The following is a 72089-nucleotide window of genomic DNA, read 5'->3' on the forward strand; positions in this document are numbered from 1 at the left end:
GTTTTCAAAGAACTTTGACCTTCTATAGGTCAGAGTTAATATGGACAGTTTGACAGTGTCCGATGTGGGTGGTTTGAATATTCTGCCCCACAGGCTGAGCCAGTTTATGGGCATAGTGGCAAGGAGCAGGAACTTGAATGACACCCTTTAGTGAATGAGAAATGAAACAAATTCTTAATTTACATCTACTTTCTGTAGATTTGAATCTTCATATACAATTCAAAAGTTCAGAAAGTACAGATTCAATGATAAGCAATGGATTTGTTAAAAAAAAATACTGGCAAATTATAATACATGTGGCATAGCTTGTAAATTAAACTCTACTGTATCTGGTTTCAAGCAAACCATGTCATAGATGACATTATAATGAGTGGGAGTAACAGCACCATCTTTCACAGACTGAGTCACAATAAAAAAATCATACCTGGAATTAGAGGACACACGAGCCTCAGCTTATTTTAGAAGACTGTAGTACACCTAGTATCTGAAGTGAAAGCATATAGTACATTAATTTACATCCCCTAGACTGAAAGTGTTCCCCCTAAATTTAGAAGCCTGTCTGACTGCTGGACAGTGATTTGATAAAGCAGATCCATAAAACCAGAACTCGTTGCCGTCAAGCCAATTCTGACTCGTAGCGACCCTACAGGACAGAGCAGAACTGCCTCATAGAGTTTCCGTGGAGCGCCTTGTGGATTCGAACTGCTGACATTTTGGTTAGCAGCCATAGCTCTTAACCACTGTACCACCAGGGTTTCCACAGATCCATGAAAGAAAGATACATTGACACAGGTAATGGCTCTCATGGGCTTTAGATTTCAAGGCATATGCACTGATGCATAGAGGCAGAAATGTGAAACTGGCATATTTGATATGACCTTAGTTAACAAGATAGACAATCAATAGTTTAACCTTTTCAGCCTTAACAGACCTAGAAGGCTCCACACCTCATCAACCCCAAGACTCACTAGACAAGAATTTGGGGATTTAGGGATTCAGGGAATGGAGTAAAAAAACCAAGGGTATAGCCCAGCAGGGACCCCATATCTATTGAGGAATCACTGGAATATACTCCCAACTAGGGATGACAGTCAGTCAATAAGGCAGTCAGTGAACAGAATAAACATCATTTTTTAATAAACGTGTTTCCAAAGCTTTAGAGTTATCATAATCATAGAAACTACACCCACAACTGTTTTGTTTGGTCACTTAATGAAGAAAGGTGATTTAAAGATCATATATTTTTAATACTCAATTTCAAGCACAGAGGAAAAAATAAGAATAAAATGAACGCCTGTATGCCCAGTACCTAGCTTTGTTAAATCTTAGTATATTTTATTGTCTTCAGGTCTTTAAAAAACAGACATACTTCAAGTCCCACGTCTATGTTTGTACCTTGTTTGCACCCATTCGTCCACCTCCTTCCCTAGAGGTAACTTTCTATTTATATTTCCGTGCTTAGCATTCTCATGCACAGCTTTTAATACTTTAATTACCTAGATATGTACCTCTAATCAACAAACTTAACAGCACTTGGGGCTGCTAACTGAAAGCTTGGCAGTTGGAACCCTCCCAGCAGCTCTGCTGGAGAAAGACCTGGTGATCTGTTCCAATATAGATTACAGCCCAGGAAACCCTATGGGGCAGTTCTACTCCATCACATAGGGTTGCTATGAGTTGAAAATTGACTCGATGGTACCCAACAACATCTATCTATCTACATCATTACCTACATATTTAATAAGTTTGTTTCATGCTTCAAATGACTTTTACTCAACCTAAATTTTATCGTTTATCCATATTTATGGATAGTTTATTATCTTTCCAGTGTATTATTAGTTTTCTGAATTTCTCTACACTTAAGTGTTCAAGGGCTAGTTATTTATATTAATATAACCCAAACCAGATGTTTTTTAGATATAACCTGGCATATTTTTACATCCTTTTGCTTTCAGTTTTAGTGTGTTTGTAATGCACATTAAGAGTTTTTCTTCCAAAGAAAATCTAGCCGTATACTAACACCCTAACTGACATAACTGCTAAGGTTAATCTATTTATATTTATTGTAAATATTAGATTTATTTTTATGTGTATTGTCTCACTTTGTGCTTTTGGATCATCTTTGTGCTTTCAGTGCAACATTTCTTAGTTCTTTTCCTCATGCTCTTTATTCCATTTTTATATCTTTTCTCATTTATGCATGCTTTTATATAAAATTTCTCCAACTGTTTCATTATCTGAAACTTTTGGGCATCTAATCTTGCTGTATTTTCTGCTGATTCTTACTCCTGGTGGACTGTTTCATTATAACAAGACAGGCAATAACTGAATCACTGTTCTGAATTACCACATGGTTTTCAGGGATAACAGGGACGAATGTATATTTTGTTGCCTACTTACTGTTCCTATTAGTTTGGCAATGCCTTATTTATCCAGCCTCATAGGGATAGTGTCAAATAAAAATATTCCACGTAAGAGAAACTGGTCTCTATTCTGTTTTTTCATATCACCCCATTTAAAAGAAGTAAAATATATTTTAAAAATAGAAACATCCATAAGCTATTAAATAATTGAAGATTTTTATATTTAGGGTATATTCAGTATAATTTTATTTGTGATGATTCAGAATTGGCAATATAATTTATTACCTTTTATAATCATACACGAAAATATTTTTACTTTTACTATTTTTTCAATTTCTACTTTTAATTTTTTTTAATTAAAAACCTGTTGTCGATTCTGACTCATTAAAAAAAAAAAAACCTCAGTGCCAGTCGATCCCGACTGATAGTGACCCTATAAATTAACTTTTAATTGGTCATAGACTTTTCTAAATATTTGATCAAGAAACTCAAACAGACAAATCACAGTTCCTATATGCAAATTAAGAACCCTGACCAACAGTCATAAATAGAGACCAAATTAGTTGTAAAACATCAGAAGTGCTTTAAGGTGAGGGTATTGGAATTAAATGATTTTGCTAAGCTGAATTGATTTGAGAAAATTATTGAGCCAGTTCTTAAAGAGAAAAAAAGTGACTTACCCTTCCTTTCTGGTCAACTCTACATAACTCTACATCAATAACCAAAAATCTGGTGTTCACTTGTTTCTTCACCACAATTACTGTTAGTTTGATACATTAAACAATTATACTTGTCACTACGTTTACTCAGTATTATCTTAGAAGTATTCAGTGTTGCAACATCACACACAAAGGCACTATAAAAAGAATCTAGACAGCAGCCCTCCTCGTTCCTCAGTTTACCATCCAGAACCACCTGCCTGTTTCAAGCAGTAAGCAAGGAGGTATCTATTCATAGCCACCCACACCCTAGGGTAAGGGACCCTTCCTCACAACCTCAGGATCATTCCTGCTACTGCTCCTGGGCTGCAGGCCTAAAAAACCCACAAGCTGAGGCCAGAGGCACCACCTGGATGGGGTTCTCAGCTCAGATACTTACAAAAACTCCAAGCTAAGAGAGAAATAAGTAGAAATCATGTCTGGCTACTTCCATGGATTCTTATAAATATTTGAAGTTAAACTCTCCTACATTGACACTTGAAGGGAGATTGAAAAAACAGAAAGATCACAGAGGTCCCCTGGAGAAAACCTCTGCTACACCAGTGCTCCAATTCTGTTTTGCTCTCTGACTGGAATATGAAACACAAAGAGGAAGGATCTCTTTTCTCCCCTGCCATCCACTGAAGCATACTGTTTGTATCAAGCTACTTCTCTCTCATTCTTCATTCAGCTGTCAACCAGCTGCACTTGAAAATGTATATACTTGAGTGATTAGGGGGAAATGTATTTTAAGGAAACCAGAAACTGTGGTATTTCATGGTCAAGCAATGGTTGAAGCTGACCATCTCCCACTCCGTTGTCCCCACACATGATCATATAAGAAGGCAGGCATGGATTACACCTACTCCAGACCTTCAGTGCATCTGAAGAGAAACCAGAAACAGGTGTAAATATTCCATGACTTGGAACAAACTGGCTATTTGTCTTAGTAATCTAGTGCTGCTATAACAGAAATACCGCAAGTAGATGGCTTTAACAAAGGGAAATTTATTTCTTCACGGTAAAGTAGGCTAAAGTCCAAATTCAAGGTGTTAGCTCCAAGGGAAGGCTCTTTCTCTGTCGGCCTTCTTGTCAATCTTACCCCGGACTAGGAGCTTCTCCACGCAGGGACGCCGGGTCCAAAGGATGCACTCTGCTCCCGGCACTGCTTTCTTGGTGGTATGAGGTCGCCTCTCTGCTAGCTTCCCTTTCCTTTCATCTCTTGAGATATAAGAGGTGGTGCAGGCCACACTCCAGGGAAACTCCCTTTATATTCGATCAGGGATGTGACCTGGCATGGGTGTTACAATCCACCCTAATCCTCTTCAAAATAAAATTACAAACACAAAGTGGAGGACAACCACAGAATACTGGGAATCATGACCTAACCAAGTTAATACACACATCTCTGGGGGGACGTAGTTCAATCCATGACACTATTGCTATTTTTGAGAAATTCAGCGTCCATTTTCAAGACTGTAACATTCAGAACGGTTTCACTCTCTAGTTCCTCAGCCTAGTCCAGGATTCCTCAACGACTGCACTATTGACATTTTGAATCAGATAATCATTTGTTGTCTGGGCTTGTCCTGTGCATGTCAGGATGTTTAGCAGCATCCCTGGCTCCTACCCATTCAATGCCTGTAGCACTCATCTCCCTGCAGTTGTGCCAACCCAAACTGTCCCCAGTCATTACAGAACAACCCCTGGGGAGCAGTATCTCCTCTGATGGGGACAACTGTGTAGAGGCAGGCACTCCCAACACCACAAGACACTGACCATGCAAGCAGGCTGTCAACCCAGTCACAAGCTCTTGCCCTGATTCTTGGAGAACACACAGAGAATATCATCTGTTCAGAGAAAAATAAAACAGTTTGGAAAACAAAAACCTTAATTTTTAATGTTTTCCTTTCTGAATTACTCTATGAAAACAAGGTTGGATCAGCAGCTGAGGGTCTGATTAAGGATCAATATTTCATCCCCTGCAGAGCTCACAAACGTATTGGTCTCTTTTGATATCTGAAGGATTTTATGAAATTTTGAATGCACACAAGTAGTAAAATACAACGAAAACATTCACTAATATTATTACAAATTACACACACAATATGCACGACTACTGTAGTCTCACCTACTGGGGAATGCAATAAAACAAAAATCCAGTGTTCCTAGAGGTCCTTGCTTCTAGATAGATGTCCTAAACTGTGCCCCACTGTGATAGTTAAGGTTGTATGTCAGCTTGGCTGGGCTATGATTCTCAGTCTTTTGGCAGTTATATAATTTGGTAGCTATATAATAATGTTATCACCTCCATGATGAGATCTGTTACGAGCAGCCAATCAGGTGAAAGGGAATTTCCTTGGGGGTGTGGCCTGCATCCAATATATGTGCACTTTCTGGCAAATCTCATTGGCTCTTGTGTACTCTGGATCCTGCAGCTGGCTCCTGTTCATGTGACCTCTAATTCTTGGGACTTGAGCTAGCAGCTCACCTGCCAATCTTGGGATTCATCAGCTTTCACAGTCTGTGAGCCAGCACCTACCACCTTACCCGCCAATTTTGTGTTTGTCAGCCCTTGAGGCTATATGAGCCAGGAGAAGCCTCCAGCCTGACCCACAGACTTGGGACTTTCCATCCTCTACAATCATGTGAGTCTTTTCCTTGATATAAATCTCTCTCTATATATGAATTTATATACTTCGCTGGTTTTAATTCTCTAGAGAACACAGCCTAAGACACTCATCTATAATAATCTGTTTTGAGGGAGCAGTTTGCTTTGGAACAGTGAAAGCCATTGTGACGATGTTTCAACATATCAAGTAAACTGTGTGTAAATATAAATATGTGTATACATACAGGGTCGCCAAAGAGTCAGAATTGACTCGACGGCATTGAATTTGGTTTTGGTTATATATGTCTTGGAAGAAGTACAGCCAGAATGCTCCTTAGAGGCGAGGATGGTAAGACTTTGTCTCGCATAATTTGGACATGATTTTTTATCAGGAGGGACCAGTCCCTGAAGAAGGATATCATGCTTGGTAAAGTAGAGGATCAGCAAAAGCGAGGAAGACCCTCAATGAGATGGATTGACACCGTTGCTGCAACAATGGGCTCAAGTATAGGAATGATTGTAAGAATGGTGCAGGACCAGGCGGTGTTTCATTGTGTTGTACATAAGGTTGCTATGAGTTGGAACTGACTCAATGGCACCTAACAACAACAACATATATATAAATATATATAGTTAACCTTCTATCCAGAGCTGCATTTTATTTTATCAGAGTAAATGACCGCCTTACATTATCTGATGTATTTCTTTGCCTTCCTCTTCACCAGAATTTAAACTCCAAGGGAAAGAGCAAGCATTCTTTTTGGTCTACATTTTTACCTACAGATTCTCAGCATTTGAACATGCTAAGCATTCAAAAATATTTGTCTAGTGAATGAAAGTTTAATTTTTCCCTGTTATTGTAACACTTTCTCATTTCCAAAAAAAGTATGGTAAAACAATGTTATTGAACTGAAACAGAGTCTGACTGAACAACATAAAGTCATCCATCCAAATAAAGATCAGGTTATACTCTGTGGGCCACAAACATTATTACACATATTGGTGGTGTGTAGTGGTCACACAGTGTAATACACAAGGAATTACAAACTGAAGAGTGTGCAAGTGCATTTCAGGGTGTGGTTAGCACTGTAAGGACAGAAAATAAAATGATCTCTGGAGAAAAGGATAGGCATGCTAGGTAGAACTTCTCCTTTTCCAGGTATTTTATGCATAAATTTATGAGGAACACCATATCCTACATCTGTAGGCCTCTGAGCAACAGCTGTGGATTTCCATCTGTCTTCACTCACGCACCTGCTAAGTGTTTCCCTCATGTGTTAATGGTCTCCATGGAGAGACTCACTGATCAGAGCCTGTGGTAGGCAGAATTCCAAAAGTGGTCCCCAAGATGTCCAACCCTCATCCCCAGAATCTGTGAATATGGTGAGATAGCACACCCATGATTATGTCAGGCTGTATGGCATCCTTGACGTTAGAATTAGCCAGGTGAATCTGCTCTTATTGCATGAGCCCCTTTGAAAGTAGAGACTTTTTCTTCTGGTTGATGGCTGAAGGGGAAGTCAGAGAGAGTTCAAACATGAGAAAGATTCATCGTGCTTTGGTTGATTTGAAATTTAAGGGACCATGTGAGAAGGAATGTGAACAACTTCTAGGACCTGATACTGGCCTCCACTAGAGAGCCAGCAAAGAAATGATCCTCAATCCTGGGAAATGATTTCTGTCACAACTCCATGGGCTTGGAAGAGGTTCCCGAACTTCCAAGTAAGAACGTAGCTCAGCTGACACCTTGATTTGAGCATTTTAAGGCCCTGAGAGCCATGTAATGCCAGACTTCTGACCCACAGAACTGAGTGAAAATGGGTGCTTTTTAAAGCTAAGCTTTTGATAATTTGTTACACAGCAGTATAAAACTAATAGAGTGTCTTCCACTCAAAATGTTTGATGTATAACTTGGCCAGAGGATCAGGACAAGAACAACTTGTCATCAAGCTCCTGAGACCTCGTGAGTTGTCAAAAACAACTAGTTTGATTCACCTCTCCATTTTAAAGTCTTCATACCAACTAACAACTTCTGCCAGTGCTTACTTGCTGTGTTGATTCTTCATTGATGCTTGAAACAAATTCTGCAGTGGACTTTTGTTGATTTCAATATCATATGAAAAATCAATACCAATAAACACAGTTCTGTTTATCCTAAATTTGAAAATGAGTCAATTCCTTTAAATAGAAAACAAAGAAAATTTAACCAAATTTTGAAGAACACTTAAGCACAGAGGTGGGGCCAAGATGGCGGAGTAGTAAGATGCTTCCCGTGGCCCCTCTTACAACAAAGACCTGAAAAAACAAGTGAGTCATTTATATATATGACAAGCGACATAAACACTCCACAAAAAAAGAAAATTATAGGCGGGACTATAATGGCTGACTAGGTAGAAGCTACCTTGGATCCCTCTCGCAAAAAAGACTCGGAAAAACAAGTGAATCGATCACATACATGACAATCTACGAACCCTGACCATCAAACACAGATCTAAAGAGTTGATCTGAGTGACAGAGACTCAGCCAGTGCAAGCAGGCTGCACATTGACGAGGCTAACGAGGAAACGAGCAACCACGGGGAAGCAGCGATTGTTTTCGGAGCCTGGAGCCAGCATCCCAGTCAGAAAACCTTGGTGCCAGGCTTTGGACTAGGCGCAGGGGACCTGAGCATGGCGTCCTGAGATGGCGCAAACACGGGACACAGGCCTAACCCCCTGAAGTGACCTTGGGGGAAGCCCAGCCAGTGCACGCAGGCAGTGCAGCAATGCGGCTGACAGGAGGAGAAGTCACCGGGAGGCAACGACTGGTTTTGGAGCCTGGAGTGCAGTGTCCCAGCCGGGAAACCTTGGCGCTGGGCTTTGGACTGGGAGTGGAGGAACTGACCACAGCTTCTCAGACACCACAAGCACAGGACGTGGGCCTGACCCTTGGGGGCAATCTCGACCCAACCACAGGATACACACACCTCGGGAATCTCAGATAAAACAGTCCTCACCAAGCAAGATTAGTAACTTTGTCTATATTCCAGGCTGCTACTCTCTCCGATCTATCTGATCCTCCCCTCCCCTTCCCAGGCGGCTTCATTAACATTGGAATTTCCTTGGCCAGAGAGTGAAGTGCTCTGCGTTTTTTTTGTTTGTTTGTTTTTTTGTTTTGTTTTGTTTTGTCTTTTCCTAACCCATTCTCCTGGCCTGAGAGAAGCAGCTACAAAAAAAAAAAAAAAAAAACCCAGGGACCAAGAATCCTTCCCTGACTTCCCGAAATTGGACTAAAAATACAGAACCAGCTCCAACCAAGCATATGAGATCCACGGTCTTGGGCTTTCATCCCTACAGGGAACAAGGTGGCTATTATAATGCAAAGGCAATTCTAATAGTGATCTGACTGTAATTGTTTTAGTGGATTACTGGAAAGACAAGTTTCCCAGGTCTGATATCTCTACCTATTAAACAGAGCCCTCACTGACCCACAACGGGGAACTGAGGGCTGAAGCTCCACCCAAACCACCTAGCCTCCTGCCATAGGAGTCTGAGGATAGTGACACCTACCAATCTGTAGAGGTACATGCATTGGGTGCCTCAGGTACAGCTGCAGAGCCCACCCACCAAAGTGCTTAAGGAATAGAGACACACCTAACTCACTGGCACTTGGGGGAAGCCTGTCAGCATCCTACCCCCGCTCGAGTGTGACGCCCTGCTGCTACTAGAATCTGGTGCATACAACTATCACCACCACTCCTCTAAGTGAATAGGTGACAGTCTACCCCACACACTTGGTGACCGAAAATTAGACTCTACTCAAGAATAGTGAATAGACGCTTAGGCTTATATATCTGGTAACAGCCCAAACCACCTGGTAATAGGACATAAGTGATTCAAAGCCCACAACAATCAAGACAGTGCAATCTAGTAGCCCATGTGTGTATACTGAAAGAAAACAAAACAAGATAAGACTCGGTGAGCAAATATAAAATAAATCATTACAATATCTTATAGATGCCTCAGAGACAGCAGTCAATATCAAACCACATAAAGAAGCAGACCATGATTGCTTCTACAACTCCCCAAATTAAAGAATCAAAATCTTTCCCAAATGAAGATACAATCCTGGAACTGCCAGATGCAGAATATAAAAAACTAACTTACAGAATGCTTCAAGACATCAGGGATGACCTTATAAATGAAATAAGGCAATCTACAGAAAAAGCCAAGGAACACACTGATAAAGCAGTTGAAGAAATCAAAAATATTATTCAAGACCATAGTGGAAAAATTAATAAGCTGCAAGAATCCATAGAGAGACAGCATTCAGAAATCCAAAAGATTAACAGTAAAATTACAGAATTAGACAACTCAATAGGAAGTCAGAGGAGCAGAATCGAGCAATTGGAATGCAGAGTGGGAGATCTGGAGGATCAGGGAATTGACACCAATATAGCTGAAAAAAAATCAGATAAAAGAATTTAAAAAAATGAAGAAACCCTAAGAATCATTTGGGACTCTATTAAGGAGAATAACTTGCGTGTGACTGGAGTTCCAGAACAGGGAGGGATAACAGAAAATACAGAGAGAATAGTTGAAGATCTTTTGGCAGAAAACTTCCCTGACATCATGAAAGACGAAAGGATATCTATCCAAGATGCTCATCGAACCCCATTTAAGATTGATCCAAAAAGAAAATCACCAAGACATATTATCATCAAACTTGCAAAAACCAAAGATCAAGAGTAAATTTTAAAAGCAGCCAGGGATAAAAGAAAGGTCTCCTACAAAGGAGAATCAATAAGAATAAGTTCAGACTACTCAGCAGAAACCATGCAGTCAAGAAGGCAATGGGATGACATATATAGAGCACTGAAGGAGAAAAACTGCCAGCCAATGATCATATATCCAGCAAAACTCTCTCTCAAATATGAAGGCGAAATTAAAACATTTACAGATAAACACAAGCTTAGAGAATTTGCAAACACCAAACCAAAGCTACAAGAAATACTAAAGGAAATTGTTTGGTCAGAAAACCAGTAATATCAGATACCAGCACAGCACAAGGTCAGAGAACAGAACATCCAAGGGAAATCACAAAAACAAATTAAGATTAATTGAAAAAAAAATTTAAAAAACGCTCAAAACAGGGAATCATTGAAGTCAATATGTAAAAGATCACAATAATCAAAAACAGGGACTAAATACAGGTGGCATAGAACTGCCATATGGAGAGGGAAACAAGGCGATATAGGACAATACAAGTTAGGTTTTTACTTAGAAAAATAGGGTAAATATTAAGGTAAGCACAAAGAGGTCTAACAATTCCATAACTCAAAATAAAAACCAAGAAAAACATAACGACTCAGCAAACATAAATTCAACTACTATGAAAATGAGGAACACACAATTTTACAAAGAAAAATGTCTCAGCACAAAAAAGTAAGTGGAAAAATGAAATTGTCAACAACACACATAAAAAGGCATCAAAATGACAGCACTAAACACATACTTATCTATAATTATGCTGAATGTAAATGGACTAAATGCACCAATAAAGAGACAGAGAGTCTCAGACTGGATAAAGAAACACGATCCATTTATATGCCGCCTACAAGAGACACACCTTAGACTTAGAGACACAAACAAACTAAAACTCAAAGGATGGAAAAAAATATATCAAGCAAACAACAAGCAAAAAAGAGCAGGAGTAGCAATTTTAATTTCTGACAAAACAGACTTTAAAGTTAAATCCACCACAAAGGATAAAGAAGGACACTACATAATGATTAAAGGGACAATTGACCAGGAAGATATAACCATATTAAATATTTATGCACCCAATGACAGGGCTGCAAGATACATAAAACAAACTTTAACAGAACTGAAAAGTGAGATAGACACCTCCACAATTATAGTAGGAGACTTCAACACACCACTTTCGAAGAAGGACAGGACTTCCAGTAAGAAGCTCTATAGAGACACGGAAGACCTAAGTGCTACAATCAAGCAACTTGACCTCATAGACTTACGAAACACTCCACCCAACTGCTTAAAAGTATACCTTTTTTTCTAGCGCACATGGAACATTCTCTAGAATAGACCACATATTAGGTCATAAAACAAACCTTTGCAGAATCCAAAACATCGAAATATTACAAAGCATCTTCTCAGACGACAAGGCCATAAAAGTGGAAATCAATAACACAAAAATTAGGGAAAAGAAATCAAATACTTGGAAACTGAACAATACCCTACTGAAAAAAGACTGGGTTATAGAAGACATTAAGGAGGGAATAAAGAAATTCATAGAATGCAATGAGAATGAAAACACTTCCTATCAAAACCTCTGGGACACAGCAAAAGCAGTGCTTAGAGGTCAATTTATATCGATAAATGCACACATACAAAAAGAAGAAAGAGCCAAAATCAGAGAACTGTCCCTACAACTGGAACAAATACAAAGAGTGCAACAAAAGAAATAAGAGCCTTTATCACACGAACAGATATATGCACACCCATGTTTACTGTAGCTCTGTTTACAATAGCAAAAAGCTGGAAGCAACCAAGGTGTCCATCAACAGAGGAATGGTTAAATAAATTGTGGTATATTCACACAATGGAATACTACGCATCGATAAAGAACAGTGACGAACCTGTGAAACATTTCATAACATGGAGGAACCTGGAAGGCATTATGCTGAGTGAAATTAGAGGCAAAAGAACAAATATTGTATAAGACAACTATTATAAGATCTTGAGAAATAGTATAAACTGAGAAGAATACATACTTTTGTGGTTATGAGGTGGGGAGGGAGGGAGGGTGGGAGAGGGTTATTTACTGATTAGTTAGTAGATAAGAACTACTTTAGGTGAAGGGAAGGACAATACTTAATACACAGAAGGTCAGCTCAACTGGACAGAACTAAAAGCAAAGAAGTTTCCGGCATAAACTGAATGCTTTGAAAGTCAGCGGAGCAAGGGCGGGGGTTTGGGGACTATGGCTTAAGGGAACTTCTAAGTCAATTGGCAAAATAATTCTATTATGAAAACATTCTGCATCCCACTCTGAAATGTGGCGTCTGGGGTCTTAAATGCTAACAAGCGGCCATCTAAGATGCATCAATTGGCCTCAACCCACCTGGATCAAAGGAGAATGAAGAACATCAAGGTCACACGATAACTATGAGCCCAAGAGACAGAAAGGGTCACATGAACCAGAGACTTACATCATCCTGAGACCAGAAGAACTAGATGGTGCCCGTCCACAACCGATGGCTGCGCTAACAGGGAGCACAACAGAGAACCCCTGAGGGAGCAGGAGATCAGTGGGATGCAGACCCCAAATTCTCATAAAAAGACCAGACTTAATGGTCTGACTGAGACTAGAGGAATCCTGGCGGTCATGGTCCTCAAATCTTCTGTTGGCCCAGGAAAGGAACCATTCCCGAAGGCAACTCATCAGACATGGAAGGAACTGGACAATGGGTTGGAGAGAGATGCTGATGAACAGTGAGCTACTTGTATCAGGTGGACACTTGAGACTGTTGGCATCTCCTGTCTGGAGGGGAGATAGGAGGGTAGAGAGGGTTAGAAACTGGCAAAATTGTCACGAAAGGAGAGACTGAAAGGAGGGAGCGGGCTGACTCATCAGAGGGAGAGTAAGTGGGAGTATGGAGTGAGGTGTATATAAGCTTATATGTGACGGACTGACTTGATTTGTAAACGTTCACTTAAAGCACAATAAAAAGTATTTAAAAAAAAAGAAAAGGAAGAAAAATAGTGGCCTGTAAAAAAAAAAAAAAGAAAATTATAGAGCTATATCCGTAATGAAATTAGATGCAAAAATGCTCAACAAATTTCTAGCCATTAGAATTCAACAACATAACAAAAAAATAACCCACCATGACCAAGTGGGATTCATACCAGGTATGCAGGGATGGTTCAACATTAGAAAACCGATTCATGTAATTCATCATATAAATAAAACAAAAAACAAGAACCACATGATCTTATCCATTGATGCAGAAAAGGCATTTGACAATGTCCAACACCCATTCATGAAAAAACTCTCAGCAAAATAGGAATAGAAGGAAAATTCTTCAGCATAATGAAGGGCATTTATACAAAGCCAACAGCCAACATCATCCTAAATGGGGAGAGTCTGAAAGTATTTCCCGTGAGATTGGGAACCAGAAAAGGATGTCCTTTATCATCACTCTTATTCAACATTGTGCTGGAGGTCCTAGCCAGGGTAATTAGGCTAGATAAAAAAATAAAGCATGTCCAGATTGGTAAGGAAGAAATAAAAGTATCTATATTTGCAAATGACATGATCTTATACACAGAAAACCCTAAGGAATCCTCAAAAAACTACTGAAACTAATAGAAGAGTTCAGGAGAGCATCAGGATACAAGACAAACATACAAAAATCAGTTGGATTCCTCTACATCAACAAAAAGAACATCGAGGAGGAAATCACCAAATCAATACCATTTACAACAGCCCCCAAGAAGATAAAATACTTAGGAATAAATCTTTACAGAGATGTAAAACCCCTATACAAAGAAAACTACCAGACACTACTGCAAAAAACCAAGAGACCTACATAAGTGAGAAAACATACCTTGCTCAAGGATAGGAAGACTTAAGATGGTAAAAATCTCTATTCTACCAAAAGCAATCTATAGATTCAATGCAATTCCGATCCAAAGTCCAACGACATTTTTCAATGAGCTAGAGAAACAAATCGCCCACTTCATATGGAAGGGCAAGGAGCCCCGGATAAGTAAAGCATTACTGAAAAAGAAGAACAAAGCGAGAGGCCTCGCTCTACCCGATTTTAGAACGTATTATACCACCACAGTCGTCAAAACAACCTGGTAGTGGTACAACAACTGATACATAGACCGATGGAACAGAACTGAGAATCCAGACATAAATCCATCCACATATGAGCAGCTGATATTTCACAGAGGCCCAGTGTCAGTTAAATGGGGAAAAGACAGTCTCTTTAACAAATGGTGCTGGCATAACTGGATATCCATCTGCAAAAAAAATGAAACAAGACCCATACCTCACACCATACACAAAAACTAACTCAAAATGGATCAAAGACCTAAATATACAAACTAAAACGATAAAGATCATGGAAGGAAAAATACGGACAACGCTAGGAGCCCTAATACATGGCATAAACAGTATAGAAAACACTACTAGCAATGCAGAAGAAAACTAGATAACTGGGAGCTCCTAAAAATCAAACACCTATGCTCATCCGAAGACTCCACCAAAAGAGTAAAAGATTACCTACAGACGGGGAAAAAGTTTTTGCTTACTACATTTCCAATCAGCATCTGATCTCTAAAATGTACATGATACTGCAAAAACTCAACTAGAAAAAGACATATAACACATTTAAAAAATGGGCAAAGGATATGAACATACATTTCACTAAAGAAGATATTCAGGTAGCTAAAAGATACATGAAAAAATAGTCACGATCATTAGCCATTAAAAAACCGAAACCTGTTGCAGCCGAGTCATTAGCCATTAGAGAAATGCAAATCAAAACTGTAATGAGATTCCATCTCACTCCAGCAAAGCTAGCATTAACCCAAAAAACACAAAATAATAAATGTTGGAGAGGTTGTGGAGAGACTGGAACTATTATACACTGCTGGTGGCAATATAAAATGGTACAACCACTTTGGAAATTGATTTGGCACTGCCTTAAAAAACTAGAAATAGAATTACCATATGATCCAGCAATCCCACTCTTTGGAATATATCCTAGAAAATTAAGAGTCTTTACACGAAGAGATACATGCACACCCATGTTCACTGTAGCACTATTTACAATAGCAAAAAGATGGACGCAACCAAGGTGCCTATCGATGGATGAATGGATAAATCAATTATGTTATATTCACACAATGGAATATTACGCATCGATAAAGAACAATGATGAATCCGTGAAACATTTCATAACACGGAGGAATGTGGAAGGCATTATGCAGAGTGAAATTAGTCACCTGCAAAAGGACAAATATTGTATAACCCACACCCAGTGCGGTCAAGTTGATTCCGACTCATAGCAAACCTATAGGACACAGTAGAATTCCCCCATAGAGTTTCCAAGGAGGGCCTGGCAGATTCGAACTGCCAACCTTTTGGTTAGCAGCCGTAGCACTTAACCACTATGCCACCAGGGTTTCCAAATATTGTATAAGACCACTATTACAATAACTGGAAAAATAGTCTAAACAGAGAAGAAAATATTCATTGATGGTTACGAGAAGGGGCAGAAAGGGAGGTAGGGAGAGCAGTTTTCACTAATGAGATAGTAGATAAGAAATCTTTTAGGTGGAGGGAAAGACACAATACAGGAGAGGACAGTACAAATGGACTAAACCAAAAGCAAAGAAGTTTCCTGAATTAACTGAACGTTTTGAAGGCCAGTGTAGCAGGGGTGGGGGTTTGAGGACCACGGTTTCAGGGGACATCTAAGTCAATGGACATAATAAAATCTTTTAGGAAAACATTCTGAATCCCATTTTTGGAGAGTGGCAACTGGGGTCTTAAACTCTAGCAAGCCACCATCTAAGATGCATTAATTGGTCTCAACCCACCTGGACCAAAGAAGAATGAAGAACACCAAAGACACAAGATAATTATGAGCCCAGGAGACAGAAAGGATCACATAAGCCAGTGATGACATCAGCCTGAGACCAGAACTAGATGGTGCCCGGCTACAACCGATGACTGCACTGACAGTGAACACAACAGAGGACCCCTGAGGGAGCAGGAGAACAGTGGGATGCAGACCCCAAATTCTCATAAAAAGACCAGACTTAACGGTCTGACTGAGACTAGAAGGACCCCAGAGGTCATGGTCCCCAGACCTTCTGTTGGCCCAGGACAGGAACCATTCCCGAAGCCAACTCTTCAGACAGGGATTGGACTGGACTATGGGATGGAAGATGCTGCCGGTGAGTAGTGGGCTTCTTGCATCAAGTGGACGCTTGAGAGTATGTTGCTATCTCCTGTCTGGAGGGGAGATGTGAGAGCTGAGGGGGTCAGAATCTGGCTGAATGGACATGAAAATAGAGAGTATACAGAGGGGGTGTGCTGTCTTGTTAGGGAGACAACAGTTAGGAGTGCATAGAGGGGTGGATATAAGCTTTTGCATGAGACACTGACTTGATTTGTGAAAGCTCACTTAAAGCACAACAAAAACTAAAAAAAAAAAAGGGCAAAGGATATTAACAGGCACTTACCAAAGAAAAAATTCAGGCTGCTAACAGATTCATAAGGACATGCTCAGGATCATTAGCTACTAGAGAAATGCAAATTGAAACTACAATGAGATTCCATCTTACCCCAGCAAGGCTGGCATTAGTCCAAAAAACACAAAATGATAAATGTTGGAGAGGTTGTGGAGAGACTGGAACACTTATATACTACTGGAGGGAATGTAAAATGGTACAGGCACTTTGGAAATCAATTTGGTGCTTCTTGAAAAAGCTAGAAATAGAACTGCCATATGACCCAGCAATTGCACTACTTGGCATATACCCTAAAGAAGTAGGAGCCTTCATACAAACAGATACATGCACAACCATGTTCACTGCAGCACTGTTTACAATAGCAAAAAGATGGAAACAACCAAGGTGCCCATCAAGGGATGAATGGATAAATAAATTATGGTATATCCACACAATAGAATACTACATATTGATAAAGAACAGTGATAAATCTGTACAACATTTCATAACATGGAGGAATCTGGAAGGCATTATGCTGAGTGAAATTAAAAAAACGAAACGTGAAAGTAGTCAGTTGCGAAAGGACAAATATTGTATAAGACCACTATTATAAGAACTCTAGAAACAGTTTAAGCAGAGAAGAAAATATTCTTTGATGGTTATGAGAGGGGGGAGGTAAGGAAGGAGGCAAAGGGATATTCACTAATTAGACAGTAGTTAAGAACTCCTTTAGGTTAAGAAAAGACAACACACAATACAGGCCAGGTCAGCACAACTGGGCTAAACCAAAAGCAAAGAAGTTTCCTGAATAAACTGAATGTTTTGAAGGCTAGAGTAGAAGTGGTGGGGGTTTGGGGGCCATGGTTTCAGGGGACATCTAAATCAATTGGTATAATAAAATCTATTAAGAAAACATTCTGGATTCCACTTTAGAGAGTGGCATCTGGGGTCTTAAACGCTAGCAAGCAGCCATCTAAGATGCACCGATTGGTCTCAACCCACCTGGAGCAAAGGAGAATGAAGAACACCAAAGACACAAGGTAATTATGAGCCCAAGAAACAGAAAGGGCCACATAAATCAGAGACTACATCAGCTTGAGACCAGAAGAACTAGATGGTCCCTGGCTACAATGGATGACTGCCCTGACAGGGAACACAACAGAGAACCCCTGTAGGAGTAGGACAGCAGTGGCATGCAGACCTCAAATTCTTGTAAAAAGACAAGACTTAATGGTCTGACTGAGACTAGAGAGACCCTGGAGGTCACGGTTCCCAGAGAAAGCTTGGATGGGACTATAAGACAGAAAATGATACTGGTGAGGAGTGAGCTTCTTGGATCTATGTAGGCAGCTCCTGTCTGGAGGGGAGATGAGAAAGCAGAGGGGGACAGAAGCTGGCTGAATGGACATGGAAATAGAGGGTGGATAGAAGGAATGTGCTGTCTCATTAGGGGGAGGGCAACTAGGAGTATATAGTAAGGTGTGTATAAGATTTTGCACAAGAGACTGACTTGATTTATAAACTTTCACTTAACGCCCAATAAAAAATAAAAAAAGGTAAAACAATATATATTATACCCTTACGCTAACATTCAGTTGAAGCACTAAAATTAAAGGCATTAGAGAATATGAATGATAATAAAACATTGCACTTACGGGCTTTTTGCAGGGCTTATTTTTTTTTTATGGTCTTGGTTTTGTTTTTTTAACAAGGACAAGAGATCTTCAGGATTTCCTCACAAACTGTTAAACAGAAACAGCAGGAGTTTGGCTGTAATAAAGGGAAAACGAGAGAAAGAGAACGAAGTAAGGAAACTGTCTACTAACACCTGGCTCACGCATTTGCTGACGTAATAATAAAGCACCTCCATCAGAGATAACGCTGCTTCCCAATGACGGCCTCATGGTGATTAGGTAAAGCTGCACAGAGATTTCCAGCATCTCTATGTGGATCATAGTTGATGCTGTACTGATACAGGTCATAGTGGGGATGAGATGTCAGCCGGAAGTGGTTCTCAAATAACCTTACCACATCACCTTCTGAACCTGAAAACTGAGCCACATATCCACACTGCAACAACAGAGTGCATCGCTGGACCCAAGACACTCCAAACACCACAATATTGAGAGCCATAGTTAGGTCAAACAAGGAGATTAAAAAAAGTTTTTTATACACTGACATCCAGAAATGCCTAACATCAATTTAGGTGTACCCTTATGAAAGCATGTATTTAGAAAGTTGAAATCTGATAAGATTAAAAAACTTAACGATTAAAATAGATCAAAGCAAAACCTCTGCAGCAGAATGCTTCCAAAAGAGGAGGGGAAATATATAGCAATACTCAATTAAATTTTTTTCAGTATAACCAGATATCCAGAAGCCAGACCAGTGGCCGTCAAGTCAGTTCTGACTCATGGCGACCCCATGTGTGTCAGAGCAGAACTGTGCTTCATAGAATTTTCAATGGCTGATTTTTTCTGAAGTAGATCACCAAGACTGTATTTCAAGGTGCCTCTGAGTGGGCTTGAACCACCAGCCTTTTGGTTGGCAGCAAGTGCGTTAACCATTTGCACCACCCAGGGACCAGTATCACCAAAAAAACCAAACACCCATTGCCATCAAGTCGATTCTGACTCACAGTGACCCTGTAAGACAGCAGAACTATCCCATAGGGTTTCTAAGGAGTAGCTGGTGGATTCAAACTGCCAACTTTTGGTTAGCAGCTGAGTTCTTAACCGCTATGCCACCAGAGCTCCAGTGTAACCAAAGAAATGAGTAATTTGATTTCACCCGAATAAGAGGAAAAGAGAAAAATGGAGAGTCCATTCAAGTTTCTAAAACAATCTGCATTTCTGCACAAGTGAATATTATTACAAGAATATGAAAGAATAACAATGAGGCGTCTCCACTTACAATGATGATATGAAGCTTTACGGAGTCTCTTAAACACAAACAGGCATCTTCTATCAAAGGCTTAAAACAAATTCCATAAAACTGAATTGTTAGTGGCCAACATACCGGTTTTCGACTCCCTCACACGTTCCAAGTCTTGCCTAATATCCACCATGAGATCTCAAAAAGCTCCACTGAAGCCCTTCTTTCCCAGGGATACGGCCTGCAGTCCAGCTGAGAACTGAAGTTTTCCTACATATGAACAAATATAAAAGCCATGAATTTGCAGAGTAAAAAGGAAATGTAAATGGAAAGTAACAACAGTAGTCCCAGCTATTAAATAAAACGGTGAACCCTGTTTGAGGTAGAAAATAACTGCCAAAGGATTCAAACATTACTTCAGGTATGTGTGGCCAGAAAGGGGAATATTACCCAAAAGCTTTTCCCAGAGAGGCCCTGGGCCACATCAGCGGTTCCCTTAGCATCTCGTTCTCCCCTGCTATAGTATCTGTCGTGTTTTATCAGGTATTTCTGCACAGAAAAAGATTCTTCAAAGCAGAAATCTTGTTCTGTCTCTACGTCTTATAACCCTATCACATGGCACTGCAGTGCCACCTAGTGGAAATCAGGAAATGCTGCATGTCTTGGGTGCCCTGAAGTCCATTCAACTCATAGCGACCCTCTGTAGAACAGAACAAATTACTGCCCGGTCCTGCACCATCCTCACAATCTTTGTTATGCTTGAGCCCACTGTAGCAGCCACTGTGTCCATCCATCTCACTGAAGGTCTTCCTCTTTTTTGCTGACCCTCTACTTTGCCGTGGCCCTGGTGGCACAGTGGTTAAGAGTTCAGCTGCTAACCAAAAGACTGGCAGTTCGAATCCATCAGCTGCTCCTTGGAAACCCTATGGGGCAGTTCTGCTCTGTCCTATCGAGTCGCTTTGAGTCGGAAAAGACTCAACAGCAATGGGTTTTCTGCTTTACCACGTATGATGTCCTTCTCCAGGAACTGGTCCCTCCTGAGAACATGTCCAAAGCAAGTGAGACAAAGTCTTCACCATCCTCATTTCAAGGACCATTCTGGCTGTACTTCTTCCAAGACAGATCTGCTCATTCTTTAGCAGTCAGTGGTATATTCAATATTCTTCTCAGCGCCATAACTCAAAGGCATCAATTCTTTGGTCTTCCTTATTCATTGCCCAGCTTTCACATGCATATGAGGAGATTGAAAATACCATGGCCTGGGTCAGGCGCACCTTAGTCCTCAGAGTGACATCTTTGCTTTTTAACACTTTAAGGTCTTTTGTAGCAAATTTGCCCAGTGCAATACGTCGTCTGATTTCTTGACTGCTGCTTCCGTGGGCGTTGATTATGGATCCAAGTACAATGAAATCCTTGACAACTTCAATATTTTCTCCCTTTATCATGATGTTGCTTATTGGTCCAGTTGTGAGGATTTTTGTTTTCTTGTTTTTTAATTGTGCTTTAGATGAAGGTTTACAGAGAAAATTAGTTTCTCATTAAACAATTAATACACATATTGTTTTGTGACATTGGTTGCCAGCCCCATGACATATCAACACTCTCCTCTTCTCAACCTTGGGTTCCCCATTACCAGTTTTCCCGTCCCCTCCTGCGTTCTTGTCCTTGCTGGTGTGCCTTTTAGTCTCGTTTTGTTTTACGGGCCTGTCGACCAGATTATTTGTACAAAGGGTCAATCTCAGGAGTGACTTCATTACTGAGTTAAAAGGGTGTCTGTGGGCTATACTCTCAGGGTTTCTCCAGTCTCTGTCAGACCAGCAAGTCTGGTGTTTTTTTGTGTGAGTTAGAATTTTGTTCCACATTTTTCTCTAGCTCTCTCTGGATCTGTCTATGGTGATCCTTGTCAGAGCAGTCAGTAGTGGTAGCCAGGCACCATCAAGTTGTGCTGGACTCAGTCTGGTAGAGGCTGTGGTAGTTGCGGTCCATTAGTCCTTTGGACTAATATTTCCCTTGTGTCTTTGGTTTTCTTCATTCTCCCTTAGCTCCACATGGTGTGAGACCAGTGGATTATTTTAGATGGCTGCTCACAAGCTTTTAAGACCCCAGACACTACTCACCAAAGTAGGATGTAGATGTTTTCTTTATAAACTATGTTATGCCAGTTGAGCTAGATGTCCCCGATACCACGGTCCCTACTCCTCAGCCCGGTAATTCAGTCCCTCGGGAAGTTTGGTTGTATCTACGAAGCTTTTATGAACTTGCCTTGGAAAGTTGTGCTGACTTTCCCAGTATTGTGTGCTGTCTTACCCTTCAAAGTTACCACTTATCTATTGTCTATTTTGTGTGGCTTTTTGTTTTCTTTATGTTGAGGTATAATCCATACTGAAGGCTGTACTCTTTTATCTTCATCAGTAACTGCTTCAAGTCCTCTTCACTTGCCGCAAGCAAGGCTGTATTATCTGCGTGACGCAGGTTGTTAACGAGTCTTTCTCCAATCCTGATGCCACATTCTTCTTCATATGGTCCAGCTTCTCGGATTATTTGCTCAGCAAACAGGTTGAATAACTTTAGTGAAAGATACAACTGACGCACATCTTTTCTGATTTTAAAACATGCAGTATCTCTTGTTCTGTTTGAATAATTGCCTCTTGGTCTATGTACAGGCTCCACATGAGCACAGTTAAAGGTTCTAGAATTCCTGTTCTTCACCATGTTATCCATAATTTGTGGGGGTCCACACAGTCGAATGTCTTTGCATAGACAATAAACACAAGTAAACATCTTTCTGGTTCTCTCTGCTTTCAGCCAAGATCCATCTGACATCAGCAATGATATCCCTCATTCCACATCATCTTCTCAATCTGGCCTGAATTTCTGGCAGCTCCCTGTTGATATATTACTGCAACCATTTTTGAATTATCTTCAGCAAAATTCTACTTGTGTGTGATACTAGTGATATTGCTCAGTGATTTCTGCATTCTGTTGGAATGCATGAATGGACCAAAAAAAATAAATAAACCTGTTGCCCTGGAGTCAATTCTGACTCTTGGCGACCCCGTGTGTTACAGAGTAGAACTGTTCCATGGGGCTTTCTTGGCTCTAATCTTTATGGAAGCACATTGCCAGGCCTCTCTTCTGATGTGTCACTAGGTGGGTTTGAACCACAAGTCTTTAGGTTCGTAGTGGAGCACAAACAGCTTGCGCCACCCAGACAAACCATGAGAACTGGCTTTTGATTCTAGAAGACTCATCTCTTTTTTATTAACAGCAAATGGAAAAGGATTTCACACCATTACATTCTAAGATGCATATAAATGTAAATGTTCTACAGAGTCAACATTTGAGTGACAGCACAAAGCAATCTTTGAGTGAGAGGTGGTACTTTGTGAAGGAGCATTTAGATACGATATGTAGACACTGTTCCCTGAGTGGCCAAGACTGTCCATGCTCTGGGGTATGAAAATGGTTTTCCTCAAAATGGTACCTCCGAGAGCTGTTATTTGTAGTTTAAAGTTTTTAAAGTCTGAGTTTGTACTAAGAAGAGCTATTTAACTGCATGTTGCACATAAAAGTTTTAAACTATTTTATGAATCTAAATTTCAAACTAGTTTCCTAACACATCCAGCAATGAAATTCATATTAAAATTTCAATTAAGGAAGACAGCAGACATCATTTATCACTTACGTGCCATGTGCTTTACATATAATATTTAATCATAACACCAGAAATGTGATACAGATGATAAAAAAAAATGGGTGCTTAGATTTTATGTTACTAGACTTCTAATTCTTCATTTTGTTGATTCTGGTTTTCTGTCCACTTATAATAAAAAAAAATCTACCTACATATTCGTTTTTTTTAAATATTTAAAACTTTAACCTACCACTTACCTACATATTCTTTTTTTTTTTTTTTAAGTATGCAAAACTTTAACCCACCAGGATTTATTTAGCTCTAAGAGTCAAAAATCCAATCTGGGGTTTAATTGCACTGAGTGAATCCTTGGTAAATGGCATCATCTGAGCCTCTGTGCTCACATGTATAATGAGGACAACCTGTCACCTTGAAGGACGATGCCACGTAGGCGAACATCAAGATATGCAATGGGCTGCTCAGCCTTTCAATGCAATGATCTAAGAACTCAAGTAAATAATGTTCCTAGAACCGCAAGTTAAATGAGAGTAGCGGTATACAGATGTGCTGTCTACACCTGAAACGCAATTACATCAAATCCACTACCAAATGGGGATCTACGTTTCTTTTCCAGAAGCCTAAAGTAGACAGTAACACACTGACAGCCAGATCACTCACTGCAGGGAAGGAGACATCTACAAGCTGCACTCTCTCCAACCTTCCAAACCTGTGGTAGGCCTTCAGTCATGAAACACCCTGCCACCCACCAGACCCTTCTCCTTCCTTTCACCTGGAGACTGAGATGCACCTTCTGCTCCTCTAGGTTGCCCGGGAATAACTAGCTGGCCTTCTCCTTGGGGCGGCCAGAATCTAGCCTGGAATTGACCTGGCTGCTGGGTCTGCATATTTTATCCAAACTCCAAGGGCGCGGGTGCAGGGCAGCAGGGTAATGGCCAAGGACAAGGCGGGATCCCTTGGGCACCTCCGCGGAGGGGCGGGGCTAGACTCAGCTTGGGCTGGGGGCGGGACGAGCCTCATTCCGGACCAGCCTCCTTCCGGAAGAGGCGGGGCGGGAGGGCGGTCCTCGAGGCGGGCGGGCCGGGGGCGGGGCGAGTTTGTCCCGGTGACGCAGGGGCGGGACGAGCCTCATTCCGGACCAGCCTCCTTCCGGAAGAGGCGGGGCGGGAGGGCGGGCCTCGAGGCGGGCGGGCCGGGGGCGGGGCGAGTTAGTCCCGATGACGCAGGGGCGGGGCGAGCTTCGGCCGGGCGGGCGGCGGAACGCACCGGGCTGTCGACTGAGGTAAAAGACGCGACGCGTCGCTGTGGCCGGCGGCAGGCGGGGCGCCAGCGAGAGGGAGCGCTACCCCGGCGCCTTCGAGGAGGCGGCGGACGGAGCCCGGCAGCAGGAGCGACATTACCAGCTGCCGTCGGCGCTGCAAAGAGCTGCCCAGGTGCACGACCCGGGGCGAGGTGGGCGGCGGCCGGGCCGAGGCGACCCGCGGCCCCTCCGCGCTCACGCGCCCTCTGTTCGTAGCTCCTGCCAGCGGCGCCTGTCCCACACCACGCTCAGCGACTTGGCCCTGGCGCTCCTCGACGGCAGCGTGTTGGAGATCGTGCAGGGGCTGCTGGAGACCCAGCACCTCACCGAGAAGAGCCTGTACAGCCAGCGCCTGCGGCTGCAGGACGGCCACCGAGGTGCGCGGGCGGGGCGGCGGGCCACGCAAGGGGTTCCCCGGGAAAGACGACTCTCGGGATGAGCCCCCCGGCGGGCTTTTTTGGTGACAGATGAGGCTCGTCAGTTTTGTCAGTTGCCCGCGTAGAACGACGTCCAGAAACTCCTTGTTCGGACTCCGCGGTGCTCCCCACCTCCTCCAGGCAGGATGGCCCAAGTCCTTGGTGTTCGGCCAGCCCACGGGACAGACCTGGGTGGCTGCCGCCCGCGTGGCCCTTGACTGCCCCGCTGTGGAAGATGGTCTGTCCAGGACTGGCGCGTCCTTTGGGGCCACATCCCTCTCCGGCTGCGCATGGAATTCCCAGGAATTCCCTTTGACACCTGAGACGTTTCCCCTGTGAGCCACAAGCGCAGCCAATGCCTCTTGAGCCTTGGCAACTCCTAGGCGTCCCCACCCAGGAATATTGGGGACCCTGGGGCCCTTCCTGCAAGGGATGTAAGGCAGGCCCCCTAGCTCCATTAGGTTTCCCACTTTTGATTTTGTTTTCTCCAAACTTATTGTGAAAAAAAAAAAAAAGTTCAGACATTTAGAAAGGTTGAAAAAATAATACAATGGATACGTATATGCTTTCTACCTGCATTCAGCATTAACCAAACCAAAACCAAACCCACTGCCATCGAATCGATTCCGACTCATAGCGACCCTATAGGACAGAGTAGAACTGCCCCGTAAAGTTTCCAAGGAGCGCCTGGAGGATTCGAACTGCTGACCTCTTGGTTAGCAGCTGTAGCATTTAACCACTACTCCACCAGGGTTTCCTCAGCATTAACAGTTTGTCATATTTCTATACGTCTCTAAATGTATAAGAATATTATAATGCTTCACCATGAATCTATATTTTCTGTAAATTGGGAGGCATATCTAGAGGCCTGATTAAAAAACCCAAAAACCCAGTGCCCTCACAGGCCTGATTAGATCCAGATTAAACGTTTGTGGCAAAAATTCCTCCAGGTGATCCTGGGCCCCCTCTCTGTGGGGTCAGGTGATATTGGTTGGCCCCAGGATTAGTGTATTTTTATCAGGACTGGATGTTGGATTTTGTTAAATCCTTTTTCTGTATCTGTTGAGGTCATCATGTGGTTTTTCTGTTAATATGGTGAATCGCATTGGTTGATTTTTTTTAATTTCTGGGATAAACTGCATTCTTAGGTAAATCCTACCTGGTCATGATATGTTGTCCTTTTTCTACATGCTGGATTCAGTTTGCTAAAATCTTAAGAATTTTCACCTCTATGTTTATGAAGGATATTGATCTGCATTTTGTTCTCTTGTTCTTTCGTCCTCTGATTTGGGTATCAGGGTAAGGTTGGCCTCAGAATGAGCTGAGAAGTCTTTCTTCAGTTTTCTGGAAGAATTGTGTACAGTTGGTTTTATTTCTTCCTTAAATTTTTGGGTGATTGTCTTTTTAAAATTTTTTATTGATGTATACACTTCAGAAATCTGAAGAACATATCTGATTATCCTTTTTTAAAATAATTTCTATTGTGCTTTAAGTGAAAGCTTACAAATCAAGTCAGTCTTTCACATATAAACTTATACACACCTTACTACATACTCCCATTTACTCTCCACCTAATGAGTCAGCCCGCTCCCTCCCTTCAGTCTCTCCTTTTGTGACCATTTTGCCAGTTTCTAACCCCCTCTACCCTCCCATCTCCCCTCTAGACAGGAGATGCCAACATAGTCTCAAGTGTCCACCTGATGCAAGTAGCTCACACCTCATCAGCATCTCTCTCCAACCCATTTTCCAGTCCAATCCATGTCTCTGACGAGTTGGCTTCAGGAATGGTTCCTGTCCTGGGCCAATAGAAGGTTTGGGGACCATGACCGCTGGGGTCCTTCTAGTCTCAGACCATTAAGTCTGGTCTTTTTATGACAATTTGGGGTCTGCGTCCCACTGTTCTCCTGTTCCCTCAGGGGTTCTCTGTTGTGTTCCCTGTAAGGGCAGTCATTGGTTGTCACTGGGCACCATCTAGTTCTTCCGGTCTCAGGATGATGTAGTCTCTAGTTTATGTAGCCATTTCTGTCTCCTGGGCTCATAATTACCTTGTAAGGTTGGTGTTCTTCATTCTCCTTTGATCCAAGTGGGTTGAGACTCATTGATGCATCTTAGATGGCCGCTTGCTAGCATTTAAGACCCCAGATGCCAGACTTCAAAGTGGGATGCAGAATGTTTTCTTAATAGATTTTATTTTGCCAATTGACTTAGATGCCCCCTGAAGCCACAGTCCCCAAACCCCTGCCTCTGCTTTGCTGACCTTCGAAGCGTTCAGTCTATTCAGGAAACTTCTTTGCTTTTAGTCCTGTCCAGTTGAACTGACCTCCCCTGTATTGAATGTTGTCCTTCCCTTCACCTAAAGTAGTTCTTATCTACTATCTTATCACTAAACAGCCCTCTCTCACCCTCCCTCCCCCCTCTTATAACCACTAAAGAATGTGTTCTTCTTAGTTTAAACTGTTTCTCAAGATCTTATAATTCTGGTCTTATACAATATTTGTCCTTTTGCAACTTACTAATTTCACTCAGCATAATGCCTTCCAGGTTCCTCCTTGTTATGAAATGTTTCACAGATTCATCACTGTTCTTTATCGATGCGTAGTATTCCATTGTGTGAATAGACCATAATTTATTTATCCATTCATTCATTGATGGACACCTTGGTTGCTTCCATGTTTTAGCTATTGTAAACAGTGCTGCAGTAAACACGGGTCTGCATATATCTGTTTGGTAAAGGCTCTTATGTGCCTAGGTTATATTCCGAGGAGTGGGATTGCTGGGTCATATGGTAGTTCTATTTCTAGTTTTTTAAGGAAACACCAAATTGATTTCCAAAGTGGTTGTACCATTTTACATTCCACATCCTCTCCAACAGTAATTATTTTGTGTTTTTTGGATTAATGCCAGCCTTGTTGGAGTGACATTTCTCTAATGGCTTACGATCAAGAGCATTTCCTCATGTATCTGTTAGCTGCCTGAATGTCTTCTTTAGAGAAGTGTCTGTTCATATCCTTTGTCCAGTTTTTAATTGGGTTGTTTGTCTTTTTGTGGTTGAGTTTTAGCAGTATCACCTAGATTTTAGAGATCAGGCGCTGGTCGGAGATGTCGTGGCTGAAATTTTTTCCCAGTCTGTAGGTGGTCTTTTTACTCTTTTGGTGAGGTCTTTAGATGAGCATAGGTGTTTGATTTTTAGGAGCTCCCGGTTAATCTGGTTTCTCTTCGACATTTTTAGTAATGTTTTGTATTCTGTTTATGCTTTTTATTAGTGATCCTAATGTTGTCCCTATTTTTTCTTCCATGGTCTTTACCGTTTTAGTCTTTATTGTTTAGGTCTTTGATCCACTTGGAGTTAGTTTTTGTGCATGGTGTGAGGTATGGGTCCTGTTTCATTTTTTTGCAAATGGATATGCAGTTATGCCAGCACCGTTTGTTAAAAAGACTATCTTTTCCCCAATTAACTGACACTGGGCCTTTGTCAAATATCAGCTGCTCATATGTGGTTGGATTTATATCTGGGTTCTCAATTCTGTTCCATTGGTCTATGTGCCTGTTGTTGTACCAGTACCAGGCTGTTTTGACTACGGTGGCTGTATAATATGTTCTGAAACCAGGTAGAGTGAGGCCTCCCACTTTCTTCTTTTTCAGTAATGCTTTACTTATCCGGGTCTTCTTTCCCTTCCATATGAAGTTGGTGCTTTGTTTCTCCATCGCATTAAAAAATGTCATTGGAATTTGGATTGGAAGTGCATTGTATGTATAGATGGCTTTTGGTAGAATAGACGTTTTTACTATGTTAAGTCTTCCTATCCATGAGGAAGGTATGTTTTTCCACTTGTGTAGGTCTGTTTTAGTTTCTTGCAGTGGTACCTTGTAGTTTTCTTTGTATAGGTCTTTCACATCTTTGGTAAGATTTATTCCTAAGTGTTTTATCTTCTTGGAGGCTACTGTGAATGGTATTGATTTGGTGATTTCCTCTTCGATGTTCTTTTTGTTGATGTAGAGGAATCCAAGTGATTTTTGTATGTTTATCTTGTAACCTGAAACTCTGCTGAACTCTTCTATTAGTTTCAGTAGTTTTCCTGAGGATTCTTTAGGGTTTTCTGTGTATAAGATCATGTCATCTGCAAATAGAGATAATTTTACTTCTTCCTTACCAATCTGGATGCCTTTTATTTCTTTGTCTAGCCTAATTGCTCTGGCTAGGACTTCCAGCACAATGTTGAATAAGAGTGGTGATAAAGGGCATCCTTGTCTGGTTCCCCTTCTCAAAGATAATGCTTTCAGACTCTCTCCATTTAGGTTGATGCTCAGTGTTGGCTTTGTATAAATGCCCTCTATTATGCTGAGGAATTTTCCTTCTATTCCTATTTTGCTGAGGGTTTTTGTCGTGAATAGGTGTTGGACTTTGTCAAGTGTCTTTTCCTCATCAATTGATAAGATCATGTGGTTGGTTTTTGTCTTTTGTTTTATTTATATGGTGGATTACATTAATGGTTTTTCTAACATTGAACCAACCTTGCATACCTGGTATAAATCCCACTTGGTCGTGGTGGATTATTATTTTGATATGTTGTTGAGTTCTATTGGCTAGAATTTTGTTGAGGATTTTTGCATCTATGTTCATGAGGGGTAAAAAGTCTGTAATTTTCTTTTTTTGTGGTTCTTTACCTGGTTTTGGTATCAGGGATATGCAGGGTTCATAGAATGAGTTAGGTAGTATTCCATCCTTTTCTATGCTTTGAAATACCTTTAGTAGTGGTGGTGTTAACTCTTCTCTGAAAGTTTGGTAGAGATCTGCAGTGAAGCCGTCCGGGCCAGGGCTTTTTTTTTTTGTTGGGAGTTTTTTGATTACTTTTTCAATCTCTTTTTTTGTTATGGGTCTATATAGTTGTTCTACTTCTGATTGTGTTAGTTTAGGTAGGTAGTGTGTTTCTAGGAATTCATCCATTACTTCTAGGTTTTCAAATTTGTTAGAGTACAAGTTTTCATAGTAATCTGTTATGATTCTTTTACTTTCAGTTGCGTCTGTTGTGATATGGCCCATCTCATGTCTTATATGGGTTATTTGTTTCCTTTCCTGTATTTCTTTAGTCAGTCTGGCCAATGGTTTATCAATTTTGTTAATTTTTTTCAAAGAACCAGCTTTTCGCTTTGTTAATTCTTTCATTTGTTTTTCTGTTCTCTAATTCATTTAATTCTGCCCTAATTTTTATTATTTGTTTTCTTCTGGTGCCTGATGGATTCTTTTGTTGCTCGGTTTCTGTTTGTTCAAGTTGTAGGGACAGTTCTCTGATTTTGGCTCTTCTTTATGTATGTGTGCGCTTATCGATATAAATTGACCTCTGAGCACTGCTTTTGCTGTGTCCCAGAGGTTTTGATAGGAAGTATTTTCATTCTTGTTGCATTCTATGAATTTCTTTATTCCCTCCTTAATGTCTTCTATAACCCAGTCTTTTTTCAGCAGGGTATTGTTCAGTTTCCAAGTGTTTGATTTCTTTTCCTTGATATTTCTGTTATTGATTTCTACTTTTCTGGCCTTGTGGTCTGAGAAGATGCTTTGTAATATTTCGATGTTTTGGATTCTGCAAAGGTTTGTTTTATGACCTGATACGTGATCTATTCTAGAGAATATTCCACGTGCACTAGAAAAAAAAGTATACTTTGCAGCTTTTGGGTGGAGCGTTCTGTATAAGTCTTTGAGGTCAAGTTCGTTGATCGTAGCAATTACATCTTCCATGTCTCTATTGAGCTTCTTACTGGAAGACCTATCCTTCACCAAAAGTGGTGTGTTGAAGTCTCCTTCTATAATTGTGGCGATGTCTATCTCACTTTTCAGTTCTGTTAAAGTTTGTTTTATGTATCTTGCAGCCCTGTCATTGGGTGCATAAATATTTAACATGGTTATATGTTCCTGGTAAATTGTCCCTTTAATCATTATGTAGTGTCCTTCTTTATCCTTTGTGGTGGGTTTAATGTTAAAGTCTATTTTGTCAGTAATTAATATTGCCACTCCTACTCTTTTTTGATTGTTGTTTGCTTGATATATTTTTTTCCATCCTTTGAGTTTTAGTTTGTGTCTCTAAGGTGTGTCTCTTGTAGGCAGCATATAGGCGGATCGTGCTTTTTTATCCAGTCTGAGACTCTCTGTCTCTTTTTTGGTGCATTTAGTCCATTTACCTTCAGTGTAATTATAGATAAGTATGAGTTTAGTGCTGTCATTTTGATGCCTTTATTTGTGTGTTAATGACTATTTCATTTTTCACTTTTTTGTGCTGAGAAGTTTTCTTTGTAAATTGTGTGTTCCTCATTTTCATAGTAGTTGAATTTATGTTTGCTGAGTCATTATGTTTATCTTGGTTTTTATTTTGAAGTATGGAATTGTTAGGCCTCTTTGTGGTTACTTAATATTTACCCCTATTTTCTAAGTAAAAACCTAACTTCTTTCTTCCTATATCACTTTATTTTCCTCTCCATATGGAAGATCTGTGCCTCCTGTATTTAGTTCCTCTTTTTTGATTATTGTAATCTTTTACATAATGACTTCAATGATTCCCTGTTTTGAGCATTTTTTTTCTTTTAAAAATTAATCTTATTTTGTTTTTGTGATTTGCCTATTTGAGTTGATATCAGGATGTTCTGTTCTGTGATCTTGTGTTGGTATCTGATATTACTGATTTGCTGACCAAAGAATTTCCTTTTGTAATTCTTGTAGCTTTGGTTTTTGCAAATTCTCTAAGCTTGTGTTCATCTGTAAATGTCTTAATTACACCTTCATATTTGAGAGAGAGTTTTGCTGGATATATGATTCTTGGCTAGCAGTTTTTCTCCTTTAGTGCTCTATATATGTCATCCCATTGTCTTCTTGCCTGCATGGTTTCTGCCGAGTAGTCTGAACTTATTCTTTTTTTTATATATATAATTTTTTGTGCTTTTAGTGAAAGTATACAAATCAAGTCAGTCTCTCACACAAAAACCCATATACACCTTGCTACACACTCCCAATTACTCTCCCCCTAAGGAGACAGTGTACTCTCTCCCTCCACTCTCTATTTTTGTGTCCATTTTGCCAGCTTCTAACCCCCTCCGTCCTCTCATCTCCCCTCCAGGCAGGAGATGCCAACATAGTCTCAAGTGTCCACCTGATCCAAGAAGCTCACTCTTCACCAGCATCCTTCTCCATCCCGTTGTCCAGTCCAATCCCTGCCTGAAGAGTTGGCTTCGGGAATGGTTCCTGTCCTGGGCCAACAGATGGTCTGGGGGCCGTGACCACTGGGGTCCTTCTAGTCTCAGCCAGACCATTAAGTCTGGTCTTATGATAATTTCGGGTCTGCATCCCACTGCTCTCCTGCTCCCTCAGTGGTTCTCTGTTGTGTTCCGTGTTAGGGCAGCCATTGGTTATAGCCGGGCACCATCTATTTCTTCTGGTCTCAGGATGATGTAGTTTCTGTGAACTTATTCTTATTGATTCTCCTTTGTAGGTGACTTTTTGCTTATCCCTGGCTGCTTTTAAAATTTTGTCTTAATCTTTGGTTTTGGCAAGTTTGATGATAATATGCCTTGGTGATTTTCTTTTGGGACCTATCTTGTATGGTGTTCGATGAGCAGCTTGGGTAGATATCCTTTCATCTTTCATAATGCCAGGGAAGTTTTCTGCCAACCGATCTTCAACTGTTCTCTCTCTATTTTCTGTTATCCCCCCAGTTCTGGAACTCCAGTCACAAAAAAGTTATTCTTCTTGGTAGATTCTCACATGATTCTTAGGGTTTCTTCATTTTTTAAAATTCTTTTATCTGAATTTTCTTCAACTGCATTGGTGTCAATTGCCTTATCCTCTACCTCCTCCACTCTGCATTCCAGTTCCTCGATTCTGCTCCTCTGACTTCCTGTTGAGTTGTCTAAATCTGTAATTTTATTGTTAATCTTTTGGATTTCTGATTGCTGTCTCTCTATGGATTCTTGTAGCTTTTTAATTTTTCCACTATGTTCTTGAATAATCTTTTTGATTTCTTCAACTGCTTTAGCAGTGTGTTGCTTGGCTTTTTCTGTAGATTGCCTTATTTCATTTCTGAGGTCATCCCTGTTGTCTTGAAGCATTCTGTATATTAGTTTTTTGTATTCTACATCTGGCAATTCCAGGATTGTATCTTCATTTTGGAAAGATTTTGATTCTTTAATTTGGGGATTCGTAGAAGCAATCATGGTCTGCTTCTTTATGTGATTTGATAATCGACCTGTGTCTCTGAGCCATCTATAAGATATTGTAATAATTTATTTTATATTTGCTCACTGAGTCTTATCTTCTTGTTTTGTTTTGTTTCAGTATTCCCAGCTGGGCTACTAGATTGCACTGTCTTGATTGTTGTACCTTTGACTCACTTCTGTCCTATTACCAGCTATTTTGAGCTGTTACCAGATATATGAGCCTATGAGTCCATTCACTATTCTTGAATAGAATCAGCTTAGGTGTCCTGATTGTGGGTCACCTAGTGTGTGGTGTAGGCTGTCACCTATTAACTTAGAGGAGTAGTGGTGATGGTTGTATGCACCAGATTCTAGTAGCGGCAGGGGTCACACTCCAAGGAGGGCAGGATGCTGACAGCCTTCCCCCACGTGCCAGTGAGGTAGGAGTGTCTCTATTCCTAGAGCATTTTGGTGGGTGGGCTCTGCAGCTGTACCTTAGGCACCCAATGTTTGTACCTCTAAAGATTGGTAGGCATCACTATCCTCAGACCCCTTTAGCAGGTGGCTAGGTGGTTTGGGTGGAGCTTCAGCCCTCAGTTCCCTGCTGTGGATCAGTGAGGGGTCTGTTTAACAGGTAGAGAAATATCAGACCTCCAAAACTTGTCTTTCCACTGCTTTGCTAAAACAATTATAGTCAGATCTCTATCAGAATTGCCTTTACATTATAATAGCCACCTGGTTCCCTGTATGGATGAAAGCCAAAGCCTGTGGATCTCTTTTGCTTGGCTGGAGCTGGTTCTATATTATTATTCCAGTTTAGGGAAGTCAGGGAATGGATTCCTCCCCCCGCCCCCCCAAGATTGTTAAATGCTGCTTCTCTCAGGCCAGGAGAATGGGTTAGAAAAAAAAAACCAACAGAGCATTTCACTCCCTGCCCCAGGAAGTTCCAATGTTAATGAAGCCGCCCAGGGCAGGGAGGGGAGGGACCAGATAGATAGGAGGGAGTAACCAGCAATCTAGACAAAGTTACTTACCTTGCTTGGTGAAGACTGTTTTATCTGATATTCCAGAGGGGCGTGTAGCCTGTGTGAGCTGGCTGGGTCTAGATTGCCCCCAAGAGTCAGGGCTGCTGTCCTGTGCTTCTGCTGTCTCAGGAAGCCATGATCAGCTTCTCCACTCCTAGTCCAAAGCCCAGTGCCAAGGATTTCTGGCTGGGACACTGTGCTCCAGGCTCGAAAACCAGTTGCTGCTTCCCTGTGGTTTCTACTTCTCTCAGCCGCGTCAGTGTGCACCCTGTGTGTGCTTGCTGGGTTTCTGGCCAAGGTTACTCCAGGGGGTTAGGGCTGCGTCCCGTGCTTGAGCCATCTCAGGAAGCCATGATCTGCACCTCTATTCTTAGTCCAAAGCCCAGCACCAAGGTTTTCTGACTGGGACGCTGGCTCCAGACTTTAAAAACAGTCGCTGCTTCCCTGTGGTCTCTCATTCTCCTGTCAACCACGTCAGTGTGCAGCCTGCTTGCGCTGGCTTAGTCTCTGCTGAGGTTACTCCAGGGGGCTAGGGGTTAAGGCTGCGTCCCATGCTTGCCCCGTCTCAGTAAGCCGTGATCAGCCCAACCACTCTGGCACCAGGGAACTGCAAGGGCTCGAGGCTGTGGCGTGCGACGCCAGTTGCAGAAGCAGCCGCCGCTTCAGCATGCGGCTTTTCGCTCCCCTGTCACTCAGGTCAAATCCTTAGTTCACTGTTTGATGGTCAGGGTTCGTAGATTGCCATGTATGTGATTGATTCACTTGTTTTTCTGAGTCTTTGTTGCCAGAGGGATCCGTGGTATCGTCTACCTAGTTAGCCATCTTGGCCACGCCTCTGATTATCCTTTTTAATGCTCAAGTTGTACCATGTGTGACCAGGAGAGAATATCAGGTGGCTCCCTGTCCTTTGGATGTGTCCCCATCGTTCTTTGAGTACTTCCTCACTTTCTGATATGGGAAGGTGTTCATTCATGCACACATCTTCTTGTCCTTGGAATTGCCATTTCTCCATGGAGCCCTGGTTCCCCTTTAAAAACTCTCTGTACACCTCATTCTTTGTCCTTCAGAAAGCTTGGGCATGTTTTTGGTGCTGCAGCCATAGACAGGAAACCCTGGTGGAGTAGTGGTTAAGAGTTTAGCTGCTATCCAAAAGCTTGGCAGTTCAAATCTACCAGGTGCTCAATTGGAAGCCCTATGGGGCAGCTCTACTCTGTCTTATAGGGTCACTATGAGTCAGAATTGAGTCAACAGCAATGGGTTTGGTTTTGCAGTAGGCAAGTGCCTTTTCCTCCTAGCTGATTTAGCTGGTGGTGAATGGCTATCTTTGCATTGCTTCGTCATTACTAAGTCCCTTCTACCCCAGAAGCAGGTGCAGCTCTCTTCTTACCTTTTGGTTGCTTAGCCAGTGGAAAGTGGGAATTGACCTGGGCTTCGTGGCAACATTTGATAAATGGAGCAAAGCAGCTGAAGTGTCCCTGTATTTGTCTGTTTCCTTTCATTTTGCCTCTTTATTGTATACACTGTAACCAGGTAACCATACCTACCAGTACCAGTTGCTGTCAAGTCTATTTCAACTCATGGCAACCCCATCTGTATCAGAGAAGACCTGTGTTCCATAGGGTCTTAAGTGGCTGATTTTTGAAAGTATCTAAATTGATCACCAGGCCTTTCTTCCAAGACATCTCTGGGTGGACACAAACTGCTGATCTTCTGATTAGCAGCTAAAGTATCAACCAGGAGTCTCTTGTCCCTGTGTATGGAGATGTCTTGAGGGTGGCTCTTGGTTTAAAACACATTTAATGTGATAAATGTAGTTGAAGTGTGCACAGAATGCCAAGAAAAAGGAAGTGGAGGCTGTGGGCACGGTAAGTGCCAGGCTGCTGGCAGTGAGATCCCACAGACCCTCCCAAGAACAGCTGTAAGTTGCGGTGTCTTCCCAGGACCAGAGTGTCGGGTTTTGTGTTTTCTAACAGTTGAGGACCCCTCTGTACCACAGAGATTTAGCTGTTTGACGCTTATGGGTCTGGGGCTCTGGCTCATGATCTTCCATATTCTCTTTTCTTGGTGGTTTCTCTTCATCCCATGAAACCTTTCTCTTCTGTCTATTCCTGTTAGACTGGACAATTGTGCACAAGTCTGTGTCTGACACAGTTTAGCGGGGACCATGGGAGCATTGTGTGGTAAATCCCTCTCTGAGCAACACAGATTCCCCAGCACTGAGCCTCTCTCGGCTCATACGACCTAAAGGTTCCATGTGCTCTTACCTTGGGGTTTTCTTGCCATCATTTTTATTCTGGCGAATTGCCTTGTCATCCGGGGTAGCGTCTCCATCTTGTTTATCAAGGCTGCATCGTCTTCATTTGAGTGATGATTTTTATCAGAGGTTTGCTTTTCCTGTTACTGCAGAGTCTCTCTCTCTCCTGTTTTGTCTCACTGCCCAGGTGTGCAGTCAGGATTCCGGCAGGCCTGGCATGCACATGCAGTGTGAGGTGGTGGGTTCTCCAGCACCCATCCTTGGGCCACTCAGGGTCCTTGCCCATCCCTGTGCTCTGGCTGCTGTGAGGGGACTGGGAGCTGTGGGCGGGGGGCAGGGACGGCTGTGCCCCTCCTGAAGAGCAGCATAACCACACCCCTTAGTGGGCGGCAGCTGCCCGCTACCCTGCCCAGTGACCCATCTTTCCTCCTTGTTTTCCAGGTTTTTGCCTGGGATGGTGGTCTCTGGGCATCTCTGTGGGTACCTGTGAATGATGGAATGGTTGGCCTGTGGCCATCTGAGCGAGGAAGCCTCCAGACTACAGCCTTTCTCCTGGTGTGCCTCCTCCCACTCCCTTAGTCTTCTGAGCCTGGCCTACAACCGCTGGCCTGTCCCCCCTCCCCCGGTAACCTCTGTCCCTCTGGGGAAGGGCACTGCCCCAGGTGAGGGCGGCCTGGGGGCTGGTGTGGGCCAGAACTCTAGCCACCTTTCTGGTACAGGAAGTGCCTGCCTACTTCCCCCTGGGCTTCCCATCTTCCCCTCTGGCCCGGCTGCTCTGTAATGTAATGCTGGGGCCTGGACAGCGTGGGTGGGCATGGAGGAGTGAGGCATGCCCTGGGCCTGCCCCCGTCCCCACCACCTGCTGAGGGTCCCTCCCTTCCCTCCCCAGTGCTCACACAGGCTCTGCTACAGAAGCATGAGGAGGCACAACAGACCTGCCAGCCCCAAAACCAGCCCTTGCTCCAGGTGGCACAGCAGTGTGAGCTGGAGGTAATGAGTAAGGCTGAGTCACCAGGGCCTGGCCCCTTCTCATGGGCACCACATGGGCTGTGCTGACTGGGCCGCAGTGGAGGTACTACGGGTGGCTTCAGACCTGGATGGCTACACTGGGTGTATCCTGGGACAGGCAGCTGAAGCCTGGTGAGTCCGTTGCCCTTTACTGTCGGGTACAGCATGCAAGATCCCATGTGGGGTGAGGGCATGGGACAGGGTGGAGAAGAGGACCTGTCTGTGATTTCCCTGCTCCTCCAAAGAGTGGATCATGTTGGGCCGGGGCCATGCACAGAGCACATAGCAGAGCAGGTATTAATGTGAGGGCATGATGTGGCAGGCCCAGACCTCCTCCACACCTACCTCCCCAGTAGCCTCGAGGGTGCAAGGGCAAAAGTGGGGTGGTGACAGGGCCAGTCAGGCAGAGGCCCATCCACCCCTGCCTGCTGACTCCCAGTTCTGTTTCCGTCTGACCAGTGCCAGGCCCTTAAGTCACACAGCTTCCTGCACCTAGGGATCTCCAGGTCAACCTGGAGACTGGTATATAACGGACAGAGAGGAGGGCAGGTAGCCCACAGAAATGTGTGTGAGGTAGCCAGGGAGTGCAGGAAAGCCCAGAGGAGGTGGCCCAAGCCATGGATCAGCACCAGAAGAACACCTGGCAGGAGTCACCTACAGGACAGAGGAGAGTGTGAGGAGGGCAGGCCACTGTGCAGCCCTTCTTTAGTGTGGCTGAGGACAGAGGAAGAGGCCTAGAGGTGGTTAGGGCCACCATTGGTAATCTCAGGGCTGGTGCCAGTTAGGCCAGAGGGCTGGGGAAGAAGGTAGCAGTGAGTGTTGGCGGCATAGGTGGGTGGAGGGCTGAGTGCCCCAGAACTGCCCTCAGGTGCCCTCGTTGTGGCAGGCAGTGGAGCATTGGATCCGGGAGGAGCGGTGAACTATGGACGAGAAGGTTGTCTTGGAGCTGGACTGGATAGTGGTGGACCAGCAGAGCACACTGGAGAAGGCGAGTATCACTGGCTTCTACGTTACCACGAACCCGCAGGTCAGCTTCCTTAGGTGATGCTGGTCCCAAAGGCTCGATTCCAACTGGGAATTTATGGCTGGTCGCTGAGAATTCAGGCCTAGGGTTTGTGTGGGGGACGGGGGATTGAATTGAGACTCCAGGAGGGGGCTCTGTCCCAGCCTCTGAGCACAAGGGGGTGAGCCTGCTGGCCACAGGGACGTTCCTACCTACCCTGGGCCCAGCCCTCCGTTCCTTTTCAGCGTGTACCTCCGTATACACTGAGCCAGGGCAACTGCAGGCCATATTGTGGGGTGTATGTAGCCTAGGTTCTGCCCCTTCACCCAGAAGTCAGCCCAGTCGTCTCACTTCCTGGCACCCTCTAGGCCCTAGTTCCTCCTTCTGAGTCCTTGGGAAAAGGCAGTCTCTGAGGCCTTTGCTGGGACTACAGGGGTGCAGTATTATTCTGGCCCTCACAGGGGACCCCCTCTATACCTCAGGAGCTGGTGCTGCATATGAAACTGCTGAAACTAATCTGGAAGCTGCAGCAGAGGGGCTGCCAGATGGGGAAGGCAGCCCTGGGACCACGTGGGATCTCTACCAGTCAACCACTGCCCAACCTGGCTGGGAGGGCAGCCTTGTTCCACTGTTGCCGCAGGCAGCATTGAGCTCATCTTCCTGACGTCTGGCCCCCTTCTTCCCAACTTGCCTGTACCTACCACTCATCTTTGCCTAAGTTTTCCTGTCCAAATGCTAGGATGCTGAGTAAAAGGGAGAGTGAGCATAGCCTGTTTGCTGTCTGCCCCAGGGCTGAGTGGAGGCTGGAGGTTTTAGCACCTTCTCACTCCACTGGGCATTTTCCCAACCTTGACCAAGCACCGGGCTTTGTTCTTGTTCTGATCTTGGTCCCTCCATTGGCATCTGCAGCCTTTGTGCAAGAGGTTCTAAGGCCCTAGCCCTATGTGTCCCGGAGAAATAAAGACTCCTCAGTGTGACCTGTACTTTGTTTCTGTGACAGCCACGTGGTACCTGCCATGACTGGGGCCAAGTAGAGCCCTCACCTGGTGGCTCTGTGGCCTATGGAGGAGCCAACTGAGAATGGTGCTGGGCACAGACCCCACTCAGTGCAGCTATGTTGCTCCAAAGGCTACTGCCTGGGACTCCCCTCCTCCTGCACCTGTGTGCCTATTCCTACTCCAGCCTCCTGGTCTTCCCTTCCCCAGCTCTGGTCCCACAGCACTGTCACTACCAGTGACCATGCAGGTCCTCCCATCTGAGCCCCAGGGCCCAAGGTCCACATCTAACCTCTGTGTGGGGCTGGTGGAGAGGGCAGGAAAAGGCCAGGTGGCATGAGGGCAGGGAGCTGGTGGCAGTCCTAGACCTATTCAGTGGCCTGCTGGAGCAGCAGCTGCCCAGTGTGTGTCACTGGGGCTGCTGGAGTGAAGGCAGCTGAGCAGCAGGAAGGGTCAGGGAGAGAAAGTGGGGAAGGATGGGGAAAGCTCCTGGGCCCGCCCTGGAAGCATAAGGACTCTGCTCTTGCCCTGGCCAGGGGAGGGGGGCCTGGTGGGTTATGGAGGGGGCAAGAGGAGGCTGGGTCTGCACTGCAGACTGAGGGAGGTGCTGGCAGGCCTTGCCCCACCCACCCGCCTACCATAGGCCTGACCTCCAGAGCAGATGATGCCGGGAGGCTAGGCCTGAAGGTGGAACTTTTTGGGGACCCTCTGAGCCTCTCTCACTGTGCTGCCTCGAGCTGACCCATGTGAGGACAGACACCACAGGAAAGCAGGCCACGGACACACAGTCGTGGGGCACAGCTGTAGAAATAGTGGTTTATTGACCAGAATGACTTCCTCAGGCCTGGCCACTGGCTAGCCCATGAGGTTCAGGGTATGCAGGTCACACCCTGACAGAGGATGTGAGGGACACAATGGCTGTCTCAGGTATAAAAAAAACTTGCCAAATCTGAGTGCCCACACCCCAGGGCAGGGAGTGGGGCCCTGAGGGCAGTTCTGACCACCTGGCCCCACCTCCAATGGGTCTTTCAGTCTTGGGTACACACAGGTTACTTCATGTTGGTGCTGGGGCACATGGGTGTGGTGGGAGAGCTGAAAGGAAAGCTGCACCCCAGGCCCTAACCCAAAACTACTGCCCTGGCCTGAGGGCCTTAGGAGCACACAGTTCCAGAGGGTGAAAGCAGTGCCTGGCGTTGGCCCATGGAGCCTGGGGCACAGCTGGTAGGGAGGAGTCTAGAAGTTAAGTCTGGCAGCCTTGATGACAGGTGGGGTCCTCCGCGGGGCTTTAGGCTGAGCGATAGAAAAAGTTGCCCATGCAGAGTCTTAGTATGAGCCCCTGCCACAGCAGCTGCCGCTCCCACTCCCGCTGGACACTCTTCCTGATGCCACTCTTTTCCACGGCACAGTGGGACAGGTAGGACAGCACCTCCATCACTGGGCCATAGGGCACAGACTTGTACACGAGGAAGACTGCCTGATCTGCACATGCTTAGGTGGATACAGTGAGCCCAGTTCCCTATGAGCATGCTGACATCCTGTCCCGCCACCCCACCACCAGTTAGGGCCTTGCTCACCCTGCAGGAAGCTGATAGGGTCACACATGCCCAGCAGCTGTCCAGTGCACACCTGGGCATTCGGCGGGATGCATGCCCAGCTACCCCATCCTGTGAGCAGGTGAGGCCATGTACTTAGAGGCCAGTAGGTAATGAGGGGACCAGGGGTAGCCCCAGGACACTGCCCACTGGAGTAGGTGACAGGGTTCCTTGTCTTAGCCCCAAATCCCTCCTGCCGCCCCACAGACACCCCCATCTACAACACTCCAGCCTTCTTCCCCTGTAGGTTGGGGGCCAGGGAGGTAGGCTCTGTCCTTCCTGGCAGGAAACCCTCTGGATGTCCCCTCTCTCCTGGGCAGTTTCTCCCTGAGGAAGGCCTGTGTCAGCTGCAGCTGCATTCTGATGGATGGGACAGCTAAGGGGTATGACCCATGGCCAGCAAGGGTCCCTCCTCTCCCAGCCTGTCCCCCTCCTGCCTCTGCCTTCCTTATCAGGTGTTACATGATCTCCAGGGACCTGGAGGCACACCCATCCAGCCACCTGCCCCAGGGTCCTTGACCCCCTAACCAGGGAGTCTCTTCAGCTTCCACTGGCTGCCCACTTAACCTGTCACCATGCTCCCTCTGCTCATGCCCCTCTAGGGTTTTACTTAGCCTCACGTTTGCCAGTTTCTGCTCCGCCCAGGCTCCAGAGCTGTGCATTGCCAGCGGCAGCCACTGAGCACCACAGCTGCTCTGAACTGAGATGTTGCAGGCCCCGGCACACACCAGGTTCAAGGGCTCAGCATTAAAGGGAGGGCAGCACTGCTCACTACTCTCTTAAGATACTGAATACATAATATTTGGATGTATTGGATTAAATAAAACGTATTATTGGAATTTCATCTTTTTTAACATGGCTGCTAGGCAATTTAAACTTACAAATGTGGCTCACGTTATTTCTACTGGACAGTGCTGCTCCTATTTTGGGGTGTGGACCCCCAACTCTGGCACCCTTCTGTCTTCACTCCTCCACTCGGAGGATCTTATAAAAATTCCCAAGTGTGAAACACCTATATATTGATAGCCCCACGTATTAATCTCCAGTCCTATATGCATGTATCCAGACTCAGCATATCTGTACAGTACTCTGGAGCCCAGTCTTCCACCCCCCAACCCAGGGGCATGTTTAGCCTTGGTCCTCCTCTCCTCATCACCCCCCAGGCAACTCCCTCACTCTCTCCCACCTGCTACACCCACCTCCCTGTGATCCTCGCTGACTCACGGCTCCTCCAGCCCCACCCCAACATCTTAGAGTACTAAGGATTGTCTCCCCCTGGACCTCTATTAGGGATACCCCACGGGACCCTTTCCCTCCTTGCCTCAGGGCTAGGCTCCAATAACAGGGCCACTCAGGCTAAAGGGGCCCTAGTCTCTGCTCTGGTGAACCCCATGACAGCTGCTGTTGTCTTGCTGAATGAGTCTCAGACTGTGGCAAGGGTGGTTGTGTGGTAGCCTGCACAGATGGCCCTCCCTTGGCAGTGTCCATACTCCTCTGTCACGTGACTGTGGGTCATCAAATTGCAGAGTGAGTCTTTCTCTACAGGTATCTGGGTTTGACCTTGTGAATTCCTTTGGCCAACAGGACAAGAGAAACATGATGTGAGCAGAAGCTTGCCCTCTCCCAGTGCTTCTGGAACCTTGACCACCATGTGATGAGCCTAGGCTGGCCTGCTAGAGGCTGGGCACAAGGTGCAGTTGCCTTTGTTGCCCAAGCCGTGAGTAAAACCATCTAGGACCAACCAGACCTCCTGTGACACACTTCAACTGACTGCACATTGAGTCAGTTCTGACCCATAGCCACCCTAGAGACTGTAGGCTGTCTTAATTTAGATATCAAAAAGTATCATGGCTGTAGGTGAATCAAACCTATTGCCACAGAGTTGATAATGACTCATATCAACTCTGTAGACACACTAGAACTGCCCCCATAGAGTTTCCAAGGAGTGCCTGGTGGGTTTAAACTTCCGACCTTTTGGTTAGCAGCCATAGTACTTAACCACTATACCACTAGGGTTTTTGTAGGTGTATAGAGGGCCAAATTCTTGGCAGCCAGGCCAGAAGTATCTTAGTATCAGTTGATCTCAGTAAAGGGGGTAGGGCAGGATTCAACCAATCATATTAAGATTAGCCAATGGTATTCTTCTCTCCCCTCTTCTCATTATAAGCTTCATACCAGACTTTGAGCCATTTGCTTTTTTTCTGCAATCAGAATGGTCTCCTTATATACATACAGAATAACTGCTCAGAATGATCCTTATGCTTTAACTTTTTTTGAGTTTTGATTTTTTCTAACATTAGATTGGAGTGAAAGGCGAAATGCAAGCGGCAGCATAGGCAGCAGAATGCTGCCATTCCCCCATTAAAAATGAAAATAAAAAAGTAATGTGGTGGAACCACTACTCTGAATTCTAGAAAAAGGTAGAGGGTTATAGCGTCCAGGAAATGCTGAACCAAAAATAAGGCAAGAGTCGATGGTAGGAAAGTCTATTATATATAATCTTGCCCTTTCCTGCCTACATGGCAGTAGGGGATATGACAGACCCAGTGCAGCAGTTTGTAAACTGAAAACTGTGTTTCTCTTTGGCCCAGGAGTGTGGGGAATAGACAGCTTTTGCTGGTAGGCTTTTGTGTATGATTCTTCATAACTTCCTGAGGGCTGCCTGAAGGACTGAGGAGACATTATCCTCCCAAAATAGCCAGCCTTCTGGGAGGAACTGGGGCAAAGAAGGGAGCAATGTCATGGGCTGTAATAAGGCCCTGAATCATCAGGGAATAATTAGCATAATTGAAGGAAACAAGCTTCTAAGAGCCAAAGGAGAAGGGCTGGTGTGAGAGTTTCTTACAAAAGTTAGAACTCTAAAAAGAAAGCAGTTATGAAAAATGGCACATAAAGAAGTTCTAAATGTGTTTCCCTCCACCAAATCATGTAATGCCCAGGAAAGAGCAATTTGAACTATATGGGGACTCTGGAAATAGATCAGACACTTAAATCAACCAGGGAAGTACTTAATGAGGGGATAAGCTGCTGATCTTTCCTAGGTAAACCACATGTGCCAATCGGCTACCATCCCCCATTCCCCACACCCACCAGGTAGGTGAGGATGGTGGCCTGTGTTCCTAGAGAGGCTGGCTGGTGCTAGAGTGAGCAGTGGGGAATTTTCCCCACAAGATTTTGGGGTTGCACAGAAGGGTTGGTCTGGTGGTGCCGTGAAAGACAGGTTCAAATAACTGTGGAGATTTGGGTTGGCCCTTTGGGAGAAGCAGCTTGTCCCTCCCAGCATACTCAGAGGGCCAATGTGCCTACTGGTGGAATCAGTAAGGCCACTGACTGAACAGATAATAGAACTGGAACGTGCACTTTGTAAAACTTAGCTTGGGAAGTTCACTAAACAGTCAAGTGCAGCCTACATCAAGTAATAACAACAATCACTGAGCCATGGGAGAGCCAGATTTTTTCTTTGTATTCTGCTGTTTGTTTTTTCCCTGAAGTACAAGAAAATCTCCTTCAAAACACTAGGATGACTCAGGCTCTGGATCAGAGTCCTTGATATTGATGCACATCTAGGAGGGGAGTCTCTTTGATAATAGAGGAGGCAGCTGAACACATGGACTATTACAGTCTTCAACATTTGGGGGGAAAACAAACAAAAAAAATTGCAATTCGTATGGAAGGAGAAAAATGTGAATTTCAAACTTACTACGTTATAATATTCAAATGTCCCAGTTTCAACAAAAAAATAACAAGGAATACAAAAAGCAGAAATGGATGGCCCAATCAAAAGAGCAATACAGAGAGACAGAAGTCGGCTCTATTGCATCCTGGATAATTGGGAGAATAGAGAGCTTTAACGCAACAATATTATATATGCACAAAGAACTAAAAAATCTCTAGCAGTGAATTGAAGGAAATCAGAAAACAAAATAAGAATTTCAATAAAGAGAGAAACCCACTGCCATCGAGTTGATTCCAACTCATAGAAACCCTGGTGGCGTAGTGGTTAAGTGCTACGGCTACTAACCAAGAGTTCAGCAGTTCGAATCCGCCAGGCGCTCCTTGGAAACTCTATCGGGCAGCTCTACTCTCTCCTATAGGGTTGCTATAAGATGATAAAGAGATAGAAACCATAAAAAATAACCAGATATTGGAACTGAAAAATACAATAATTAAAATAAAATAAATACATTAGCAGATCTTAACAGATTTGAGTTGGCAGAAGAAAGAATCAGTGAACTAGAGGACAAGGCAATCTAAATTACTGAGTCTCAAGAGCAACAGGAGAAAAAAGAAAATAAACCTAAATGGAATTTTGGGCCATCGTCAAGCGAACCAGTGTACGCATCACGGGAATCTTATAGAAGAAAGAGACAGAATAAATTTTGAAGAAATAATTGTAGCAAATTTCCCAAATGTGACGACGAACATGAAACCTACAAATCCAAGAACCTCAATGACTTTCAAGTAGAATAAACCCAAAGAGATCCACACCAAGACACATTCTAATTAAACTCTTGAAATTCAAAGATTAAGAGAGCATCCTGAAAACAGCAAGAGAGAAGCAAATTGTCACATAAGACTGCTGATTTCTCCTCAGAAACCTTGGAAGCTGGAAAGCAATGGAATAACATATTAAAAGTTTGAAAGAAAAGAACTGTCAACCAAGAATTCTTTATTCAGTAAAACCGTCCTTCAAAAATGCGAGTAAAATTAAGACATTCCCAGATAAACAAAAGTTTATGTAGTTCATTACAACAAGACCTGCCCTGCAAGAAATGCTAAAGGCAGTTCTTCAGATGGAAAAGAAAAGGCACCAGAAAGTAACTTGAAGTCATACACAGAAAGATCTTCATTAAAGGTAATCACATGGGAAAGTATAAGGGCAAAGTTTAAGGTATTCTTACTTAATTCTAATTGTTATATCCTTCATGCTTTATAATGACACATTTTTTTTTAAGTGTAAGTTTATCTTATAGGGCACATGATAAAAGTCCTTTTTATTGGTAATTACCTTAAAGGTAAATGGATTAAATGATCCACTCAAAAGGCAGAGAGTGGTAAAATAGATTTAAGAAAAAATACAAGGCCCATCTCTATGCTATCTACAAGATACACATCTTAGGCCCAAAGACACAAACATACTGAAAGTGAAAGGATAGAAAATAATAATCCACGCAAACAGTAACCAAAAGAGAGCTGGGATGGCTATATTGATATTAGACCGAATAGATGTTAAGTTAAAATCTATTATGAGAGACAAAGAATGACATTATCAATAATATATTGGTCGATTCGTCAAGAAGATAAATTTATATATATTTATGCATTTACCGTTAAAAACTCAAAAGAGCCCCAAAATATACGAAGCAAATAGTGACAGAACTGAAGGGAGTAATAAAACAAACAAACAAAAAAAACCCTGTGCCGTCGAGTCAATTCCAACTCATAGCGACCCTATAGGAGAGAGAAGAACTGCCCTATAGAGTTTCCAAGGAGCGCCTGGCAGATAGGAACTGCCGACCCTTTGGTTAGCAGCTGTAGCACTTAACCACTACGCCACCAGTGTTTCCGAAGGGAGTAATAGACAGTTTTATAATAATTGTTGGAGACTTCAATACACCATTTTCAATAATGAACAGAACGTCTAGAAAGAAGATTAGTACAGAAATTGAGGATTTGAGCAATACAATAAACCAACCAGACCTAACATATATAGAACACTCCACTCAACCACAGAACAATACACATTCTTCTACATTGCACACGGATCATTCTCCATGATAGACCATGTGCTAGGTCACGAAACAAATTTCAACAAATTTGAAAAGACAAATCGTACAAAGTATCTTTCCTAACCAGAAGAGTATGAAACTGGAAAATAATAACAAATGGGTCAAGGAAGAAATCAAGACAGAAATCAGAAAATACTTATAATCTAAAGAAAATGAAAGCATAGCATACCAAAATCTATGCGATAGAGCAAATGCAGTGCTGAGAGGGAGATTTATAACAACAAAGGCCTACATTAAAACAGAAGAAAGATCTCAAATGAATAGACTAACTCCACATGAGTAATAGAAAAGGAAGTGCAAACTAAGCCTGAAGCTTCCAGAAAGAGGAAAAAAACAAAAGATCAGAGCAGAAATTAATGGAATTAATCATGATGGTCAGGCTGCATCTACAGCATGTTAAAAATCAGGGTTTTCAAAAGTCTGCATTAAGCATTATACTATTTAAAAGAAATATCTATAAGTGATCAAATTGATAACAGAATAGAAAAACAATTGAATCAATGAAACCGGCAGTTCTCTAAAAAGGTCAGTCAAATCAACAGACCTTTAGCTAAATCAACAAAGAAAAAAAAGAGAGAGGATACAAATAATTAAATGAAAGGGGGAACATTACAACAGACCCAATAGAAATAAAAAGGACCATAGGAGACTACTACTGTACGGCAACGAACTAGAAAACTTAGATGAAATGAGAAAATTCCTAGAAACATAATCTACCTATATTGACTCAAGAAGAAATAGATAATCTCAACAGACCCATAGTAAGAGAAGAGATTGAAATCAGTAATCAAAAACCTCCCAATAACAACAAAAATATCATGGATCAGACAGCATCACTGGGGAGTTCTACCAAAAATTTAAAGAAGAATTGACAGCAATCCTGCGCACACTCCAATGCAGACCGTTTGTGCCACCGAAAGACCTGGAGACAATGTGGGGTGAAGGAGTTCTCTGTGTCCAAAGCACTGAGAGTCTAAAAGCTCACCATTTTCTTTGGAAGTTAAGCCAGTACCAATGCTATGCATGCCCCATTGCTGCTGAGACAATTCTGACTCATAGTGACCCTATAGAACAGAGTAGAACTGTCCCATAGGGTTTCCAAGAAGTAGACTGCCACATCTTTCTCCCGCGGACCAGCTGGTGGGTTTTAACCTCTGACCTTCTGGCTGGCAGCTGAGCGTTTAACCACTGCACCACCAGGGCTCCTTATAGTCTCTATTCTTGCTCTACAGAAGTCAGGATACAACAGTCTGAATGGGATATAATCACAAAGATACGGGATTTTAAAGCTGGAAGCAACTTTAGAGATTCTCAGGTCCAGATTTCCCACATGTGTAATTAAAAAAAAAAAAAATCTTTGTCTCCGGATGAGAGGTGAAATTAGTCTTCCCCAAAGACCAGTGATGCAAGACTTTAACAGAGAAAGTCTGCTGCCAAGGAGGGACTGGAGCTGATCCTTGGAGACTGCCTACATTTCGAATGAGGACAATTTTGTGCCCGATCCTTTAGGATGTTATTGAATTCAGAGGTGTTGGCAGCACTTGAAGAAGCAGGTCCCCCTATCCTGGCACCTAGACTCCCGTGTCTGTTCAAGTCCAGGTGTGTGCATGTGCTCTCCGCCCTGGTGGGACTCCGTGGTAGTGCAGCATGAGGGGGTGGGGGCTGGTTATGGCCCAGGCGTCCTTCTCTGAGGCACATGGAATAGGCCCCCTAAGGGGGAATGATCAGCTCCCAGAAGAAAATGAAGATGCACAGCTGGTTCCATTGCGGGGGCGGGGGGGATGTGGGAAAGGGACCCACTCCCTGGGCAAGGCCCTTCCTCTTAGAATCATGGGGAGGGTTGATGCACAGAGAGGAGGAGACCTGGCTCACTGGAGGTGGGGATGAGAATGGAATCTAGGACACCTTCCTGGAGGAGGGGCTATTTGCTCCCAGCTCTGAGAAGAGGCAAGGCCTGGGTGGGAGTAGGGGGAGGGACTCCCAAAGGAGCACCGACCCAGCTCCTGGACCCTGCCCCACCCAGCAACCCACCCAGGCTCTCAGCACCCTGCCTTCACTGTGGCCCAGACCTAGAGGTGATCCTGAGGTTCAGCTGCTCCAGCCAGCCTGAAACAATGACAGTGTCACCCCAGGAGCACTTTGGGGCCTAGTTTTGGTCCAGGGAGGGGCTCAGGGGACTGAGATGTGAGGCTTGGGCAGGAGGTAGGTAAGAACACAGGTGGGGCTCCTGATGCTGCTCCAGAAAGCAGACCTGGGTGGTGGGGATGCTCGGTGTCTCCCAGGTCCCCAGGCTCTCCACGGCCACCTGGCACAATGTCCTGCAGCCATCCTGGTAGAGTGCTTCCAGGACCCCAGACCCATGTGGGTGGGGGACACACCGCTGGTGGAGGTGACAGTGGCACCACATGGGACCCACCATGAACAGAACATTTTGTGCCAGCAAGAAAGGGATGTGAGCCACTTATACATGCTGCGTCAGGCCACACAGGCCCCATTAGCACTGGGCTTTGTGCATTGGCCTGGCAGCTCTTGGCAGTGTCCACCAGCATCCCTCATACTAAGGAGGCCATGTGCTGTGGTCATCCTGAGCTGCCACCCACGTCCACCCCAGTGTGGGGTCCTGGCCCCTGTCCTCTCTGAGCTAGCACTGAAGTAGTTCCCTATCCAAACCCTTAGTACACAACTGGGAAATTGAATCCAAGAGGAAGGCAGGTATGGCCTAGGACACGCAAGTGGGCAGAGTCCAGAGGATGAAGAAGGTTCCAGCTCCCAAGGCCAGGGCTCAGCCTCTATAATGGGGTTTGCTTTAAGAATGAGAGCCGAGGCAGAGCCAAGATGGCGGAACAAACAGACGCTTCCAGCGAGCCCTCTTTACAACAAACACCCCAAAAAACAAGTGAAACGAGTATATTTCTGACAAGCTGGGAGCACTGAGCATCAAAGGCAAGCTTAGACAATGAACTGAGGGGCAGGCGTAGGAAGAGACCGTTCAGAAGTGGAGAGGAGTTACTGGACCTGAATCACGGGGAGCCCTCAGGCACCATTCCCAGAGGGGCGGGGGCGGTGGCAGCGGTCTGGTACTACCGTTCGGCCACAGTTTCCTCTGGGAGAAGCAGCCAGCCACACAGCCCACTCACACCTCTGGAACCTGAGGAGAATGGCACTCTCGGCAAAAGCTAAGTACTTGCCTGTATTTTACCATGCCCCCCCACCCCCAAGCCAACTTCAGCGGCTGAATCCCTGGGCCTGAGATAGACCCTGGTGAGCACCTAGAGCCATCCTCCTGTCCTTGGGGGAGGAAAAAATTTGCAACTGGGGGGAAAAGATAATTTGCTAACTCCATTAACTGGGGGAGCTCAGGACAGAAGCAGCTCCTGTCCAGGCATAAACCGTCCGTGGACCTTGAGCACTTTTCCCTTCTGCATGGACCTGTGTGGACCTTTTTTGGAGAGTATAGGCCCTTGTTGGCAAACTCCAACCATTTAAGCTTTGCGTTGGAGAGGTGGGTGTTTGAGGTTTGACAGTGCTTTGCCTATTAAACAAGGTCCTCACCTACCCACATCAGGGACCTAAGGACTGGTAGCTCCACTCAGGTCACCAAGCCACCTGCAACAGGGGTCCAAAGATAACTCATACCTCCCAGTCCTTGTAACCAAAAACCTTGGGTGCCCATGGTCCCTCTGCAGAACCCACCCACCAGCACGCTCTAGGGAACAAAGACACATTTTCCTCAGAGACACCTGGGGGTCAGTTCTTAGCCCCCTGCCTTGTTCAAAGCGTGACCCCCTGCTGCAATCAGATACCGGTATGTAAGCCAATCACCCCTGCCCCTCTAAGACTGTAGGACAGAGCGTGTACCACACACTTGATAATCAGCTACCTGGAAACCTGAGCTGAATTCATACAAGAAAACTGAATGGACTCCTAGACTGATATACCTGATAACAGCTCCAGCCAGCTGAGGACAGGACACCAGAGCTCCAAAGGCAAAAATAAGCTAGCTCACTCAAGCACCCATAGGGGTATACCAAAACAAAACAAAGCAAGCAGCTACAACACAGTAAACAAGCATAAACTAATACAATAACTTATACATGGCTCAGAGACAAAAGTCAATATCAAGTCACGTAAAGAAACAGAAGATGATCACCTCAACAGGCTCTCAAAACAAAGAATCCAGGGGTCTTCTAGATGAAAGTGCATTCCTGGAATTACCAGATGCAGAATACAAAAGTTTAATATACAGAACCCTTCAAGACATCAGGAGGGAAATGAGGCAATACGCAGAACAAGCCAAGGAACACACAGATAAAGCAACTGAAGAAGTTAGATTATTCAGGAACATAATCAAAAGTTTAATAAGCTGGAAGACTCCATAGACAGACAGCAATCAGAAATTCAGAAGATTAACAATAAAATTGCAGAATTAGACAACTCAATAGAAAGTCAGAGGAGCAGAATTCAGCAAGTAGAAGGTAGAATTTCTGAACTCGAAGATAAATCGCTTGGCACTAATATATCTGAAGAAAAATCAGATAAAAGAATTTTAAAAAAAGGAAGAAACCTTAAGAATCATGTTGGACTCTCTCAAGAGAAATTACCTACGAGTGATTGGAGTCCCAGAACAGGGGGGAATAACAGAAAATACAGAGAAAATTGTCAAAGATTTGTTGGCAGAAAACTTCCCTGATATTGTGGAAGGTGAGACATAATCTATCCAAGATGCTTATTGAACTCCACATAAGGTAGATGTTAAAAGAAAGTCACCAAGACAAATTATAATCACACTTGCCAAAACCAGAGATAAAGAAACAAGATAAACGAAAAGTCACCTACAAAGGAGAGCCAATAGGAATAAGCTTGGACTACTCGGCAGAAACCATGCAGGCAAGAAGGCACTGGGATGAGATATTTTAAAAATTGAAGGAAAAAAAGTGCCTGCCAAGAATCACATATCCAGCAAAACTGCCTCTTAAATATGAAGGTGAAATTAAGACATTTCCAGATAAACACAAGTTTAGGGAATTTGTGAAAACCAAACCAAAACTACAAGAAATACTAAAGGGAGTTCTTTGGTTAGAAAATCAATAATTTCAGATATCAACCCAAGACTAGAACACTGGGCAGAGCAACCAGAAGTCAACCCAGACAGGGAAATCCAAAAAAAAAAAAAAAAGCAAGATTATAAAAAAAAAAAACCAACCCAAAACAGGGTAACAGCGATGTTATTATATAAAAGAAGAAAATAGTAAAATAATAAAGAGGGACTAAGAAATGTAATCATACACCTTCCATATGGAGAGGAAGATACAGTGATACAAAGAAATAAAAGTTCTAAATTTAGAAAAATAGGGGTAAATAATAAGGTAACCACAAAGGAGACAAACTATCCTACTCATCAAAATAAAATACAAGGAAACAATACAGACTCAGGAGAAACAAAATCAGCAACACCAAATATGAGGAAAGGACAAAGTATCAAGAAAATCTACTCAGCACATAAAATCAAGTGGGAAAAAGAAACTGTCAACACACACAAAAAGACATCAAAATGATAGCACTCTAATTACCCTGAATGTAAATGGATTAAATGCACCAATAAAGAGACAGAGTGTGGCAGAATAGATCAGAAAACAAGATCCGTCTAGAGACACACACACCTTAGACTTAGAGACACAAACTAAAACTCAAAGGATGGAAAAAAATATATCAAGCAAACAAGAATCAAAAAAGAGCAGGAGTATCCATATTAATTTCTGACAAAATAGACTTTATAGTTAAAGCCATCAGAAAGGATAAGGAAGGACACTACATAATGATTAAAGGGACAATACACCAAGAAGATCTAACCATATCAAATATTTATGCACCCAATGACAGGGCGTCAAGATACAGAAAACAAACTCTATCAGCATTGAAAAGTGAGAAACAGCTCCACAATAATAGTAGAAGACTTCAACACACCACTTTGGGGGAAGGACAGAACGTCCAGAAAGAAGCTCAGTAAGAGCACGGAAAACCTAAAGGCCACAATCAACCAACTTGACCTCGTAGACATATACAGAACACTCCACCCAACAGCAAACAAGTATACTTTCTTTTCTAGTACACATGGAACATTCTCTAGAATAGACCACATATTAGGTCATAAAGCAAGCCTTAGCAGAATCCAAAACACTGAAATATTATAAAGCATCTTCTCTAACCGTAAGGCCATAAAAGTGGAAATCAATAACAGGAAAAGCAGGGAAAAGAAATCAAACACTTGGAAACAGAACAATACCCTGCTCAAAAAAGACTGGATTATAGAAGACATTAAGGATAGAATAAAGAAATTCAGAGAATCCAATAAGAATGAAAACACTTCCTATCAGAACCTTTGGGACACGGCAAAAGCAGTGCTTAGAGGCCAATTTATATCAATAAATGCACACATACAAAAAGAAGAAAGGGCCAAAATCAAAGAATTATCACCACAACTTGAAAAAATAGAGAGCAACAAAATAAACCCACAGTCACCAGAAGAAAACAAATAATAAAAATTAGAGCTGAACTAAATGAAATAGAAAACAGAAAAACAATTGAAAGAATTAACAAGATCAAAAGCTGGTTTTTTGAAAAAATCAACAAAATTGATAAACAACTGGACAAACTGACAAAAGAAAAACAGGAGAGGAAGCAAATAACCCGAATTAGAAATGAGAGGGGCGAAATTACAACAGACCCAACTGAAATTAAAAGAATCATATCGGATTACAATGAAAAAGTATAATTTAAGAAATGGAAGAATTCCTAGAAACACACTACCTACCGAAACTAACACAAACAGAGGTAGAACAACTAAATAGACCCATAACAAAAGAAGACATTGAAAAGGTAATCAAAAAACTCCCAACAAAAAAAAGCCCTGTTCCGGACAGCTTCACTGCAGAGTTCTACCAAACTTTCAGAGAAGAGTTAACACCAATACTACTAAAGGTATTTCAGAGCATACAAAAGGACGGAATACCCCCAAACTCATTCTATGAAGCCACCATATCCCTGATACCAGAACGAGGTAAAGACACCACAAGAAAAGAAAATTATACACCTATATCCCTCATGAATGTAGATGCAAAAATCCTCAACAAAATTCTAGCCAATAGAATCCAACAACATATCAAGAAAATAATTCACCATGACCAAGTGGGATTTATACCAGGAATGCAGGGATGGTTCAACATTAGACAAACAAGTAATGTAATCCACCACATAAATAAAACAAAAGACAAGAATCACATGATTTTATCAATTGATGCAGAAAAGGCATTCGACAAAGCTCAACACCCATTCATGAGAAAAAAAATTCTCAGCAAAATAGGAATAGAAGGAAAATTCCTCAACATAATAAAGGGCATTTATACAAAGCCAACAGCCAACATCACCCTAAGTGGAGAGAGCCTGAAAGTATTCCCATTGAGATCGGGAACCACACAAGGATGCCCTTTATCACCACTCTTATTCAACATTGTGCTGGAAGTCCTAGCCAGAGCAGTTAGGCTAGATAAAGAAATAAAGGGCATCCAGATTGGCAAGGAAGAAGTAAAAGTATCTCTATTTGCAGATGACATGATCTTATACACAGAAAACCCTAAGGAATCCCCCAGAAGACTACTGAAACTAATAGAAGAGTTCAGCAGATTATCAGGATAAAAGATAAACATACAAAAATCAGTTGGACTCCTCTACACCAACAAAAAGAACGTCCAAGAGGAAATCACCAAATCAATGCCATTTACAGTAGCCCCCACGAAAATAAAATACTTAGGAATAAATCTTACCAGAGACGTAAAAGACTCATACAAAGAAAACTACAGTACACTTCTGCAAGAAACCAAGAGACTTACATAAGTGGAAGAACATACCTTGCTCATGGATAGGAAGATTTAACATTATAAAAATGTCTATTCTACCAAAAGCCATCTATACATTTAATGCAATTCTGAACCAAAGCCCAATGACATTCTTTAATGAGACAGAGAAACAAATCACCAACTTCATATGGAAGGGAAAGAGGCGCCGGATAAATAAGGCATTACTGAAAAAGAAGAACAAAGTGGGAGGCCTTACTTTACCTGATTTTAGAACCTATTATACCGCCACAGTAGTCAAAACAGCCTGGTACTGGTACAACAACAGATACATAGACCAATGGAACAGAATTGAGAATCCAGACATAAATCCATGCACATATGAGCAGTTGATATTTGACAAAGACCCCAAAACAGTTAAATGGGGAAAAGACAGTCTTTTTAACAAATGGTGCTGGCATAACTGGATATCCATGTGCAAAAAAATAAAACAAGACCCATACCTCGCTCCATGCACAAAAATGAGTTCAAAATGGATCAAAGACCTAAATATAAAATCCAAAACAAGAAAGATCATGGAAGAAAAAATAGGGACAACGTTAGGAGCCCTAATACATGGCATAAACAGTATACAAAACATTATAAAGAATGTAGAAGAAAAACTAGGTATCTCGGAGCTCCTCAAAAATCAAACACCTATGCTCATCAAAAGAGTAAAAAGACTACCTACAGACTGGGAAGAAGTTTTTAGTTATGACATTTCTGATCAGCGCCTGATCTCTAAAATCTACGTGATACTGCAAAAATTCAACTGCAAAAAGACAAAAAAAAAAAAAAAACAATTAAAAAATGGGCAAAAGGTATGAACAGATACTTCACTAAAGAAGACATTTGGGTAGCTAACAGATATATGAGGAAATGTTCACAATCATTAGCCATTAGAGAAATATCAAAACTACAGTGAAATTTCATCTCACTCCAACAAGGCTGGCATTAATCCAAAAAACAAAATAATAAACGTTGGAGAAGCTGCGGAGAGATTGGAACTCTTATACGCTGCTCGTGAGAATGTAAAATGGTACAACCACTTTGGAAATCTATCTGGCGTTTTCTTAAAAAGTTAGAAATAGAACTACCATACAACCCAGAAATCCCACTCCTCAGAATATACCCTAGAGAAATAAGAAGAGCCTTTACACGAACAGATATGTGCACACCCATGTTTATTGCAGCACTGTTTACAATACCAAAAAGCTAGAAGCAACCAAGGTGCCCATCAACGGATGAATGGATAAATTATGGTATATTCACAGAATGGAATACAATGCATCGATAAAGAACAGTGAGTAATCTGTGAAACATTTCATAACATGGAGGAACCTGGAAGGCATTATGCTGAGTGAAATTAGTTGCAAAAGGACAAATATTGTATAAGACCACTATTACAAGAACTTGAGAAATAGTTTAAACTGAGAAGAAAACACTCTTGTGGTTACGAGAGGGGGGAGGGAGGGAGGGTGGGAGAGGGGCATTCAATAATTAGATAGTAGATGAGAACTACTTTAGGTGAAAGGAAAGAGCACACAATACAGGGGAGGTCAGCACAATTGGACTAAACCAGAAGCAGTTTCCTGAACGCTTCAAAGGCCAGCGTAGCAGGGGCAGGGGTCTAGAGACCATGATTTCAGGGGACATCTAAGTCAATTGGCATAATAAAATCTATCAAGAAAACATTCTCTATCCCACTTTGAAGAGTGGCATCTGGGGTCTCAAACGCTGGCAAGCAGCCATCTAAGATGCATCAATTGGTCTCAACCCACCTGGATCAAAGGAGTTTGAAGAACACCAAGGACACAAAGTGATTACAAGCCCAAGAGACAGAAAGGGCCACATGAACCAGCGACTACATCATCCTGAGACCAGACTAGATGGTGCCTGGCTACAACCGATGACTGCCCTGACAGGGAACACAGAGAACCCCTGAGGGAGCATGAGAGCAGTGTGATGTAGATCTCAAATTCTCATAAGACCAGACTCAATGGTCTGACTGAGACTAGAAAGACCCTGGTGGTGATGGCCCCTAGACCTTCTGTTGGTCCAGGACAGGAACCATTCCCGAAGCCAACTCTTCAGACATGGATTGGACTGGACAATGGGTTGGAGAGGGATGCTAGTGAGGAGTGAGCTTCTTGGATCAAGTGGACCCTTGAGACTATGTTGGCATCTCCTGCCTGGAGGGGAGATGAGAGGGTGGAGGGGGTTAGAAGCTGGCGAAATGGACATGAAAAGAGAGAGTGGAGGGCGAGAGGGGGCAGTCTCATTAGAGGGAGATAAATTGGGAGTGTGTAGCAAGGAGTATATGGGTTTTTGTGTGAGAGACTGACTTGATTTGTAAACTTTCACTTAAAGCACAATAAAAATTATTTAAAAAAAAAAACAAAAAAAACAAAGCACGGGCCAGGATGGTCATGCACACCATTATGACGGCAAGGAAAGATGGCGGGAAGAGGACAGGAGGGATGAGCCCACAGAGTTATCATGGTTTTGATTTTTTTTAATATGACACTTATTTTAGATCTATCAACAACCAAAGAAGCTGTCCCCATGTGGAACTAAAACATATCATTTGAAGAACATGACCTCACTCAGGAATTAGTTGCTGAGAGGTCATACTGGCAAGACTTAGAAAAGACGTGGGCTTAAAACACTGCTCTGATTTTAGATAAAGAAATGACTCACTTACTGTTGTGGATTGAATTGTGTCCCCAAAAATACATGTTGTAAATCCTAACCCTTGGTGGTGCGGTGGTTAAGTGGGCTGCTAATAGGAAGGTTGGCTGTTCCAACCCACTAGGCCCTCTGCAGGAGAAAGATGTGGCAGTCTGCTTCCATAAAGATTAGAGTCTTGGAAACCCTATGAGCGAGCTCTACTCTGTCCTATAGGGTTGCTATGAGTCAGAATAGACTCAGCAACCAGTTTGCGCTTTTTTTAGATAGGCCCATAAAACAAACCCAGACTAAATGGACACACCAGCCTAGGGGCAAGGGCGAGAAGGCAGGAAGGGACAGGAAACCTGGTAACGGGAACCCAAGGTCAAGGAGACTGTTGACATGTCGTGGGGTTGGCAATCAATGTCACAAAACAATATATGTATTGTTTAATGAGAAACTAATTTGCTCTGTAAAACTTCATCTAAAGTACGATAAAGAAAACCAAACTAATCCTTTGTAAAAAAAAAAAAGCCAGGAGGCTTTGCCCCTAATGGGGTCACTATGAATTGAAATTGACTCAAAGGCACCTTACAACCACAACAAGATTCCTGAGAAGTGAGTCCCTGAGTCAAGCCCACACTAGGGAAGGGGGTCACACAGGGTGTTGAGACCCGGAGGAGGGATTGTTGGGGCCGATTGTGCAGGCTGCCCACCCACTAGTCTGAGATGAAGCACTGGGTCGGATTCTAAATAATGGAAGTTATTGGAGGCTTTTATGCAGAGGGTAGGAATATCTGATGTTTAATTCTGACCCCTGCTGGGGAAGACAGGGAAACCAGGCCAAAGCGGGAAGTAACTTTCCCAAGCTCACACCAGGAGAACCCAGCCCTCTTTTGAGGTGTACCCCATGCTGCCTCCCAGCCCTCCTTGTAATTCTGCCATTTCTGAGTTTGTGCATTAGCTACATGTGACACCAGCCCACGGGTTCACAGGTGTTATGTCACGTACACCTGCTGCTGTCCCTAGGAAGAAGATGCTGGAATGATCCCCGTGGTGTGATAGGGAGACTGAGGCAGCGCTGAGACGCACAAAGACTTGTCCACGGTCACAAACTTGTTAAGAGGGATGATCTGCATCTGGACTCAGATCTTTCTGATCAAAACTGGGGCCCTGGCTGCACCCAGGCCTACTCTGAATTCTATGGGGGGAGCTGCTGTCCGTGTCACTGTGTACAGTTATGGAGATGGCATAGGGAAAGGGGTGCATTTAGCATCCCAAACGGAATTTTGCAGAGGACTTATCTTAGGTCAGGCCCAGGTAAGAGGACCCAGGATATGACCTCCCTTCCTTGGTGATGGAGTACATAGAACTTGGAACCCTGGTAACCAGGCGCCTACATTCTAGAGACAGCCCTTTTACCTGCTCACTTGAGTGGAGACACTCGACCGAGGAACATGTTTTCTTGTTGCTCGTCTAAACTTGTATCGAACCTTGAGAGATCCAGGATTTCGATCCCTTCACAAAGGCTGAGACATGGTCTCTTCCCCCATCCCCGAAGGCTCTGGCCATTTACCAGAAAGAACCCGAAGGTAACACAGGGTGGCCCAGGTGACAATCCAGGCCAGGCCACCAGTGTGATCCCACCTGGGCAGCCCCACACCCCTCATGACTGATCTAGAATACGGTGGTGGGTGGGCTGAGTCTATCAGGTTTCGGTGCCTTGGAGACTGGGGGCTTGGATGGCACAGTTGGATGCCTGCTTCACGTACCTGTCCCAACCAGCCTGATCACATTGGACGTTGGAATCTGTGTCTCTACCCAGGAGTCATAATTCTGATCAGGGCTTCAGGGAGGGATGGTCAGGGGGATCACAGTCTGAGTTGGCACACTTACCCGGGACTTCTTGGAGCTCCGGCTCACCCTGTGAGTGGCAGTCATACCAGAGTCCTACCTGCAGGCATTGACTGTCCATTGGTTACCTTGTGCCGGCCCAGCTGTTCCCAGGTCCTGGGGCAATACTTAGAGGTCCATAACATCACCCATGCTCCTGAGCTCCCTCCTCACCCTGCAACCTCTCCTCCTTACTGGAAGGTGGGAGATGGAGAGGGGCTCCAGAGCATGGGGTGGCCCTGGTCAGTGGATGTGGCTGTGGCTGCATGGCGTAGCCTCTGGATGAAACTTCCCATATGTGGTGTAGATGGGAAAGTAGTAGCTCCTTGAAGGTCCAGGGGACACAAGAGCCTGAAGGGGCAGAGAGGGAAGGTGGAAGTTTGGAGCAGCCCTTAATGCCTCCTGGACTGCTGCCGGACACTCTCTCTGCAGAAGCCACCACAGGAGATCCAAGAGGAGGAGGAGGATGGCATTATCTACTCCGTCTACCCCAAGAAAGGGGCCAGGAAGGGCTGGCGCAGGCTCTGTGTAAGTGTGTGTGGGCAGGGCCCCCATCAGGGCCCTGAGATGACCAGATTCCTTTCCAAAACAGCTGCCAAAGTCAAGTGGCCCTGTAGTCTGTGACACTGACTACGTCCCTGCATCCAGCCTGTTCTGGATGTTATGGTTCTTTTCCATTTTTGCCAATCTGCTGTCACGTTGGCCACTGGAACCGCAGGGTTGCTATGAGGCGCTGTGGGCCCTGAGAAGCTGAGCCACCTCTCAGGCCTTTACTCGTCATTCGGATTTGCCCTCCCTCAGTCATCTGTTCAGATCCTTGGTCCTGTGGGGGTCTTTCTCCCACCCTGGGATCTCCAGGCATTCACCTTTGGCTGAATCTGGGACCACTATAGCTTTAGCTTCCCAAAACTCCCTTTCATGTACCGAAAGGAAAATCCATATCTTCCTTTGCATTCGGAGGGGGTCTCATGGGTGTGTCTGCTCTGTGCACTGTCTCTAGCTGGGGAAGGAGTGGGCTTGCACCAAACCTTGCCCTCTGAGTCAGGAGCAGAGCAGGACTCACATGGCACACAGGGAACATCACGGAGCTCTAGCATCTGATGGATCTGGTCTCTGATCCCTTGACATTGAACAGACAATGGAAAACTATAAGCTGGGTGTTCTCACCTCTATAACAGGGCACTTTGTGAGGACTCACAAGGATACTGGTCTTAATACCAAACCTAACCAAACTTGTTGCCCTTTGAGTCCATTCTGAATCATAGTGACCCTATAGGACAGAGCACAGCTGCCCCATAGGGTTTCCAAAGAGTGGCTGGTGGATTTGAACTGTAGACTTTTGGTTAGCTTTCAAGGTCTTAACAGCCACTGCGCCACCAGGGCTCCACTCTAAATACAGGGAGGTAATATTATTAACAAAATGACTTAATGTTCCTAATATGTTTAATCATCCCTACCTCCCATTTTCTGTTGGGGGCACTCATGTCCCACCTCCTGTCACAGGTCACAAAGGTCCTGGACCCTGACCCTCCTGGTGGTTCATGGGATGCCTCTGACAGTATGTTCCTCCTCTGTCTTACCCCAGTGTGTCTGTGGATCAGACCTGGATGAGACCTGCGTGGTGAGAACCGTCAAGGCTGGCTCCCTGGAGAAGCTGGTTGAACACTTGGTGCCCGCCTTCCTGGAGGGTGACTTGTCCTACATCAACATCTTTTTGGGAACCTATAGAACTTTTGCCACCACCCAGCAGGTCCTGGAACTGTTGTTCCAAAGGTGAGCACTCCGCCCTCCACAGCCCAGTGGGAACTCACCCCTTAAATAGCTGTGAGCCTGGGGAATGTCACTCACCTATCAGTGCCTCAGTTTGCTCCTCAGAAAACTGGGGTGGTAAAGGATCAGTCTGCTTGAATTTACTGTCAGTACCACGTGGGAAAAGCCTTGGAAAGTGTATATCTGGAGCCCCACCAAAATCAAATGTGTTGCCATTGAGTCAATTCCAACTCATAGCGACCTTACAGAACAGAGTAGAGCTGCCCCATAGGGTTTCCAAGGAGCAGCTGGATTCAAACTGTTGACCTTTTGGTTAGCAGGCAAGCTCTTTTACCACTGTGCCACTAGAGCCCCAACACCTGGGGCCCAGCTCTAGGGAAAAGGCTGCTGGAGGGCCTGGTATGTTCACATTTATTCTTTTCCTCTCCTCCATGAAGAAGCTGTCTGCCTCACCCCTCACTGACTGCATGGCCTTCAGCAATCCTATTCCCCATTCGAAAAGGGGGAGTTGAGATTCCATCTATTGGGTCCTTGTCCATTGTGTAGCCAGAACAAGTGGTGGCTGACAGAGGGGCCCCAGGACACTCAAATATTGGGGAAGGTGCTGCTTAGGTTCATTCATTCCATAATTATCTACGAAGTCCCTACTGTTGCAGGCACCCTTCTACACACTCAGCATAATTCAGTGAATGAAACAGACAGGAAGCCCTGCCCTCCTGGGTCTCCATTCTAGTCAGGAGTCAGACAGGAACACTAGACATTGGAAGCAGGTAGTGTCCACAGTGCATTAGATGTGACGTCCTCATGCCTCCTCTAGATATGGATACAGCTGCCCCCATTCAGCCGGGGACGAAGGATGCCAGGACCAGCAGAAAGAGTGAGTGGACATTGGGTGGAGAAAGAGGGACTCGTGTCTCCAAGGAAGGCTGGGGATTGTAGGGGGCCTGTGTCAGGATTGGGGCTGGTCATCCCCTGGGTCCCACATATCTAAAACCCCTGAAGGAATGAGTTCAGGGGAGCCCCCAGCCAGAGAAAGCAGTCACATAGAGCTGGGGGTTCAGCTTGGGCACACAGGGAAGCAGAGAGGGTTGGCAGGGGGCTCAGTGTGGCCCCTGAAGCTATCCTTTCCCAAACCCACCCCCAAACTCCCTCCTATCTCTGATTGTTCCCTCCCCATTGGGGCCAGATCAGGAGGTGAGGAAAAACCTACAACACAGTCATGCACCCCTGTTGTGGGTGCTCAGCTGCATGTGGGGACCCTGTCACTCAGGAGACAGTGACCGTGGGAGACAGACCTTGTGTGTCCTCAGCCTCAGATATTCCTGGAGCACTACTGTATGGCAGGCTGTGAGGTGAACATGCAGACACACTGCTTCCTGCCCTTGGGGCTTACTGTTCAGTGAGGAGTGTGCCAGGGGACGAACAGATACATAATTCAGGCTTCTTGAGCAGGGAGAGTTGGTCAAACCATTGATAGGATTCTCTCTATGACCAAGGATCTTTGTTAACCCTCTGCTCAGTGATCATGCTGCCACTGCCAGGACAGCCAGAGGGCCTGATGCACTGTGGGGCTGGACTTCAGAAGAACAGGGACAGAGGGACCTGGTCCCTTGCAGAGATGCCCTGGGATGTCAGTGTGATGGGAAAGGTCAGGCCTCTGACCCTGCTCTTCATCACACATCCCCAGAGCCATCCATTTCATTCTGAAGACCTGGATGGATGACTACTCAGAAGACTTTGACCAGCCCGCACACTTGTCCTGTCTGAAGTTCCTGGTGGAGTACCTGCAGGTGAACATGCCGGGCTCAGAGCTGGAGTGCCGTGCCCGTCTTCTCTGTGCCCAGCTGGATCAACTGGAGCCCACTGAGGAAGAGCCAGAGGGTGAGGAGGACTGGGCATGCCTGCCTGTGAGCTTGGGAGGGGGCCATGGGGTGGCATCCATAGGGAGGACCCACAGAGGTGGGGTTGGGACAGAGCTCAGAGAAACCTCAGACCCTCCTCTGATGGACCACAGTCTGGGAAGACTACATGGGGTAGAAGTCTGGACCCTGTGCTTCTCTTCGAGGCAGTGGGGTGTTTTCTGTCATTGGAAAAACTGGAGGAAAGGCAGTCATGTTGGTGAGTATTTCTCCTCTCGTACCTCCCACATCAGGGCCGGCACGAGATCTAAAAGGAGATCAGGATCTATGTCCACCAGCAGAAACAACTCCACAGCGACCTCATGAGGCAGATCATGCTCCAATACCAACACTGGTGTTCCATACAGCATCAAGTCCTCCATCCCCAGATCTGTCACCAGACAGAGAGCCTGCTAGAAGGCTGGGTTCTTTTCCTGGGTCACCTCCAGGGGCAAAACCAAAACCACCTGTTGAGGTAGATCCTACTCCTGAACCATCACAGGCGCTAGATGGAACACCAGATCCTCAACTACCACCTCCATCATCAGACGAAGAGCATGCTGGAGTACTGATTTCTCTTTCGGGGTCACCTGCAGTCCTGGCTCCTGTACCTTCTGCAGATGTCGAACCTGCTCCTGCACCACCACTGGGGCTCCCTGAAGCCCCAGATCCTCCATCGCCAGCTCTGGGCCAGCCACCAGAGTCCCAGCAAGTCGCCACGCGTTCTCCACAACAGCTCCTCAGCCACAGCCAGGGAGCATCAGCTTCAGCACAAGATCCTTTCTTACCTTCACCTGAGTGGGCATTTCTGTGGTTTATTTGCAGTATTCTTACAGCTTACTTTATGCTTTATAGTTTTTACTATTTTAACTGGTAGATTTCTCATTAAATAAAGTTTTGTTTTAATGGGTGTGATACCGTGGCTTTATGTACTTTAATGATACTATCAGCTATCACCAGTATCTATTTCAGAACATTGTCATCAACGCAAACAGAAATCCCGGACCCATTAAGCAGTCCTCCCGATGCCCCCTCCCCCATGCCCGTGGCAATCAGTGATTGGCTTTCTGTGCCTATGGATTTATCTGCTCTAGATTTCTTAAATGGAAACGTGGGCTTTTTTTATCTTGCTTCTTAGCTTAATGTGTTTGGGGTCAATCCACATTGTAGCACAAGTCAGTTTCTCATTCTTTCTAAAGCTCAATGGTATTCCATTGTGTGGACGAATCACACTTTGTTTGTTGACCCAGTCATCTCCTGAAGGACATATGGATCGGTTCCACCTATTGACTGATGGAAGGAGTAGAGCTGCTGTGAGCATTCGTTGACAGGTATTTGTGTGAGTGCCTCTCTGCACGTTAAAACCCTGGGGTGGGTAAAGAGGTCAGAACGGTGAGGACACAGTCCACATGTGGGCAGAGAGAGTGTCAATGAGGAAGCAGTAGAGTTCTCAGGAGTAAGATGGGAAGTGGGCCAGTAGAAAGTACAGGTTTTGGGAGTGCGGAGGTTGGAGGGGTCAGGTGAAGTCCAGGTGTGGTTGTTGAGGTGGGAGGGGTCAGGACGCAGCTTAGGGGTGGGAAATGAGAAAGTGGGAGAGGCCAGGACTCAGCCTGGGCGTGGAAACTGAGGAAGCCTGAGCAGTTAGGAGAAGGCTCAAGTGAGGGTAAGGAGGAATTGGGAAAGTTCAGGTACCAGGCACGTTGTGGGAAGTTAGGGAGAGTAAGGAGTCAAGAGAACACCTATGTGAATGTACTGAGTCTTTGGGAGCGAGCTGAGGGTGGCCCAGGTGTGGTAGCTCAGGAGGTGATAGATCAACAGACAGCAAAAGTCTACAGAGGAAGGAAGTGGGAAGTGTCAGGAGAAGGCACAGGTGTGGTCAATGAGATGGTGGGAAGAGCCAGGAGTCAGCCCAGGTGTGGGGAGTGATGAGGTGTGAGGGGCCAGGAGGCAGCCCAGGTGTGGGGAATGAGGTGGTGTGAAGGGCCAGAAGGCAGCCCAGGTGTGGGGAGTGAAGAGGTATGAGGAATCCAGAGGCAGTCCAGTGTTAACAAGTATGTAGATAGAAGGGCAGGAGAACTCCCATGTAGGTACTGAGGAGCCCGCAGGACCAGGAAGCTGCAGAGGGTGGGTACTGAGGAGGTGATAGAGATGGGAGGCACCCCATCTATGGAAAGTGATGAAAAGGGAGAGGCCCAGGTATGGCTAATAATTAGGTTGGAAGGATCAGGAGGCATTCCATGTATGGGTGTTTTAATCATTTTAACTTGATTGAGGCAAGGTAAGGTCAGACACAAATCAAGAGCCCAGTTAACTCATTTCCATCGAGTTGATTCTGACTCATAGCAACCCTATAGATCAAGAGAAGATCAAGAGAAAGAGACTGAAAATTTGAAAGGTTTGATTACGCGCGCCGGCTCTGGGGAGAACACAGCTTACAAGGATACAGGGCCCCACAGCGGGTTGAACCCAGTGCAGGGCGACAACCGCATTTGGAGAAGACAGCTCGTATATGAAAGTGGGGCAGGGTAGGCCAGGTTTCCTGAGCTTCCTGGGATTTGGGTGTTTTGATAATTCTGCAGGCTGCAGAGCATAGGAGCTGCCCCTAGGTGTTGGGCACCTGCCTGTCCCTAGGTGTTAGATAACTGCCTAGGAATGTGAGAGCCCAGTAAGGGGGAGGGGTGGCTGGAGACTGGACTTAGAAGCTCAAGAAAGGGAATGGACTGGGCTCCAGCCAGGGCCTCAAGACTGTGTTAAGACAGCATTCAAGAAGCAAACAATAGCCCCACTTATATTACAATCGACCCCTTGAATATCTGACATCAGTTTTGAACTTGACCATTTGTGTTGAATGGCCTGGTTGCTAGAACAGACTCCCAAGGAATACCAGTATAAAAATAGAAAGTGAGGAAAGTAAAAAATAAAAAGGAGGAAAACAAGTAGAAGTATAAGAAGTCTTTGTAGGCTGGGTCCTGCTGGGAGGAGCCTCCAGAGACTGGGTTTCGACCAGAGCTCGGTGTAACCTCAGAACCTCCTCTGGTGGCTACAGTCTGGGGAGGCTTCCTGGGGTGGAATCTCGGGCTTCTTTGGAAGGTTCCCTGTGTTTGGAAAGGCATGAGGAGAGGCAGACACATTGGTGAATGCTCTTCCTCTTGTAAATACAGAGTTCCCGGCGCTTGGCTCCACCACTGCTTTTTCTTCTGCCATAAAAGTGGCATGCCCCAGATAGGAGCTGAAGCTGGACCCCTACATGAAGATGACACTTGGAACAGTGTTGCAGCTGGCCTGAAAATGTGAATGAGTAATAAAACTCTGTTGATCAATGATTTTGGGGTTGTTTGTTACTGCAACATAACATAGTAGAGGCAGACTAATACTGCAGGACATTTGAGAAAACCTCCAGAATGAGTTGAGCAGAATCTGTTATTGTGTCTTTTCTCAGGGCCCAGGGATCTTTACCTTTCCATTTTCATGTGTCATGAGATTCAGCTTATTTAACATCCCCATACTTCTAAAAATGAGGAACGTCTGTTATTTATTTTCAATTATTTAAAGAAAGAAATGTAAAGACCAGAAAACATCAGCACCATAATAAATGGACGCTGATAGAATTGGAGAACAATGTGGAACAGAGCCTTAAATTTCTAAAACAAACAAAACCCAAAAAACAAAAAAAATACATTTACTTGACCCATTGAGACTGGAGGACTCCTCAAGACTATTGCCCTGAGATACTCTTCAAACCTTGAACTGAAACTAACCCCTGAGGTCACCTTGCAGCTGAATAGCAGATAAACTCACAAAATAAAAAATATTGCCCATGACTACTGTGTTCCTTTAAAAAGTCACCTATACACTTAAAGCACAACAAAAATTATATATAAAAAAAGTCACCTATATGAGACCAAACAGTGAACAGTTACTTTAAAACAAAGATGAGATTGTAAGCAGGCAGGGAAACTAGATTGTTAGTTAACATTTTTAGTACAATTCAGAGATATTAATGACCTTTAGCATGCTGGGCGACCATCACCACTATCTACCCCCAGATGTTTGTCATCGCCACGAACAGAAACCAGGGCCCCTTCAGCAGCAACTCATTTCTCCCTCCCCTCAGCCCCTGGTCACCAGCGGTACATTCTGATCTCTATGCATTTGCCTAAGGAACCCTGGTGGCTCAGTAGTTAAGTGCTCGCCTGCTAGCTGAAAGGTTTTCAGTCTAAACCCACCAGCTGCTCCACTGGACAAAAGACCTGGTAATCTGGTCCCATTAACATTCCAGCCTAGAAAACCCTATGGGGCAGTTCTACTCAGTCATGTGGGGTCAGAATGAGTTGGAATGGACTCAAAGGCTACTAACAACAACAATGCTTTTGTCTAGTTTAGACATTTCATTTGAGTGAGATCATACAATATTTGTCCTTTTGAGTCTGACTTAATTCACTCGGCATGTTTTCAAGGTTCATCATGCTGTGGCATGTATCAGGGCTTCATTTCTCTTTATAGATGAGTAATATTCCATTGTACGGATAGATGATATTTTGCTTATCTATTTGTTGGTGGACACTTGGGTTCTTTCCACCATTTGGCTACTGTCAATAATACTGCAATTAGCACTCATGTACAAGTATCTGTTGGAGTCCCTGATTTCAAGTCTTTTGGGTCTATACTCAGGAGTGGCATTGCTGGGTCATATGGTGACCAGAGAACCTAGTTGTTTTCTCAGAGGTTCCTGAATTTCAAACAAAAAGAAGCCACCATTTGGCTCTGAGAAGTTTTGACCATTTTTTTTTTTTTAATTAAAACTCTATAAACCAAACCAAACCACACCCGTTGCCTTCGAGTCAGTTCCAATTCATAGCAACCCTATACGACAGAGTAGAACTGCCCCATATGGTTTCTAAGGAGTGCTTGGTGGATTCCAACTGCCGACCTTTTGGTTGGCAGCCTTAGCTCTTAACCACTTCATCACAAGGCTCTATACTTGCCTTTTATTATATTTATCTGGGGTTGTGGTGGTACAGTGGTAGAATTCTTACCTTCTACGTTGGAGACCCGGGTTCCATTTCCAGGCGATGCACAGCCACACCCATCTGCCATTGGAGGCTTGCCCATTGCTATGATGCTGAACAAGTTTCAGCAGAGCTTCCAGACTAAGCCAGACTAGGAAGAAAGGCCTGGTGATCTAATTTTGAAAATCAGCCAGTGAAAACCCTGTGGGTCACAACAACCCAATCTGCAACCGTTCATGGGGCTGGCACAGGACCAGGCAGCATTTTGTTCCAGTGAGCATTGGATCACCATGAATCAGGCACTGACTCAACAGCAGCTAACAGCCAACAACAACCCCATATTGGGGGTGACTTCACAAGGCACAGGCACATGGGGATAGAACAAAAACAAACCCAAACCTGTTGCCATGGAATCCATTCGGACTCATGGCAACTCGATGTGTTACAGAGTAGAACTATGCTCCCTAGAGTTTTCTTGGTTGTAATCTTTAGGGAAGGAGATCACCAGGCCTTTCTTCTGAGGTACGCTGGATGGGTTCAAACTGCCAGCCTTTAGGTTAGTTGTCAGTGCAAATTGTGCCACCCAGGGAGCTGGAGACAGCGTAGGGTGAGGGATTTATCCTTATCCAAAAGAAGTGAGAGTCTACAAGCTCACCATTTTCTTTGGAAGTGAAGCCAATACCTATGCTACCCATATCTTGTTGCCAGTGAGTCAATTCGGATTCACAGTGACCTTGTAGGACAGAGTAGAAGTGCCTTACAGGGTTTCTAAGAAGCAGACTACCACATCTTTCTCCTGCGGAGTGGCTGGTACATTTAAACCACTAACCTTTTGGTTAGCAGCTGAGTGCTTTAACCTCTGCACCACAGGGCTCCTTTTGGTCTCTGTGTTAGTCCTACAGAAATCAGGATAGGAGAGTCTGAATGGGGTATAACCTCGCAGATACGGGATTTGTCAGCTGGGAGCAACCTTACAGATTTTTGGTCCCCAACTTCCTACCCTTGCAATTAAAAAAAAAAAAAAAAACGCGGACTCAGGATGAGAGGTGAAGTTACTCTTCCCCAAGGAGCAGTGATGCAGGACTTTAACAGAGAAAGCCTGCTGCAGAAGGAGAGACTGGAGCTGGTCCTTGGAGGCTGCCTACGATTCGGATAAGGACAACCATTTTGTGCCCGATCCCATACGACGTCACTGAATTCGGAGGTTTCGCCACAGGGCATGACGAAGCAGACGCCCTGCTCACCTCCAGTGCCTCATTGAAGTTCCACGCCAATCAGTAACAAGATGACTGATAGGATGAGAAGAGATCCAGGAAGAAAGCTGGCATGCCTCTCAGACCTGTGTCAGGATGGACCTCAGATAGCGGCCTCTCATTTCAAAACCCTTAGTGCACCAGTAACAATATCTTAACACCCTTCGCTGCCTGACTGATTTTTCCCCCAAAGAGCCGAGGGGACCCCAAGGGCAACCAGGATTTATACAGGCTGATGTCCTACAGCAGGCTTTCCAGCACCCAAGCTTTTCCCGCTAATGGTAATCCAAGTGGTTACCTTGTTATCTAACGGATCATAAAGCTCCAGGGCCCTTACAGGATCCAACTGAAATTTGCTTCTGCCTCATTTGGAGAACGTGAGGGTAGAAATACGGTTGGGGTTTCAGTGGCAAAGGAACAGAGCCGTGGGTTGCTTCTCAGGTGTGTAGAAGGATGGCATCAGACGCCAGGGGCCCAGCCACAGTCTGGGGGGGACCAGGAGCTGCACCTCCATCTGAGCCCTTGCCACTCAGCACTTTATTTGGTAGCATTCTTCTTTACAAAAATACCCAGTAGGCATCACTGGATTTAAAAGGTTTTGTTTGTTTGTTTGTTTTTAATAAGACCATATATTTACATTTATTATAGTCATCCCTACCCCATAGTGGGGCTTCCTTTAAAAGCTACACTCATCTCGCGGTTAAGTGGCTGCAAAGGATTTCTCGCCAAAGATTGAAAGCAAAGACAAAGCTTTTTCACCCCATGTTTGTGGATGCTTCCTTCAAGTTGCCACCTAGGCAGTGAAGCACCACCTGTCTGTCAGCTTCTTGTACTGTGGTGGCTTGCATGTTGCTGTGATGCCGGAAGCTATGCTATAGCAGCTATACCAGCAGGGTCACCCGTGGTGGACAGGTTTCAGTGGAGCATCCATACTAAGACAGACTAGGGACTGATACCAAAAGGGAATCCGTGGGTGGTGCCAATGCTTAAAGCACCCTGCTGCTCACCAAAAGGTTCTAGGTTCAAATTCACCCTGAGGTGCCTTGGAAGAAAGGCCTGGCAATCTACTTCCAAAAAATGAGCCATTGAAAACCGTATGGTGCACAAGTCTACTCTGACACACATGGGGTCGCCATGACTCAAGGTCGACTTTAAGTCCCAAATGAAGAAGATCCAAATGCAAGGGGAGACTATTTTGTACCGTCAAAAGAAGACAACAGCCTGTTGGGAATGACACTAAGGAGCCCTACTTTGCCTTGACTTTAGTGTATGTTTGTGTCCCTTGTTATATATGGTGATGCAGTATCCTCGTCTAGCTCCTCTTCTGTGCAATGTTCTACCTGGGAAAAATAGCTTGTGAAAAGACACGCTATTTGTAGGTGTGACAAGGTGTCATTGTTCTTCCTGAAATCCGGGCCAACCTGGTTGTACAGATCTTGTATAAGCCGGGGCCCATGTCCACTAGGAAACCAGCAGGGAAGGGGAAGAAACATCAAGTTATTCACAAACTAGACATCAAGCACTGAGGCGTTATTATCCTGCGTTTCCAGAGCATCTGTCTCAGAGGTTTGGTAGATGGTCCCCTCCTCCAAGGTAAATGTTGAACTAGAAGGTAACCCTTTGCTGGAAAAATATACAATAGTCCTAAGCATGTTGCCACCAGAACAAAATCCATAGAAACCTCCACGATTGTGGCTTCAGACGCTGAGGTGGGGTTGTTTTGGGGGATGAAAAAAAAAATTTTATGGTGTTCAAAGAGATACGGTCACACCTAGAGATACGGTACCTGAGTTAAAGAATTTGACTGTGGTTGTCATGAGTCTTTTAGTGAAGTCTTTGGATGAGCGTATGTGCTTGATTTTAGGAGCTCCCAGTTATCTAATTTTTCTTCTGCATTGTTAGTGATGTTTTTTATACTGTTTATGCCATGTATTAGGGCCCCTAACGTTGTCCCTATTTTTTCTTCCATGATCCACATGGTATTAGATTTTATATTTAGGTCTTTGATGCACTTTGAGTTCGTTTTTACGCATGGTGTGAGATATGGGTCTTGTTTTGTTTTTTTATAGATGGATATCCAGTTATGCCAGCACCATTTGTTAAAAAAGACTGTCTTTTCCCCCATTTAACTGATTTGGGGCCTTTGTCAAATATCAACTGCACATATGTGGATGGATACGTCTGGATTCTCCATTCTGTTCATTTGGTCTGTGTATCTGTTGTTGTACCAGTACCGTGGTGACTGTGGTGATATTAAAAAAAAAAAAAAAAAGTGATATAATAGGTGCTAAAATCAGGCAGAATGAGGCCTCCCACTTTGTTCTTCTTTTGCAGTAATGCTTTACTTATCCGGGGCCTCTTTCCACTCCCTATGAAGTTGGTGATTTGTTTCTCCGTCTCATTAAAGAATGTTGTTGGAATTTGGATCTGAATTCCTTTGTATCTATAGATGGCTTTTGGTAGAATAGACATTTTTACAATGTTAAGTCTTCCTATCCATGAGCAAGGTATGTTTTTCCACTTACGTAGGTCTCTTTTTGGTTTCTTGCGGAAGTCTTTTACGGTTTTCTTTTTATAAGTCTTTTACATCTCTGGTAAGATTTATTCCTAAGTATTTTATCTTCTGGGGGGCTACTGTAAATGGTTATTGATTTGCTGATTTCCTCTTCGATGTTCTTTTTGTTGATGTAGAGGAATCCA

The 72089-nt window shown here is 44.2% G+C and overlaps 1 long non-coding RNA gene and 1 pseudogene across 1 annotated transcript; one reads left to right on the top strand and one right to left on the bottom strand.

Moving 5' to 3' along the window:
* Positions 1 to 18590: 18590 nt before the first annotated feature.
* LOC126065722 (uncharacterized) lies at positions 18591 to 20332 on the bottom strand. The gene is made up of 3 exons (XR_007514913.1): positions 20246 to 20332; positions 19940 to 20065; positions 18591 to 18691 (listed from the first exon to the last, which is right to left on the bottom strand). It is a non-coding gene; the product is annotated as an uncharacterized LOC126065722 (long non-coding RNA).
* Positions 20333 to 24378: 4046 nt separating this feature from the next.
* Positions 24379 to 37745, top strand: LOC126065452 (uncharacterized; annotated as a pseudogene).
* Positions 37746 to 72089: the final 34344 nt, after the last annotated feature.

Source organism: Elephas maximus, chromosome 22, assembly GCF_024166365.1.
Source record: "Elephas maximus indicus isolate mEleMax1 chromosome 22, mEleMax1 primary haplotype, whole genome shotgun sequence".
Classification (NCBI taxonomy): Eukaryota; Metazoa; Chordata; class Mammalia; order Proboscidea; family Elephantidae; genus Elephas; species Elephas maximus.